General features: G+C 35.0%; 4 protein-coding genes across 10 annotated transcripts; 2 read left to right on the forward strand and 2 right to left on the reverse strand.

Annotated features, from left to right (window-relative positions):
* Window positions 1–8,506: 8,506 nt before the first annotated feature.
* Window positions 8,507–12,698, forward strand: LOC120075951 (purine permease 3-like). Its single transcript, XM_039029709.2, has 2 exons — window positions 8,507–9,394; window positions 12,233–12,698. Exons 1-2 carry the CDS (start codon window positions 8,633–8,635, stop codon window positions 12,581–12,583), a joined length of 1,113 nt encoding a protein of 370 aa, XP_038885637.2. The 5' UTR covers window positions 8,507–8,632; the 3' UTR covers window positions 12,584–12,698.
* Window positions 12,699–24,171: 11,473 nt separating this feature from the next.
* Window positions 24,172–39,991, reverse strand: ATJ1 (DNAJ heat shock family protein). Of its 7 annotated transcripts, none has more exons than XM_090312689.1 (21): window positions 39,852–39,991; window positions 39,485–39,588; window positions 39,296–39,401; window positions 39,034–39,120; window positions 38,830–38,921; window positions 37,577–37,660; window positions 37,446–37,484; window positions 37,171–37,281; window positions 37,055–37,096; window positions 36,882–36,969; window positions 36,268–36,332; window positions 36,107–36,169; window positions 35,938–36,010; window positions 35,177–35,268; window positions 31,639–31,710; window positions 30,996–31,052; window positions 29,064–29,112; window positions 28,926–28,995; window positions 27,858–27,947; window positions 24,964–25,159; window positions 24,172–24,524 (listed from the first exon to the last, which is right to left on the reverse strand). In XM_090312689.1, the coding sequence occupies exons 2-20, from the start codon at window positions 39,509–39,511 to the stop codon at window positions 25,063–25,065; spliced, it is 1,404 nt and encodes a 467-aa protein (XP_090168815.1). In that variant the 5' UTR covers window positions 39,512–39,588; window positions 39,852–39,991; the 3' UTR covers window positions 24,172–24,524; window positions 24,964–25,062. The 7 variants fall into 7 exon arrangements, with proteins under 7 accessions (XP_090168815.1, XP_038885080.2, XP_090168814.1 ...); XM_039029152.2 differs by having other exon boundaries at window positions 24,964–25,195; XM_090312688.1 differs by lacking the exon at window positions 39,852–39,991 and having other exon boundaries at window positions 39,485–39,621.
* Window positions 39,876–41,853, forward strand: LOC120075607 (Tetratricopeptide repeat (TPR)-like superfamily protein). Its single transcript, XM_039029155.2, has 3 exons — window positions 39,876–40,007; window positions 40,127–40,403; window positions 40,563–41,853. The coding sequence occupies exons 1-3, from the start codon at window positions 39,886–39,888 to the stop codon at window positions 41,526–41,528; spliced, it is 1,365 nt and encodes a 454-aa protein (XP_038885083.2). The 5' UTR covers window positions 39,876–39,885; the 3' UTR covers window positions 41,529–41,853.
* Window positions 41,854–42,587: 734 nt separating this feature from the next.
* PUR7 (purin 7) lies at window positions 42,588–46,216 on the reverse strand. Its single transcript, XM_039029154.2, has 12 exons — window positions 45,734–46,216; window positions 45,460–45,561; window positions 45,191–45,320; window positions 44,636–44,728; window positions 44,474–44,562; window positions 44,251–44,331; window positions 43,719–43,808; window positions 43,510–43,599; window positions 43,383–43,433; window positions 43,257–43,303; window positions 42,986–43,043; window positions 42,588–42,893 (listed from the first exon to the last, which is right to left on the reverse strand). The coding sequence occupies exons 1-12, from the start codon at window positions 46,055–46,057 to the stop codon at window positions 42,834–42,836; spliced, it is 1,215 nt and encodes a 404-aa protein (XP_038885082.2). The 5' UTR covers window positions 46,058–46,216; the 3' UTR covers window positions 42,588–42,833.
* Between the last annotated feature and the right edge of the window lie 25,873 nt (window positions 46,217–72,089).

Consider the following 72,089-nt stretch of genomic DNA (forward strand, 5'->3'; position numbering starts at 1 on the left):
AAGAGCTGTAATTTTTCGGTTAGTTATATTAAAGGTTTTTAAACATATTTCATGAAGGAAGTATGTGCAAATTGTCGCTTTAAGTTGGGTTAAAAGTTGGTTAAAGTGAATCAATGTTTTCTCGAACAGGGTAGCAGCAGGCCAGCCACCCCCCTAAGGCTGCCAGCCCCACCAGCATGCCTCCTACCGTGCCAGCGCCCCTCAACACGCCTCAGCCTGTCCAGCCCTACCCACCCACGGCCAGCCTCGCCCACCCACGCCCACAGCCTACGCCTATGCCCATTTTTAATGCCCAATTGCTTGTTTTTTAGCATTTTGGGTGTTGGTGGGCATTTTTGAATCCTAATTAAGATTTTCTTGATATTTTGACCCTGGAATGAATACTTTTGGATTAAAAACTGATTTTTTGGGCCATTTTGGGTAATGTGAGGAAAATGGACTTAAGGAGCAAAATATGAATGTTTAGGTGTTAAAATGAGTTCAAGTGGTCACATTGAATCACTACGGGTTGTTTATGGTTGATTTGACCTCTTGTGAGTGTCTAGTAACCTTGGAACTTTATGTCAAGCCAAACTGAGATTGGAAAGGCTTACAACCCAAGGAAAGGCTTAAAACCCATGGAGCTCGTGTCAGTGATAGTGAAGGTTTACTTTCGAATGTTTTGATATAGAACTAATTATATATTATAGTATGCTTTATGAAATGTGATGGCATGATCTATTTTACTTGTCTAATATTTCAAAAATGTTTAAATCATGATTTCTAAACTCTCGATGGTTTTACATGATCTTAATTTATCAAAATGTAGTTTGAAATCAGAGTTTACATACTTGTGATTTGTATGGTTTTTATGAAAACCCTCTTGATGGTGGAATCAAGATTGTTGAATGGTTGTGGAAATGGTTTCAAACTACTGATTCTTGTACCCGAGAGATGGTTTTTTTCTCGTCCTACTTGAATGTGTTTCAGTAGCATTGCTTAGGCGATTAGGGGACTACCGGGGTCAGATATGGCTAGAATATACCGGGAAGTCCAGAGGAACCTGCGCGTGTAGCGCCACTCAGGCTATCAGGGGGCTACCACAGGGGTCAGATATGGCTAGAGTATACCGAGGATTCCAGAGTAACCTGGGCCTGTGGTGTGTATCTATGCTTAGCCTTGAGGCAATTCTGCATGCATGCATGACCTGGTGATTTAGTTTACACTGCGAGGGGCATTCTTTGTCCAGAGTAACCCGCCGTTGTAAACGAGTAATTGGGTACAAAGTTGGTATAGTTTTCTGATAACGACTGAATGCTTTATAATGTGCTTATGAGAGTTGATCATGCCACTGTTTTACTAGCACGTGTTCGAGATGTTGTTGAATCTTTTGTACTTGGCCAATATTTTATTGAATGATTTATTTACTTTTATTGATGATTTAGAAAGCGATAACTTATGTTTATATTAAATTATCACTCACTGGGCATTAGCTCATGTTTTCGATGTTTTATGCCCCCCCCTAGGTAGCGTTAAAGTTCCGGAAACAAGCTGAGCTATTTACTGCCACACGACAAGAGTCTCCTGCTACACTGTAGGCTCTGCACTATTGTAGATAGATTGCATATCACGAACCTTATTGTCATGGTTTTGGAGTATGGGACAAGAGGAGTTGTTTGGTTGTGTAATGTTTAAAAGTGTTTTTGTTGTGTCTAAACTTTGTTCATGGTTGTATATAACAGGAGATGGAAAGTTTATGAATCTTGTTTGTGGATACCATAATATGGAATATGTTGAATAAAAATTAAATGTACTAAAGGATTATTGTGTAACTATTCAGATTTAAGCACAAGTTAAGTTGGTTGGTAAGATGCTAAATGTCATCAGGGGAGGTGATGTTTAGCATCTTCACACCTCTTTCTAGATTAGGTGGATAATCTAGGAGGAGGTGTGACAACTTGCTCTCTTAACAATTCTTTCGTCAAAGGATCTGCAATAATCTCTTTTGATTTCACATAGTTAAAGGAAATTATTCCATTAGAAAGAAATTTCCTTATTGAATTATGTATGTGTCTAATATGTCGTGACTTTCCATTATAGAAGTTATTAAATTGTCACAATAAATACATATTGCACTTACAGGATTTGGCCATAATAGAATATCTTCAAGAAAATTTTAGAGTCATTTAGCTTATTCTTCTGCTTTATCACGGCTTCTTCTTCTGCTTTATCAAGAGCTACAAACTCTGATTCCATAATAGAAAGTGCTATACACGTCTATTTTGAATATTTCCATGATATAACTGCTCCACCTAAGATAAAAATATACCCACTTGTTGATCTAGTCTTCATACTATTAAAAAGACAATTAGCATCACTAAATCCTTCCAGTATATGTGGATACCTCGTATAATGCAATTCATAGTCTAAAGTGGATTTCAAATACCTTAAAACTCTGACTAACGCATTCCAATGATCATGCCCAGGATTTTCGGTGTATCTTGTTAACCTTCCTACTAAATAGGCAATATCAGGTCTTGTACAATTCATTATGTACGTTAAGCTACCAATAACTCTAGAATGTTATTATTCAAATACACTTTCATCATTATTTTTCTTCAACTTACAATTTGGATGAAATGGGGTAACAATTGGCTCTCTCAAAATGATCAAATTTTCTCAGCACCTTCTCTATATAGTGAGATTGAGAAAGTATGTATCCACTTGGATTTCTTATTATTCAAATTCCAAGGATAACATCAGCAAGACAAAGATCTTTCATATCAAAGTTGGATTTTAGCATCCTTTTAGTGGAATCAATGACACTTCTATTTGTGCTCATTATTAACATATCATCTACATATAAGCAAACATTGACATACTCTTGATCTATGGTTTTAACATAGACACATTTATCACACTCATTTATCTTAAATCCATTTGATAACATAGTGTGATCAAACTTTTCAAGTCATTGTTTATGTGCTTGTTTTAACCCATAAAGAGACTTAACAAGTTTACGAACTTTGTCTTCAAGTCTTTTAACAACAAACCCTTCAAGTTATTCTATGTATGAATTTCTTCATATAAATCTCCATTTTAAAATGTAGTTTTTGCATCCATTTGGTTTGTTTCCAAAATTTGTAAAGTTGCTATTACAATTAACATCCTTATAGATGTAATACTCGTCAATGGAGAATAGGTATCAAAGAAATCTAGCCCATTCTTTTTGGTGAAAGCCTTTAGCTACCAAACGGACTTTGTACTTTTGAATAGTGCCGCCAGCCTTTAAGTTTCTCTTAAAAATCCATTTACTCGCAATTGGGTTACTTTGAAGAGGTAAATCAACCCAAACCCAAGTATTGTTCTGTAAAAATAGATTCTAACTCACTATTGATATAGTTTCTTTCTAATAAGATGTATCCGGAGATTATACAACTTCTTAAAAAGTCTGAGGCTCACCTTCTATCACATACATTATGAAATCAGGTCCAAAAGAAGTAGCTTTTTTAGCTCTTTTTCTTCTTTTAGGTTCAGAACTCAGTATTCTGATCGTTTTGACCTTTTGAAGAGCTAGCCTCATTAATTCTTTTGGCACCAATCACTTTATGTCCTTCCTCCCTTAAAGGAAAATATCCTCAAAGAATTTAGCTTCAATAGATTCCATTATGATATTATTATTGATATCAATTATTTCTGATTTAATCACCATAAATCTACAAGCAGCACCATGCATTGCATAGCCTATAAAGACACAATCAATTTTCCTGGACCCAAGTTTGGTTTTTTTTGGTAAAAGAACTTGTACTTTTTTCAAACACCCCCACACTTTTAGCATTTTATATGAGGGTAATTTCCCATTCCACAATTCATAAGAACTTATTAGTCCTCTTATGTGGAATTCTATTTAGTATAAAATTTGCTGTCAGCAAAGCTTCCCCTTACAAATTGTGAGGTAAACCTAAACCATTTCACATGCAATTAACCATGTCCTTTAAAGTCCAGTTCTCTTTTTTAGCTACACCATTTTGTTGTGGTGTATAAGGTGTTGTAGTTTGATAGATACCATTAACTTCACATAATTGATAAAGTGATGATGATTCATATTTACCACTTCTATCTAATCTAAGCATCTTTACTTTCTTTTCAAGTTGATCTTCAACTTCTGATGTTTTAAAAACATTAAAGGTTTCATCTTTACTGTGTAATAAATATACATAGCAATATTTACTACAATCATCAATGAATGTGATCAAATATCTCTTATCACCTCTTGTGGGAATACTTTTCATGTCGCATACATCACTGTGGATTAAATCAAGTAACTAATGATTTCTTTCCATAAATGAAAATGACTTTCTATTAAACTTTGATTCAACACAAAATTCACATTTATGTCTATTATCAATGTTAAAACTCGGCAATAGCCCTAATTTTCCCATTCTATTTAAAGAACTATAATTGTCATGTCCTAATCTAGAATGTCAAACATCACACAACTCAATATTATAAGCAGAAAAGTTGATATTATTATCATTTTTTGGCATTTTTGTCAATATAATTAGTTTGAACATGCCATCATTTAGATAGACCTTTCTCACATACATACCCCTCTTTGTCAAAATAAATTTATCTAACTTAAATACAAGCTTGAATTCGATTTTATTAAGTAAAGTTCCTAACACAAGATTCTTTTGAATCTTAGGCACATGCCACACATCATTAAGGGTAAGTATTTTTCCAGAAGTCAAGTTCAGCAGGATCCTCCCTTTGCCTGCCACAGAGGTGGTTGAAGCACTTCTCATGTACAACTTATTGCTATTAGAGTAAGAAAACATGCAGCGGAAGAATAACGGATCATTAAGAATTCTAATTCATTAATTTTTGCTTTAGATTAAGCATGCTCATAAACTAATAAGAGGATTTCATGACATACCTTTGAAGAAACACTTGATTCTCAAATCCAGCTGCAAATCTTCTCCAAATCAGCTTGTGAACCACCTCAAGGCCTTCTCTACTATCCTCTTGGTATCTTAGATTGAGTTGTGGGACTCAAAATAAGTTTGGATTAAGAGAAAATGGAGAAGAAGTTCTGGTTTTTCAGCTGAAGGCTCTTCTTCAACTTAGGGAGATTTTCTACTTAAATCAACCCAAGTGCAAGCCTAATTTCCACTTCAATCTTCTTTATTTATTGCATGACTTTCATGCAAAGGAATTGCTGCATGAATTGTACCTCATGCTTGGAAGATTGACTTAAGATTATGGTGGAATATGTATGAGTTAGTTGAACAGGAAGAGAAGAAATCCCATTTTTAGGATTTTCCATTTTCTATCTTTTTCAATTTTGATTTTGTAATTGATTTCTAAAAACAACTTTTAAAAAATGAAACCTTTATTAATTTTACACTAATTAATTAATTTTCTAATAAATTCATAATAAATAATTTAATTAATTCTAATTAATTCAATATCAAATATTAAATTAATTTAACACTAATTCCACCATCACGAATCCCTATTCATTAGTTTAATATTTAAATCATATTTAAATATTAATTGATTCTCCACTTTCATTTAATTCCAAAATTAAACATGTAATTATATCACATATAATTACTAATTCTCTTAATTCGAATTTGAACATTTCAAATTAACTTATCACTTTACTCTAAGGCTAATCCATTTGTGAGCTAGTAGGGGGACCTCGCGGAACTACTGATTATAAGATCCAACGATTCGAGATTAATTAGCTAAACTCTTTACAACGAATTAACCCCCATTCATTAACTATTGAGTCACTCCACAAAAATCCAGAGTTGCACTCCCCTCACTATAGATATATTATGTCCATTTGATATAACTATGATTAGTAAGTTAACATTCACAGGTTGTTCAAAATAACGGCTGGGCCAAATGGCTATTTTAACCCTGAGATTACCTCTTGTTCCTTAAGTCCCGTTGATCCTTTGATGAACAATTGGATTGCGATCTAATTATCAAACCGAGTCCCTCTGGGGCCAATGAGAGGGTGAGGCCCTTGTTCAAGACTCGGACTCAACACTTAAGAGAAAAACTCTCTACTATCCCTAAATGTGGGTAGGAGTGAATTTCATCTTGCACCCTGTGTCCCCAGCTATCTACCTGGTCTTACCCCTGAAATGGAGGTTTATTGAGCCAGTGTTGTTGAGCCAACCATCACTTATGCAAATCTAAGGATAATCCCGAATAAACAGGAGTTCATAGTTACCTCAGGATTAAGGTCACGTTACCTAGGTCATCACTTTGAAATAGTCAGTCTTAAACAGTAAACAGTGTTATAAAGTAAGAGTGACTTATTTTGTGGCCCGATCTTGTGCAAACTCATTACATAGAACGCCCTCACTCCTCATGTCATGACATGTACAAATTAGGATCACTTCGTCTGTAGCACTTTGCAACTCCTTGTAACAACTACAGAGTGGGCCGCATCTGATAGTGTTACCAAAATAAGACACCCAACCTTATTTATATACTATAAACCATTTTGACTATTTACTCGAACCTGATCCACTTTTATGTCTCCACATAAAGTTCAAGTATTCATGTAATAGTCATGGATCTTTTAGTTTATTTGATTTATTTCTAAAACGAAATAAGCAATTTCATATATTCAATAACAACTTAGTGAATTTTTCAAAATTAATTTTATTGTTTACAAACCATGATTTTTAGGACATAAAACCCAATAATTGCTACCATTTAGTTTCTCATATGTAATGAACAACGACTTGTCTTTACAAATGTGCTTAGTAGCACCAGTATCAATCCACCAACCTTTGGTGTCTGAAGCCATATTTACCTCATAAATGACGGCAACCAAATCGTCATTTTCCACGACGTTGGCTTGATTGTTGGAACTTTGTCCCTTCTTGTGTCTGCACATTGCAACAGTATGGCCACTCTTACCACAAACCCAGCAATTTCCTTGAATGCACTTGCTAGCATCATTCCTTGACCCTTGATTTTCATTTTTCTTCTTGAAATTCTACTTCTTGGGTTTATGCTTTGAAGCTTCAACAACATGAGCTTTGGCTTCACCTTTCAGTAGAGTTTTATCTCCTTTTCTATTGTCCTTTTCTATTCGGAGTTTCACCACAAGCTTCTCCATGGATAATTCCTTTCATTTGTGCTTGAGATAACATTTGAAGTCCTAGGAAGGAGGCAACTTCTCAATTACAGCAGCAACTTAGAGTGGCTCACTAATGTCCAATCCTCCACTTTGCAAATCAATTATGATAATTTGCAATTCTTCTATCTGATTGACGACCAACTTGGTGTGTCTTATAATTTAAGAATTTTTCGACTAAGAATTTCTTAGTACCTACATTTCCAACTTGTACTTATTGTCTAATGCCTCCCACAATAGTTTTTATATATTGTAAGCATTACAATAGATATTATACAAAGTTTCATCAAGACCACTAAATATTTAAACTCAAATAAAAGCTAGATGGTATGACAATGCTTAGATATGAAAATAACAAGAAACTTGAAAGAACTTCAAAACCTCTGGAGACTCAAACCGTAGTCGAGGCACGCTTTTGATAAGTGTTGTTCTGAAGACAAGTATTCACTTTGCATGGGCTGCAAGCAGATACAACGATCGTCTCAGTAGGATACAACGACTAACTCCAGTAAACCTGCAACCTCAAAGTACTCGGATCTGGTAGAATTCTTGGATACTTATTCTTAACTCAACTCAACTCAAGAACAAAAGAAAGAAAGAAAGAAAGAAATGAGAAAACTATTCAGTTTGGAATTGGATGCTATAAATGAAGAACTGAGTTGTTATTTATAAGCTAGCAACTTAGTATCTCCCAAAATACAAAATAAAATTAAATAAATATAAAAATTGAAACATTTGTCAAATTCAACTTAATTGAGTTGTTACTTGACAAAAATCAAACATAACTCATTCAAATGAAGAAACTACAAATTTAACTTTCATACATGAAACATCATTTTAATTGGAAGTTTCAATCCAATTTGAAAGTTTCTAAACAATGAATTTAATCTACACAATTAAATCCAATTTTATGTTTCAATATTCAATTGTTTCACTTTCTTTCACTATCTATCTATCTATCTATCTATATATATATATATTCAACATGCTATTCCCTTTTTTTTTTTTTTTTCCATCAAAACACATAGAGATAAAGATGAAGAGAGAGAAAATTGTATCACATTAGGTTAGTTTTAAATTTCACAAAATAACAGAAAGACCCCTCAATTTTTCCAACTTCACATAACACTATTCAACTTGTAATTTTCTATTGTATGGGATGGAGAGATTTATACCCAATAATTGTTTCTTCAAAATTACATTAATCATCAGTGTATGTATAAAGATAACAATTATCAATTACCTAAATTATATCAATCAATGTTAGAAATCAAAAGTTTTAACCGGGTAAACTCCAAAAATAATGGTGATGAAAAGAGTAGCACGCACTAAACATGCATGTGTCTGAACTTGAATGTCTCAATAATTATTCGTCCCCACCATTTCCCTCTCCACTTCAATTCCTTCAATTCTTTGTTGATAAATATCACCTCCCCTTCTCATTTTCTTCACCCATTCCACAATTTTTTCAATCAATCTTTTCCAAAAATGCATTCCCAAACCTCACAATCTCCAACAAAACATGATCACCAACCAACAAACCGCCGGAAGACCGCCGTTAAAACGGCCCTCCTCGCCTTCAATTCCATCTTGATGTCCATCGGCAACTGCGGCGGCCCTCTGATACTCCGCCTCTACTTCATCCACGGCGGCAACCGCGTCTGGCTCTCCAGTTGTCTCTTCACCGCCGGTTTTCCCATCATCCTCCTCCCATTGGCCATCAGTTACATCCATCGCTGCCGCAGCACCCCCGCCGGAAACAGAACAAAGTTGATTTTCATGAGGGAGCCGCTTTTGTTCTTTGGTTCCGCCGTAATCGGCCTTCTCACGGGACTTGACAATTACCTGTTCTCTTACGGCATGGCCCGGCTGCCAGTTTCAACGTCTTCGTTGATAATTGCGTCGCAGTTGGCGTTCACGGCGGGGTTCGCGTTTTTGCTGGTGAAACAGAGGTTCACGAGCTACACTGTAAACGCGGTGGTTTTATTGACGATTGGAGGGGCAATTTTGGCATTGCACTCGAGTGGAGACCGGCCGGCGGGAGAATCGAATAAAGAGTATATAGCAGGATTCTTGATGACGTTGGGGGCGGCGGTGCTGTATGGATTTATATTGCCGCTGATCGAATTGATGTACAAGAAAACGAAACAGAATCTTACATATACTTTGATATTGGAAATTCAGTTGGTGATGGCTTTATTTGGGACAATTCTTTGCACCATTGGAATGATAATCGACAATGATTTCCAGGTTACATCTCTATTCCTTTAGCTACTACTTAATCAAGTCAAAAATAATAATCACAATCATAAATAACTTCATTTCTGTTTTCGATTTGCTTCATTTTTGTTTTTATATTCATAATTTTTCTTCATTTTCCATTCATTTTTTATTTCAAAAGAAAAAAGGAAAAACAATTAATTGGTAGTTTCATCTATGTTTTTTAAGCTCACCCTCTTTTTTAACTATGGATTCTCATGGTTAAACTCTTTTTTCTAGTTTCTAAGAGCAATATTTGGTTGTAGCTACACGAAAAAAATATTTAAAATATTTTTTTTGAAAAAAGATAAACCGTAACTTGGTTGCGCAAATATTTTTCTTTTTTTAAGAATTTTTTTGAGTTTTTCCTGCTTTGTGTGGTTGCAATGGACTACAAAGTTATATTCGTTTTGAGTTCTGTATTTTTGTAAAGTAACTATTTTGTCATATCTTTATTTTTATTTCAAAATGAATTTATTAAACTATAGCAATAAATCTGTGGTCAAGAGTCTCCTACATGTATGAAATTTATTGAAAAAAGATAAACACTAGAATGGATATTTTTTTTTAAGTGCAAAGACTAAAATGAACCAAATTTGAAGCTACGAAGGATCAAAATAAAAATTGTAAAAGTATAAGAATAAAGATGAATCAAAGAAAAAAAATAAGGAAACTAAATATCAAAAGAGTATTTTAGACCTTTTAACATAATAACATGTTTTGAGCCAACATAAGTACAACCTAACTAGCATAAAACTTTAACTATCGTCCTCGAAATCAAACGTTCAATTTTTCCACATTGCATATTGTCAAAGAAAATTAATGTTTTTTGTTTTATTAGTACTAATTTAACATGATAATAAAGGTGCTTAAAATGAGTATAACTTATAGCATAAAATATATAATATCGACCTTAAAGTTTGATTCTCTTATTCCATGAATTATTGTAAGAAAAAAAATTACTTTTTTAATATAACAGGGTGAGAATCGAATCACAAATCTTTTGGTTGTTAACACTTATTATATGACAGTTGAGCTATATCTATTTTGAAAAAAAAAAAAAACACACATAGTTTTAAGGGGTTGTTTGATTCGTGGGCATTCAAGATTTTCATGAAGTAAGCATCTGAATTACCACTTTATCCTAAAATACTGTTAAATGTCCTAACATCTCGAGATTCTTGAACAACTTAAGATGTCCTTTTGGAGGGCATTTCAAGAATTTTGGATACCCCTGAGATATGGGTTCTCCAAACTCTCATGTCAAGGGCATCCCTTGGTGTGTTTTATGTGTGTATATATGTCACTCTTCTTTATTTGTATTTTAAATTAAAATAAATACCACCAATCATCTATATCACTATTTTTTTTTTTTTGTTATATCATAATTTAAAAAAAAATATATTCAAATTTATATCTAAGTAATAATTGTTTTAAATGAAAAAATTATTTAAAATATTTACAAATATAATAAAATATCACAACCTATCAGTGGTAGACACCGATAAATACTAATAGACATCTATCAATGTTTATCAGTATCTATCACTGATAGACAGTAATATTTACTATATTTGTAAATATTTTGGTTCATTTTTCTATATTTTAAAATAACTATTTATTTTATAAAAGAATCAAATTAATAAAATAAATTACATTAGTACAAACTAATTTATTGTAAATTTTATGTCAATTTATGATATTTTCAATTAAAAATCCTATAAAATAAACACTATTATCTAAATACTTTAAGATATAAAAAAAAAATATTCCTACAAAACAACGTATAGTTTTCTAAAGATATTGAATATTTGTAATTCCATGCATCCAAAGATTATAGTTATCTACATCTAAAAAATAAACGGTCAAGTTATGTATCCTCCTTCACTATTATTATATTTTTATAAAGAATATTAAAATATTGATAGGATTAAATTAAATTTGATTGATTTAAAGATGAATAATTTGTTTAAATTACAATTTTTTTTTTTTTTCCAATTGAGAAGAGGAAAGGACAGTGTTAGTCAAAACTGAATATATTTTATAAAGAAAAAAGGGGCATATGATTGTAGAGACTTTATAACGCGTAAGGTAGGAGTTTCAAATCTCCAACCCCAACTATACCTTATCTTCTTAAAAGTTGGGGATTTCATCCAATGGTTAAGAGGGGCCTACTATATACTCCAATCTTTCTTCTTTCTTATTATTATTATTTTGCCAAAATTAATTCCAATGTCCCAAAATTATATCACCTCATAAATCAGCCGTGATTCTTCTTACACATGTCAATTTTCTATTGGACCTTCTCTTAAATAGTCATTCTTATCTTGGTTTGTGTTATTAATGTTTCCCTTAAAAAAAAACTCGAAATAAAACGTTCTTCAGTTGATCAAGAACAACTTAATTACTTTTTAACCAACAAAAAAAAACATGCCCAATAAAAAAAAATGTAGATTTGCAAATATTGGTGGTTGAATTTAATCTATATAAATTATTCTTTTTATCGTAAATTAATTTTAAAATGAAACTATGTTAAAATGTCTGGAATATAATAGGTAGCGTTTTGTATGATTAAATAAGTTATTTACATATTTATCATTTTTACGTAAGGTTTAGACGGGTGCACATTATATAAATTCTCTAATTTTAGAGATGTCTCAATTCTATAATCTGTATTATTCTTTCGGTAGTAAATCGTTTACTCTCTTTTTTTTAATGTAGTGCGCACGTGGTTAGTGAACTATGTAAACGTCTGTACTTTACGTTTTGTGTTTTGTGTTTATATTTGAATGTTGGTTTTTAACAAACTAATTATAATAATTGAAACAGGCAATACAAAGAGAGGGAAGAGAATTTGGACTTGGAAATACTAAATACTACGTGGTATTAGTGATGAGCGCCATAATATGGCAATGTTTCTTCGTGGGAGCGGTGGGAGTTATTTTCTACTCGTCGTCGCTATTTTCAGGTATAGTAATTGCACTGTTATTGCCGGCGGTGGAAATTCTGGCCGTCATCTTTTTCCGGGAGAAGTTTCAGGCGGAAAAAGGAGTGTCTTTGGCTTTAAACCTATGGGGATTTGTGTCATATTTTTATGGGGAGATTAAGCAAAGCAAGAAGATGAAGTTAATAGAGCTACAAAAAACTCAAGAAATAACAACCACCATTCAAAATGTTTGAAGATTCTTATTCCCTCAGTTGAGGTCATTCTAGTCATTACATTTCTGTCAATGTCAGATACTATTATTATTATTATTATTATTACAAGGGCTTTGATTTGAACTTTCCACTAAAATATGTTCCGAAGAAAAAATCCAAAAGAAAAAAAGTTCACTAAAATACAACAAGGACGTATCTTTTTTCCTGTCTTTGCTTTTTATAATCATCACTGTATTAGCACGTGGATGGATATGGATTTTTTAATTAAACTAAATCCACCGCTAAACAAAGGAAATTCATTCCAAAAGTTGGACAAATATACCAAACCATTATAATACAATTGGCATATAATATCAATTTAAATTTTTCTCTTATCTTTAATTTTTATTTCAAAATTTTATGATTGCATTTCATTTATTGAATTGCTTAAACCATAGTCATAAATTTGTATTAAAAAAGTTCCCATATGTACAAAGTTTATCAAAATGGTCTCTTATCAAAAAGTGTGAGGATCAAAATGGACATTTCAGGCGCGCACACACACACACATATATTCTTGAAATTGAACATCTATAATTTCAGGCATCAACAGGTTCATGTTATCTACGTTTACAAAAAAAACAAACGCCCCTTAAAGGTCATGTATCCTCCTTCATTACATTTATTTTCAATAGTAATGAAAATAAAATTTGATTATCTCAACTTAAACTCGAAACTATTGTAATTGTATCGATTCCCATTATGTTTCGTTTGAAAAAAGTATAATGTGGGACTTCTAATTATCTCACTTGACCCCCTATACATATATTAACATTATTTGTTACTTGTAATTGTTATGCTTATAAATTTAAGAGTAATTACAATGAGTAGCACTTTTACAGCTAATAATAAAGTGCATAGCAAACACTTTAAATGAGTTGCAAATATAGCAAAATCTATCAGTGGTAGACTCTTATTAGCGATATGGTCTATCACTGATAGACTTTGAGAGTTTGATCTAAATTTTGCTATATTTACAATTCTTTTTGCATTGTGCTACATATGTAAATACTTTTAGTATGATTGATATATTTGCAACTATCCCTAAATTTAAATGTTATAGATAAACAAACTAGTAAAAAAAGAAAAAAGAAAAAAATAGTTTTTCAATAGCTTTCTAATATATTATAAATATTTTTAACATTTCATTGTAATATTTGTTATGAAATTGAGGAGCACAACGGAAACACAAATATGGAGAAAATATAATATAATAATATTAAATATATTAAAATAATATAAAATAAAATAACTAAAAATGTAAAATAACTAAAATTATAAAATTGGATAATAGGTAAGTTAGTGGAATTCTCACCAATATATGTGTAATTTTAAGATCCACCAAATGTCACTATTTATAGACAAAGTGACAAGTAAGATGTGGACTTACATGAACACCAAGCATGAATAATTACAAGGCACATGGACAACAAGAAGGGTGACACATGGCTTTGGGACACTAAGCAATGGACATCTATTTATTATTATAATATTTATAATACTCCCCCTTAGATGCTCATATATATATATATATATATATATGTATATATATATGTGTGTGTGTGTGTGTGAAATATGCCTTGTTAAAACTTTACTAGGAAAAACCCAATGAGAAAAAAACCTTAGTGAAGGAAAAAGAGTATATATTTAATATAATACATACTCCTAAAAGAATACAATATATTTACTCCCTCTCACGAAAACATCACTTAAAATCTCTGAGTCGCCGCATTCCAATTGTGTGCACCAATTTTTCAAACATTGCGGTTGGTAATGCCTTATAAATAAGTCTGCCAAGTTATCCTTCGAACAAATTTATTGTACAGTAATGTCGCCATTTTCTTCAAGATCATGAGTGTAGAAAAGCTTCAGTGAAATATACTTTATTCTATCTCCTTTAATATATCCTCCATTGATTTGGGCTATGCAAGTTGTATTGTCTTCATATAATATTGTTTGAAGATTTTTATTATAAGACAAGCCACACGTTTCACGAATGTGCTGAGTCATTGACATTAGCCATACACATTCTCGACTAGCCTCATGAATTGCAAGAATTTTAGCATGAATTGAGGAAGTGTCGTGATAGTTTGTTTCACCAATTGCCATGATATATAAGTTCCTCCACATGTGAACAGATAACCTGTTTGAGATCTAACTTTGTGTGAATTAGATAAACATCCAGAATCTACATAACCAACTAGATCAAAATTTAATTTATTTAAATAAAACAAACCCATATCGCTTGTTCCTCGGAGATAACAGAGTATACGCTTAAATTTGTTCTGATGTCTTTTTGTAGGAGAGTAACTCTATATAGCTAATAAATTTACTGAAAATGCAATATTTGGTCTTATATTATTAGCAAGATACATAAGTGCACCAATTGCACTAAGATATGGTACTTCAAGACTAAAAAATTCTTCATTATCTTGTCGAGGTCGAAATATATCTTTATTTATATCCAATGAATGGACTTCCATTGGAATATCCAATGGATGTGCTTTGTCCATATAAAATCTTTTCAAAATTTTTCTTGTATAAGTTGACTAATGAATAAATATTCCATCTGCTAAATGCTCAATTTACAAACCAAGGTAAAATTTTGTTCTTCTGAGATCTTTCATCTCAAATTCTTTTTTAAGATATTCTATTGCCTTTGAAAGCTATTCAGGAGTTTCAATTATATTCAAGTCATCAACATATACGATTATAATAGCAAATCCTGATTGTGATTTCTTTATAAAAACACACGGACACATTGGATTATTTTGATATCCTTCTATCAATAAATATTCACTCAAGTGATTGTACCACATCTGTTCTGATTGTTTCAATCTATATAGTGATCTCTGTAATTTTATTGAATACCGTTCCTGGGAATTTGATGTATATGTTTTAGGTATCTTAAATCCTTCTGGAATTCTCATATAAATATCATTATCAAGAGATCCATATAAATATGCTGTGACTACATCCATAAGATGCATATCTAAACTTTTATACACAGTCAAGCCAATTAAATATCTTAGTGTAATTGCATCCACCACTGGAGAATATGTCTCTTCATAATCAATACCAGGTCTTTGTGAAAAACCTTATTCAACTATTCTTGCTTTATATCTTGTGACCTCATTATTTTCATTTTCTTTCCTCAAAAATACCCATTTGTATCCCACGGGTTTAACACCTTCTAGTGTTCAAACTACTGGTCCAAAAACCTGTCATTTTGAAAGTGAGTTTAATTTTGCCTCGATTTCTTCTTTCCACTGAAGCCAATCTTTTCTATACGACATTCTTCAACAGACTTTGGTTCAGGATCCTCAGTTTCAGATATAATATCAAGAGCAATATTATACGCAAAAATGTTGTCAATAATTACATTAGTGTGATTCCATCTTTTACCTGACATGACATAGTTAATTGAAATCCCATTATTATCTTTAGGTATTTTATCTTCCTTACTAGTTATGTCGAGAATTTCTTCATGCGTATATATATCCCCAACTAAGTCTTTTTCACTATTAATTATTTTTCGTTTTTCAAGGATTTTTATCTCTAGAACCCACTGGTCTACCACGCTTCTAGCGTGTTCCAAACTCATTAGTGACAACTTTGTGTTGAGATATCAATTTTTTATGGAACATTTGCAGCTGGCATATGTGACCTAGTTACTTTCTTTCCATCTATAAATGCATCTGGTAATTGATTTGCTATATTTTGCAAATGAATTATTTTCTTAACTTCAAGTTCACATTGATCTGTATGGGAACCTAAATGAGATAATAACAATGCATTTCATGTAATTTCTTTTTCCAACTTCTTAATTCTTCTCCCTAATATTGGAAAATTTGTCTCATTAAAATGACAATCAGCAAATCATGTAGTAAATACATCACCAGTCGGGGTTCAAGATATTTAATAATTGATGGAGAATCATATCCAACATATATTTCTAACCTTCGTTGAGGACCCATCTTAATGCATTGTGGTGAAGCAATTGGAATATATATTGCACACCTAAGAAATATTTGGCTCATGACCATAAGCTCATTGTAATGGCGAGTACTTATCATAAACTACTGGCCTAATGCGTACAAGTAATGTTGCATGCAAAATAGCATGTCCCCATACAGATGAAGGAAGCTTAACTCTCATAAGTAATGGTCTTGCAATTAATTGCAAACGTTTTGTAAATGATTATGCTAAACCATTTTGTGTATGAACATGAGTGATAGATCTTTATGAAAGATATATTTTCTACGTTAAGTCCCTCAAAATTATGTTTTTTTTTCCTTTTAATGCTCATTTTGTAGGTAAAACAGTCTCGGGAGCGATTAGGAACCATTTCGAGAATTGGACTAAAAAGGATAAAAAATGATCAAAAAGTCAACAAAGTTGAAGAGAATCAGAGTAATTACCAAAATTCCATCGACCCAGCGTCACGACCCTCACAGAAGCATCGAGCAACGCTTGAAGACAGCAAGTATCCATCTACTGCAAAATAGGGCAGCGTTGCAACGCTCCGGAGTTTGACAGGATTGTCCGCGCGCCTACGCCTTCCGCAATCCAGTGTCACGACTCAAGCCCAATGCTTCTTTGTTTTTTTACGATTTAGCGTTGCAATACTATCCCAGCATCGTGCCACTACCCTATGAATATAAACACTTTTTCTTTCATTTTTGCAAAGGAGGAAGCACAATTCTCATGGAGGCTGGGATTTCTCTCTGTATCATTTCGTCTCTTTGGTAAACTTATTTCCCAATTTAGTTTAGATTTTGATTTCCTTTTTGGATTGTAAGCAACATTTTTGTAATTTTTCATGAATTTGTCTATGAGTTTGTAAAGTAGTTATTGAATCTTGTTTCTAGTTTCAAGGGTTCTCGTAATTCTTTTGAGTTTTCTCTTTTTCTTTATCATTTACAATATGAATTGAGCATTCTTAAATCTGTTTTTTTAGTTCTTGAAACATTGAATGATCTATATCTTGAACATGTATAACCTAGATGCTTGGTTTTGTCACAATCATGATTGAATATGTTGCTTTCAATGTGTTCGATATAATGTCTAGCCAAGATCTACAAGAAACAATAGTAATTGTATGTTTGATGGCTACTTCTAGGATGCATTAATTACTAGATTTAGAGAAAATTTGGTTAATTGAGTAAGCAATGTTGACAATTAATTGACGCAATTGAATCCCAGAACTTAATGTGTGTGTTTTCTATTCTATATGGTCACTATTGAACCCAATAGAGGTAGAAGCATATAGGTTGATTAAGGTTAGGCCTATCCAACCTTACTCAATGTTTAGGACGCTGTCTTGACTAGGTTATTGTTAGTTTCTGCCTTTGTAGAGACTAGCTTAATCAAGATAAGTAAGTAGTTGCGAGCATAATCCGATTGTGAATTTAATTTGTAGAATTCGATGGTAGGAATTGAATTGAACATTTAACTTAAATTAGGAGCAAGATTGATTTATACTTGTTTATATTTATCCTTTGTCTCTTGATTTTTAGTATGTTTCTAGTTTCATGAGAACCCCCCATTTTATCGCTTTTATAGTCAAAGTTAGTTTAAGAAAAGATTAGAATTAAGCCTTCTATGAGGATCAACCTCTTACTTCCGCTTTAACTACGAATTAGTTTTCGTTGTTGTTTGAGATTTATAAATTTTGTTTGTTTTGGGTTAGGTAGAATTAACGACATCTATTTAGCTTCTGAACAAAATGGCGCCGTTGTTGGGGAAGCTAAACTATTTAAATCTCATTCTTAGCTAAATTTGACTAGAAAACTTTAAAACACCAAAAATATTTTCTTCTTCTTTGTGTCTACTTCCTTTAAGATGGTGGATATAAACATCTACTATGTGCTTCAAGAGAAGTATGCGACCCATCGGAGAACACAAGAGGTAAGTGAATTTAATAACCTTAAGAGTGAAATAAATGAACTAACCTCTCTTGTTCGAGTTATGGTTACTGAACAGATACAGGTTTCACGCGGTCCTGAACGCAAATACTACCAAGAAGCCCAACCGAACTCTATCATCGATGCTGTCTCCTTCTACCAATATAGGTATTCTTCAGAAAATTTAGTTGATGAACTTTCTAAATGCTCTTGTGAGTTTGTGCAGTAACATTCCTATCTTTCTCAAGAACCATCGAGTTTCCAGCAGGATAACTTCTATTCAGGATATGAAGTTAGAGCTGACTTTCAGAATCTGTATGACCTTGTTGCTTAGATTACTAATTTGGTTAGGAGAGTTGAGAAGTCTTAGGAAGATACATTTTCTAAGAGTACTGAGTTAAGTGGTGAAGAGATTCACATTGATGATCCCATTGAGTAGCCGGTTTTTTGAAATTTCGATCAAGGTAAGACGTTGGATTTAATAATGTGTGAACTTGCTAATGGTTTTTCTCATTGTGAGCAGGATTCTATTGAGTTTCACTTGGAGACTTAAGCCCCCATGACAGTTGAGGTCCATCAAACCCCTGAGCTTACACACTCCATGCTGACATTGGATAACCATTCAAAGTTTCTCGTCGTCTGTGGCACTGAAGCCGATCTAATTTAGGAGTTTCCCTTGACCGACGATGAAGATGATGTTTATCCCACGCCATGTTCAGAACAAGTAAGTAAGGATAAGTATGAGCTCGTCCCACACCTCAAGGAATATTAAGTGAAACAATTAGAGACTTCCAAGCCTAGAACGTACTTTCTCCTAGTATTTCTTGCATCTTTGATTATTGCTCATATTATCCTTACAAGTCAGAATTTGTTGTTGAGTCTTTTTCTTCTTTCGACTCTTTTGGGTCACTTGAGTATTTCGATTCTTTCTTTTTCTCTTTTTTGCCAAAGTTTAAAAAACCAAAATTTGACCTGTCTGGTTCTCGTCAAAAGGTAAATTGTCTTATAGCCCTTCCGGGCTATATAGATTCATCTAAGAGAGGATCAAAAGTTTAGCTCTCATAAGTAATGGTCTTGCAATTAATTGCAAACGTTTTATAAATGATTATGCTAAACCATTTTGTGTATGAACATGAGCTACAAAATGTTCAACACTTATCCCAATTGACATACAATAATTATCAAAAGCTTGGGATGTAAATTCACCAGCATTATCAAGACGAATGGTCTTAATTGTATAATCAAGAAATTGTGCTCTTAACTTAATTATTTGAGCAAGTAATCTTACAAATGTAAGATTTCATTTTGATAATAAGTACACGTGTGACCATCTACTGGATGCATCTATTAATATCATAAAATATCTAAATGGTCTACTTGTTGAGTTAATAGGTCCACATATATCACCATGAATTCGTTCTAAAAATGTAGGTGATTCAGTCCCTACTTTAGCTGGTGATGATCTAATTATCAATTTTTCTTGAGAGCAAGCATCACATGATAATTTATTAGATTGAAAAATCTTTTAGCTCTTTAATGGATGTTCATTTTAATTCTCAATAATTCTCCTCATCATTTAGATCCTGGATAACCCAATCGCTCATACCAAATTGTAAATATGTCTAGATTCATAAACTTCAGGTTCGTTGTTGCATATGTTTCAATTACTCATATATGAGTATAATATAATCCAGAAGATAAAGCAGACAACTCTTCCAATATACGTTTTTTATTTGAGGCAGTGGATATGATATATAGATATTCCACATTATTCGTGTCAATATGATAACCATTGCAACGTATATTTTTAAAACTTGGAAGATTTCTCTTTGATTGACCAGAGAACAATGCATTGTCAATTATAAATTTTATTCCTCTAGGTAAAATAATATTTGTTTTTCCAAAACCTTTGATCAAATTTGCAGAACCTGACATTAGATTTACTTTTGCTTTCAGCATTGTTAATATGGAAAAGTATTTTTATTTACAAATATTGTGTGTGTAGTTGCATTTTCTACCAGACATAGATCTGTTTTGCTCATTTTTTAATCACCCAACATATAAAAAGGATCCATGTTTCTTCATTAAAAGAAAATAATTACAATAAGAAAAACAACACTACAAAAGTTACTAAAAAAACATGAAGATAGGTAAAAGAAAACAATAACATTAAGTCCAGATATTCTCAAAATAAAAAATATACTTGATGTTCCATCGACTGCGCCAATCATCTCTTGAAGAGATTCAAAGAAGTCCGCCACATCCAAATTTTTCATATGAGATGGGTCAAATATATCATTATCCTGGTATGCAAAATTTGCTTCCACATTTTATCCTTTTTCCTTCAGGGAGACTTGATAAAGGTCAACTAAGTGTTTTGATGTACGGCAGGTACATGATCAAAGCCCAGTCATTCTGCATCAGAAGCATTTATTTTCAACACTTTTTGAACTCTTATCTTGTGGAGTTTTTCCTTTGTGATCATCATTTTGCGTTCTTCTTTTGAAATTTGAATGATTAAACTAACTACCACAAAAATAATAATTATTTCTTCCTCTGCCAAGGTCATGACCTCAACTGTGACCACGACCTCGACCACGATTATTATTAAAATTCACAGCATTCACTTCAGGGAATAGTGTTATTCTGGTTGGTTGAGATTCATAATTTTTCATCAATAACTCGTTATTTTGTTCGACTACGAGAAGACATGAAATTAATTCAGTATACTATTAAAAACCTTTCTCTCGATATTGCTGCAGAAGCATATTTAAGACATGAAATGTAGAAAATGTGTTCTCTAACTTATCAGCATGAGTAATTTTTCCTCCACATAACAACAATTTTGAACTGATTTTAAATAATGCAGAGATATAATCACTTACTGATTTGAAATCTTGTAGCTTCAAGTGAATCCACTCATAACGAACTTTAAGAAGAATAACAGTTTTTTTTATTATCATACCTCTCTTTCAAATTTTTCCACAGGATACGGAGATCTTTTATTGTTAGATACTCTATTTTCAATCCCTTGTGAATATGATGACGAAAGAAAATCATAGTTTTTGTTTTGTCTTAACTGGATGTTATATTTTCTTCTTTAATTGTTTCTCCCAAGTTCATAGCATCCAAGTGAATTTCAGCATTAAGTACCCATGACAAATAATTATTGTCGTTAATATCAAATGCGGAAACTTCTAATTTTGTGAGATTTGTCATGGCAGCACTATCATAAAATATTGTACTTATGTTAGAAATTTAATAGATATTGAATATGCAAAATAACATTAAATTTATTAATTATAACGAAGAGGGAAAAACTGACATACTTTTAGGACCTACCTTTAGCGAAAAAAACGATAGGAGCTTGTGCTGATGACGTGTTGTGAAATTGAGAAGCACAACGATAATACGGATATGAAGAAAATATAATATAATAATATTTTTATATAATAATATTAAATATATAAAATAAAATAATTAAAACCATAAAATAACTAAAATTATAAAATTGGATAGTAGGTAAATTAGTGAAATTTTGAAGTGGAATTCTCACCAATGTATGTGTAATTTTAAGATCCACCAAATGCCAGATAAGCAAAGTGGCAAATAAGACGTGGACTTACATAGATACTAAACATAAATAATTACAAAGCACATGAACAACATAAAGAGTGACACGACTTTGGGATACTAAGTAATAAGCATCTATTTATTATTTTAATATTCATAATAATATTTAAATTTTATTATTATGTTTTTAGTTTAGAATGATAGTTGAAATAATTGATTTTGAAATGGTAATCAGTAACTTCACTTTTTTTTTCTTTTTTTGGAAAGAGTAACTTCACCAATTGGATTGAAGCATGTCAAAGCTAAATTTGTGATGTTATATATCTATATTAGTTGTCTACCTTCAATAATTATGTGATAGCTGACTATTGCGATAAAGTTTGTTTGTCCACTTACATATACATTCAAAAAGTTCACATTGTGTTTATTGAATGATATTGTGGTAGACAGTTAAAAATTAATATAAATAAATAGATACATAGAAAATAGGACAGCCAATATTATAAAAAAAAAATACCTATCTATATTATAAGCTTGTTCAACTATAAAAAGAAATTGAAATTTTTAACTAGTGATTATAATTTTTAACATATTAACATTTATTAATATTTTAGAAAATACGAACTCTGATGTGGCACCAATTTTATATTTTAAAGTATGGTTTACTTTTTCTTCTGATCTTTTATAATAATTTTTTAAAAGGGTATTATATTAACTAGAAATGTGAATTTAATTCAAACAATTTTCTTTTAAATAGTTAAGAATAAGTGAATTACAAGTTGGAAGGGAACTATAATAATTTTGCGCTGCCTGTAAAGGTTTGGAGATGGATTTTGATTGAGGTTGACAGAAGCCAATGAATTTGTGTTGTGTAAAATTGTCTTCATGAATCAATTTTTTTGCTAATATTTATTTTTTTAGAAACAAAAAGTTATTTTCATATTTTTCTTTTTGGAAATAGGGTTATTTAGGTATATTTTGATTTTTATGATAAATCATATAGGTTTATTAATTTTAATCCTAAACTTTCAACTATAAACTTCAAACGTAGGAGTTTGTATAAAATTTAATCCTAACTTTTTAAGTTCATCCATCTAAACCCCAAACTTAAATAAGTGTATCAATTTAAACTTTTGATTAAGTTTCTTTTTTAATCACCCTTCTAAGATGGACATAAATACATATCACATGACAATGTGTGACTTTGGACATGGATTGAAAAATGTTCTAATTGTGATTAAAATGAAAACCTAAGAAATATGTAAATTGATGCAGTTCCTTAAATTTGAAGTTGAAGTTTAATTGATGAAATGAAATTTAAGGGTCAAAATTGATGTACTTGACCAAATTTAAAGTTTGAATTGATGAATTGGAAGTTTAAAATTAAAACTCGTACGGCCTCCAGTTTGGGGTGCAAATATTTTTTTATTTATTGGTTTTTTAATTTTTATAATTGTTTTCGGTTATAAGTGATCAAAAATGAAACAAAAAGGGGGAAAAAAAGCCACTCATGCTAGATGCTTACTTTTTGTTTGAAATATTTATTCACTTTTTTTTTATCAAGAATATACATCGATATTGTAATGTCTGTGGGTTCAACATCAAAGGATAAATCAACTTTTTCATTATGTTCATATAACAATCATAAAACATAAAAAGTAACAAAATGTGACATTTTAAAAAATTGTATAACTATAATATAAATAATAAACATATTAAAGTGTTAAAAGGGTGTAAAAGCTTTATTTATTAATTTTTCTTTACAATCTTTTTAGAAATATCCACCTAACATGAATATTTTATCAATATTTACTTCAACATTTTAGTAAAATCGAGATTTTGATATCAACATTTTTAAACTTTGTTGTGGTCTAATACACTATTGTTGAAACATTTTAAATCCTTAATAGTATGACTAATCAAAAGTCTAACGAAATAAACATGCCTATAAGTACAAATACAAACTTAGATAAACTTACAAGTTCAGGTTAATTAAAGTCCTGAAAGAAAATAAAGGAGGAAATCACGGGGGCGGCGGCGGCGGTGGGTATCCACGATATATAGATAGCATTCAAATAAAAGCAGATACAATGCAGAAGGAAAGATTAGACTAATCATCATAGACGTAATATTCAATAGTGCATCATCAGTACAAAATAATGTGGGTCAATTTTAAAAATTCATAGCAAAAGCCTGAGCCGCTGAGAATCTCAAAATGGCTACATTGCTCAACTGTGGCGAGTGGTTGTCAAAAATAAAGGATCAAACCTACAGGAAAGCTTGTGGAGGAACGAAGAAAAGAAAGAACTTCCTTCCAGAGAAGAGATTCAAAGATCTTCCAACTACTCATTGTAGTATCTATGTAAATTTTTCTGAACAAGTGTAAGTTAACTCGAGTAATCTTTACGAATTTGAAACTGCAACTCGGGTACTGAAAAATTGACCTGCAAAAATTAGCAATGGGGAATCAAGATCACATAACGATAGGCATTGAGGGGGACACTGCTCAAAGTAGAGCGGATTAAAAAACAGTTCAAGGATATTGTTAATAGAAAATTGTTGTATTTTTTAACTTTCACCAACAACAAAAGAACATATATTTTAACTTTTTGGGCTATGTTCATGTTGACTAATTCATAAATGTTATCACTGGCACAAAAGGCATAATAACTATAAATTGAGTAAATCATGCCATATGACTTTTTTATGAGTTTAGACTTCAAGACGAATAATTGGCCATATGTAGAACTGAAGATAGTCCGTGAGCTTAATGCCTGAAAACTTGTTCAAGTTCAAATAAAGTATTTAAGATTGGTTACCAAAACCAGTTATTAATTAAAACGACCAAATAAACTGGAAGGAATACCAGAGAAAAAAGAATACCTTGTATCTATCTACATTAATTTATTGAATGAATAGATTGCCTCCCCACTTCAATATTTACTTGCCAAAATATCTCCCACTGAAACCTCTGGACCTCGTTCAGCCCCTTGACGTAAGGAGCACAATGAACAAGATTAATAGGGACAATTCAAGAACAAACATAGGTTCCCCGACACGGTTAAGAATTCGTTGCCACCTGAAAGTTCAACCAGTAGAGAGCTGCTGATAAAGCCTGTTTTCATTTCAGGATCTTCATTACAATCAGAACAGAAGAGCAGATAAAGAAGCCACTGAGTAAGAAAACAATTGGATCTGAAAAAATATATCGAATTAGAACTGGGGGGGCTTGGGAAGGGACCTCCTTTATGGATACAAACCCATAGTTTCTTTATTAACAAATAATAGAACACGTTATTTTTTTATAATAGAACATGTTATTTTTTTTCCTTACAAAAATAAATATTTGTGCATATTTTGACATACTGTGAATATTACCTTACATCAAAAGAACAACCATAGATTTCATTAAAAAGACAATAGAATATCGGGGATTTTGAACTTTTGAGGATGGAATAGTAAGTGACCATGGGTTTTTAGGATGGAACAATCAATGAGTGAGTGCTGGAAAACCCTAAGATTTAGAGAAAATGGGTTGGACACTAACGGGCTGACAAAACCATTGTTTCTTTACTATAAAAGGAAAAAAAAAATCAGCAGCGTGTCCCAGCATATCTTCGTGTGTTGGAAAACTAAAAAAGAAAAGATAAACACTATTTTGCGTGTCGGACACATGTTGGGAGCATGACACATGTCCGATACTGACTCTTGACCATTTTAGGAGTGTCAATGCCTTATAAGGCCTTCACATCAAAGATATAACCTTTCCCCTCCACCACTTCAATTCTTCAGTAGTTAGCATCTGATGCTAACCCTGTACCAGTGCAAGCTATTTTTTACATTGAAAACATTTCTTGTTCATCTAGGATTTTATTCTCTGCCCATTATACTTTGTGGTTTAGGTTGAGTGAGGATAGTGACCCAACATAAATTGATCTCTTTTTCGAGGCCATATACAGAGTTTCCACCCAAGACTTTATCCATGACATCTACCAATGACTTGAATTGTCAGTGTCACGATGTCCTTGTATGCTGCTATCTTGACATATTATATTAATGTTAGAAAATTTTCATATTGCACCTCCTTTTATGGTAGTCGAGGTCAAGCCAACATTAATGACTCTCTCCCAACTGCTTATTGGTCTGTGGCTATCCTACCAATGAAACCATGTCAAAGCCTCCCAATCCATCACAGCTGCAGCCCTTCCCAATTTTTCTTCATCCATCAGCTTTCCTAGCACTCTGATAGGCCTTAGCCTCAATTTATTTATCAACAAGCAGAGGGAGAATTTGAGAGCTTCCCTTCCTCTCCAAGATCTCATACAGAGAACAATTATAAGTAATTCAGCAAAAAAGATAATCCCCCCTCACTACCGAAAACCGTTTACATACCTCACCCCTTCCCGAGCCCCCTCTAACTAACAATATTCCATTGGACCCACACAATCTACATATTTTCCTCACACGTGTTACTGCCCTAGTAATTCAAGGCCTATCACACTTTTCCCTAAACGCTTACCCATACAGATCTTCACCTTTGAAAATTGCTATTTCCTGCCTACCTGATCTCACCTCCCCTGTTGGACTACTTCCCACTATTCTCCTGAGACATCCGAATGCTTTTTCATTGGCATTTTGTTTATGGGGAGAAAAAAAAGGTAATCGGTCTTGCACACCCTTAGTAGCTTTGCCTTCTCCCTCTTGTACCATTTCAGAATCTCTCTTCATTCTCTCTGCTACAGAGTTCAGACCCTCTAGCAAATCAATCTTCATATCCACATTATGACGCTTCAGCATTCCCACCAATGTGTTTTCTAACAATAAAAGTGTAGATCCCTTTGGTATTTTTATTATCAAACATAGACTTTACAATTTCTCCACGATTACAGAAGCTTGCACTCTCTCCACATTTACCCTCGGTCTCTTTTCTAATCATTCTTATCCACAATGGCCATGGGAAATAGCCACGGCAATAAATTGACAATTGGTAGAGTACACATACTGCTAGTAAACAATTCGATATACTAATACAACTCACTTTTAATTTACTTCACCTAGCTCTTACTATCACTCCCTACGTACTGATATCATAAGGGAGGCCTGAGTATTGCATTTGCATTAATAGTATCCATCCTTCTTCCACTAAGAATACTAGTCTCATAGCCTGTGGCTTCATGATGCTTTTGACAGCTTTATGGTCTTTTTTTTCTCTTTTTTTTTTTAATTTCATCAAGGACGAGAGGTAGGTCTAAAGAGTACTTTGTGTAAAATGATTGGGAGAGTGAAGCCTCCTAACAAATGCCAAATGTTTCATTGGATGTTATGCATGGAGGAGTCTATAAATGATGTTAAAAAGAGAAAAAAGACCATTCTCACTCCTAATTTATAGGTTTTGTGTGACCAAAATGAAGAATGAAATATCCATAACTTTTTTTAGTGTTCCCATCACACTTAAATAGTAAGATAAGATGTCTGGCCTATTCAATTTATAGTTCGCTCTCCCTTGTCCAGGTTAGAGCTACCTTTAGTGTGCTTCTAGGAGTTGCCAAGTCAACGCACAAATTAAGATCATTTTTTAAAATGTCATTAATTCTTTGTTTTAGAAGATTTCTCTCACAAGATTTTAGGACTTGGAATAAGGAATAGAGATAGAAACAGATCTACCTACAACTACGTACCTTTCATCAAATGATTAATAAATCTAGCTTAACAGCTGGAGGGGGAAATTCAAAAAAGGAAAACATCGGCCATGCAGGATACATAAGGAGAAAACTGACCAACTTGCTTTATTTGAGTCGTCAATCCCATTCTTTATTTCTTCTTCAGCAAATTCTTCTAAAATGGCACGTTGGCGTTCACTTATTTCACTAAAAATCAATGAAAGAAAACATGAATCAGTTCGTAGAGACCCTGCAGCATACTGGTCCAAAACTCTTTACAGTGAAATGCATGGAATGGAAAACAAAATGGAGCATAAGAAAATCGAAGAAAAAATATGCCTCTCATGCCTACACAACGTCAGTGGATATACAATCAAAAGAAGCATGAACATTTTAAATAAGTGATGAGAAAAAGAATCCCAAGGTTAGAATCTAAATCAAGTCTCAGAGAGACCTTCAAAGCCAATGGCACCAAGGTCCTAAGACTATCACAAAAGAGAGTTGCTCTGGTCATGCTAACAGTAAAAGCCTAAACGACAAATATTCAGCCTACCTTAACTATAATAAGGGAAAAAATTAAAAGGAAATGTGAAAGGATAAGATAGAAAAGTTCTGATAAAAGGCCCTGATTCCATGTATCAATAACCTAAGTACAATCGGAAGCTAAGTGTTACTGAATCAAAATATTTTGATACATAGACAATTAAGAGTAGTAACTAGGAGACTGATCAAATTCATCACTTAAGGGTATTATTATCAATTAAGAATTTGAAAAAATAGAACTTCATTCCTTCAATTGCAAATAAGACACGCTACTCTAAAGAAGAGGACATGGTACTGGATCTCAAGGAATTGTCGCACCAACCAATTTGAAGTATGCAACCCCATCCATCTAGTAAGAGCTCACTTCAAGTGGCCACATATATTTTCATGTCACAAAATCTGATACTTTTTTTGAAAATATAAAACTGTCACAAAATCTGATACTTAAAATAATATTCTCTTGTGCATGATTCTGGACACCTCAATAATTAATAACCACTGGAATTAAAGTTTATAGTTAACGAGGGAAGAACAAGACTTGCCAAAAAAAGCTTCTAGTAAAATTTGTGGAAACAGTCTGACAAAGATTGTCAAAATACCAGAGTTAGTACGATGAAAAGTAGAAGATAAGCCATAACCTACGTGGGAAATTTAATACGGAATCGCACATATTGATCTCCACGATCAACAAAAAGTCCATGTTTTGGCAATCCTGGACAAGTTCCACAGTTAGGTATTTTGGCTTAAAAGTGCTATGAAAAGATGGGTGAAAAGGCATACCTTTCCCTCTCAGTATTAGGAGATGTCCTGGCTGAACGCCTTTTGGTATCTGATTTAAGAATAAAAGCACCATCAAGCAAGTTTAAAGCTTTAAATTGCATTTGTCATGCTCACTATTTTTTTGGGTGAAAATTAAATGTATAATAATAACTTCGAAATAGATTGATCTTCAACTTACAACATTTTCAATTTAAGGTATATTTTGATAATACAATACATCCTATACAAGTAAATTGATAACCAAAAAAAAAAAAAAAAAAAAAAAAAAACCTAGAAGTATTAGCTGCTTGCTGTCTAGGCAACTTAAGAAACAGGAACGTATACTTGCATTTTAGATGTCTTAGAGATTCCGAATTTAGGACTGAATTTGCCCCTTGTGAATGAAATATAGATTCATGCAGCTCTTCACGAATGTATCTTTCTGTTAATGCTCAAGCCAAATGTTCCAAGAAAGAGCCCCACAATGTCACAAGAGGAACCTAGATTTTTCCTTTTTAAGAACCCCAAGCAAGATGGAAGGCCATCTACCAACATCCTGGAGAAACCATCAGGATTTTGAAAACGGAAACTTTAAGGAGTTGTTGCAATTGAAACCAATAAGGAATATGTGCCTCACAACTGACTGAGTTCTATGAGGAGTATCAATTAAATTGGAGAGAAGAAAACTAATATGATTTTTTCCTTGAACTTTGCGAATAGTACTAATGCCATCATGAGACACCGACCTAAGAAACAACTTCCTGCCCTTGTTTCTATGACTCTTTTTTTTTTTTTATGAGAGATGTAGTATATTATTAAGAAGAGAAAGAAAGAGGTAATAACTAATGGTTGAGGAAAAACAAACCCTGGTGGGAAAAAAATATTACAAATCGTATCTCATATCCAAATTAATAAAGAAAAAGAAATATTATGATTACAAAATAACTTCTTGTGAAGGCCACCCAGGCTGTATACAGGACAAGTACCCAAAGTGATGCAATATGGCTTATTTCTAGCCAAAGAGTTCAAAGAAAGATCAAACTCTACGCCTGCAGAGAACTTTAGCATTGTCTTTAACCAATTCACTTTGCAAGTGCTGCATTGACTGCATTTGTCAGAATTAACCAAAAATGATTTGCAAGAATTGAAAATGAATAAGTCAGCACACCGCAATCTGTTAGGAACCAAGATAGTATGAGATGTCTTTGTCCCACTTGTCCCACTTTGGTTAGAACGGGATGACGAATTTGGTACTTCAGTGGCTTGGCTCTCCCGCCCCAATAGCTAGCTTTTGGGGTGTGGTTCTCCAAGGTGCTTAAGTACCTAACAATTTCTTATCCGTGGCATTAGATAAAGTAAATCCTTCCAACTTAGACATTAAACTTTAAACAAAGCCATTCTCTTCCAGATCATAGAAATCCTATTGGAAGTCAAATCCCATCACTCTGTGAAGTACACTTAATATTACCGTAACAAGAAGTTTACAGACTCTAGAAAGGCAAGTTGAACTATAAGCCATATGTGTATCCATTCTCCACAGGTCCAACCAAAAGACGTTGGCTGTGGAGAAGCGGGACTGTAATTAGAGGCTTTAAATGAGCTTATCATACTCCAACAGGGTCTGTCTAACCCAAACTTACTCGCAACTGACTGTAAGTAAAGATCCCAGTGCAATACGGGAGTCCGATTGTTTTGTTTTTCTTACAATTTGGAGTCCCGTTTCTAAAAGGATTTTCAATTTCTCTCCTTACTCTATACGGTACAATTGGAATGTCATTTTGTAATTCCCTTTACTTCTCTTTAGTGCAATAATAGTCTCTTGTAAATTCTAAATATACCAGTTTTTCCTCTACACTCTGAATTTAGATTCCTTGTAGTCAAGCTATTTCAGAATAAAGGAAAACAACTTCATGGAAGAAAAAGAATTGATGAACATTGATTTTAAGCAATTACATTTATTTGTATCCTGCCTGACAATGTTGGAACCTCAACCTTGCCCCCAAGAATAGCCTGAAAGAGCAATTTGGAACAAATTTGATGAATATAAAATTTACATAAATATGCAAAAAGGCAATAGTTTTTAATGAATAACACACTGAAAACAATAAGTAACTAGATATTGTACAAAGAAAGTAAAACAAAATCTAGAAAGACATGAATTACAAGGGCAATATTACTGAGTCACTGGCCACTATATTTACAGAACTCAAAAAAACAAACAATTGCTGCAAAGAGACAAACATTCCAAAATCTCACAAAATAACTCCTATTTCTTTTAATAATTGAGAATGGGCACGATGGATAGTAAGTATGGCTTACTGCCTTTAGACAATATGAGAGAGATGTTTACTTGGAAACTCTTAATTAATAAAGTGCAATAACTTAAAAGTCGGTGGAGGAAGATCATTTCGAATTTCTAACCAGCATAAGGGTCAAATGTATAAGGTTTGAATAGTGAGAAAATATTCATTCAGAAAAAATGCATGACAAGTGAGCAGATTATGTTGACCGGAGGAAAACTTCCACAACTAATAAAAAGCATATCCACTCATGAAGAAATATCAATTCAAACCCTGATATGGGTTAAATTTCTCACTTGAGTGAAGCAGATATTAGAATCCACATAAATATCCACACCATCCCTCTTAAAGATACGATCTTCAGCAACCTAAAACATTGAAAAAAGAATATTAGACTAATAGGAAAAATCGTTATTCCTATATTGCTCTAGCAATTTACCATTTATGACTAAAAACACTTAAAAAAACAATTCCATTAAAAGTAAAGAGTTATTATGCAAAGAGTAAACAGTAAGACATTGCACTTGATTTAAATTGAACTCAATACTAAATTGAGATCTTTTGTACATGGCATAAGTAGAAACTTGATCGCGGAAATAATGAGAACAGAACAATTGATAAATACATTTTTTTAAAACAACCGAAGTCTATTATTAAGAAACCAATACAATTTAGAACTAGAAATACCGCCACAAGGAAACAAAACTACAATTGGTATGAGCTTTCTTCTAATTTGGCAAACGTGACTTCCAAGGACAAAGAATCCTGATTGTTTAGAGTCTTCCAAGTGGGGTCATCAAAGGTGAAAGGGTGAGAGATTTTGTTACCGAAAAAGAGATTTGCAATGCTGTTTTCAATTTGGGGAATCTCAAGTCTCTAGGCCCATACAGTATGACAGAGGAATTTTATATAAAAAATCTTGGAACATTTTAAAATCCAACTTAGTAGGCGTGTTCCAAGATTTTTTTTAAAAATGGTACTATTAACAAGTGTTGCAACGAAACACATATGTCTTATTCCAATGAAAAAAGACTTCTCGAGTCAGACCAATCAGTTTGGTTACCTCCCTCTATAATATCATTTCTAAAGTGTTTGCTACAAGGCTTCAGAAAGTGCTCCCCTCCATTGTGTATTGAGTCTCAAGTGGCCTTTGTGGAGGGGAGGTAGATTCTCGATGCTATTTTGACAGCTTTTGAGTCCTTAGAGGAGTGGCAAGTGATTGAGAACAAAGGTGCCCTTTTGAAACTTGACCTTGAGAAGGGTTATGATAAAGTTTATTGGGCTTTCCTTGACACGATCTTGAAACTCAAGGGGTTTGGTAGTAGATGGAGGAGGTGGATTTGGGGTTGTCTTTCTACGACCAATTTCTCCATTATTTTTAATGGAAGACCTTGAGGTAAAATCTTTGCTAAAAGGGGTTTGCATCAGGGAGACCCTCTCGCTCCTTTTCCTTTCACGGTTGTGGGGGATGCCTTGAGCTGTCTTATTCAATATTGCAATGAGAGGAATATAAAAGGCTTTTCTTTTAGTAACTTGAATATTGAGATAACGCGTCTCCAATATGCAGACGACACTCTTCTCTTTTGCTCATGGGAAGATGCAACCTTGAGGCATGGTGGATTGTTGTGAACTTGTTTCTATTGGGTTCAAGGCTGCCACTTAATGTTGCTAAAACCTCCATAACCGGAATTAACCTTGATAGGGAGGAAGTGAATCGATACGCTACAAAATTTAGTTGCAAAGTTGATACTTTCCCTTTCACTTATTTGGACTTCCCTATTGGTGGACTCACAGTGGGGAGCAATTTAAATCGAAAGTGGACAAATGGAGAAGAATCTCTATCTCAAAGGTGGTAGGTTGACTCTTGCTCAATCGGTTCTCAATAGTCTCCCTTGTTATTTTTTCTCTCTTATGCAAGCCCCGATCAAAGTTATAAATAGTCTGGAAAAGATCATTAGAGACTTTGTTTGGAATGGAGGTCCTTGTAACCAGACATCCCACCTTGTCAACTGGAACTCTACCTCCCTCTCTACTATTTATGGTGGCTTTGGTATCGGGTCTCCTCGTCAAAAAAAAAAAAAAAAAAATCACTGCTCTTCTCATGAAATGGCCCTGGCGCTTTTGTCATGAAGAGAATGCTCTCTGGAGGCGAATTATTGTGGCTATTTATGGCTTGGATCCTTCTGGTTGGTTTACAAACATGCCTAAAAGGGGAAGAAATTCGAGGCTGTGGGCGGGAATTCTTAAACATAAAGATTTGTTTTTCAAATTTACATACTTCTTTATGGGTGATGGGAGAGCTATTCGGTTCTGGAAGGACAGTTGGTGTGATGATCAGCCCCTAGTACAGAAATTTCCTAACATCTTTTCCCTCTCCCTGAGAAAGGATGTCGTTGTGGCAGATTGTTGGATTCTACCAATCAGCCTTGGACTTTGGGCCTTAGAAGGAGCATCCTCGATAGAGAGATGGGTGATTTGATTGCTATTTTGGAAATTCTAAACTTTTAGGCTCCTCAGAGTGGTCGTGATAGCCTCAAGTGGAACTTAGAGGCCTTTGGAAAGTTTACTACCAAGGCCACCTTTCCAAACATTGTGAAAAGCACATCCTCCTTCACTTTTCCTTTGGTGAGAATTGTTTGGAAGCTTAAAAGTCCAAATAAGGTGAAGTTCTTCCTTTGGTCCCTTGCTTATAGAAGCCTTAATACTCATGACAAACTTCAAAGGAAGCTCCAACAATCCTCCCTCAATCCTTCTATCTACTGCCTCTGTATGAAAAGTGAAGAGTTCCTTAATCACTTGTTTTTGCATTGTGACTTTACCTCTAAGGGGTGGTCCCTCCTGTTTAGAACCTTTGGTCTTGATTGCTGCCTTCCAAACAAAATTGACAATTGGATAATTGATGGGCTCGATAGTAGAGCCTTTGGTGCTAGAGGGAAGGTCCTTTGGAGAGGCACTTCTAGATCCCTTTTGTGGTGCATTTGGAAATAAAGGAATAGGAGAACTTTTGAAGATAAGTTCGTTTCTTTTTTTTCTTTTTGGACTGTTGTTCAGCATACAGCTTCTTGGTGGTGCACAAATTACACCAAAGTCTTTTATAATTACAACCTTTCTATGATTTTTAACAATTGAAAGGCTCTTATTCAAGGAGGGGGTCGTCTCAACCCCTGCCCTTAGGTTGTTCTCTTTTGTTCTTCTTTGAATATATGTTTCTATTTCTTATTTAAAAAAAAAAACAAAAGAAAAAAAAAACAGAAAAACAAAAGATATGAGCTTTCTTCTAATCCAAATCTTTTGGTGCTTTTTATTTTACAAGTAACTAAGCTTTTCCTTTTGGGTTATGGTTTTCAAACCAGAGGATCTTTCATATCAAGCTCCTCAATCCAATAGATCGCTTTACTTCAAATGGTCCCAAGGTTTTTTCATGGTGTTCTCTTTCAAAGTCTCTTGTTGATTTCTCTTTATAAAACTAGAATGTCTTTTATCTTTCTATTGTAATTCTCTTTATTTATTGATTTCAATTTCACTCCCTTATGGGGTTTGTATCTTTCCTTTGAGTATTGATCTCTTTTCATTTCATCAATTTGAAAAGTTTTATTCTAGTTTAAAAAAAACCAAACAAAAAACAAAAAACAAAAACAAAACCAATGTGGGATCAAAAATAAGTTAATAGACCGCAACATTCTTTCATCCCTTCAAGGAGGGCTGAGTTCTCTTGAAACAGGGAGGAGGAATGGGTGGTCACATTGAGCATGAGTTAGCAAGTCATGTGCAATTGCTTTTACAAGGACGGACATTGCTAAAGTAAGCTGAAGAAAAATGTAAGTGGTTTTTTGCCTTCAATTTAATGATCAAGTTGCCAGGATGACTTTCTCGTCCACCACTATTACCAGCTTCGGGCACACGAATGGTATCTCCAGAATCAACCCCTAACGCATTCCAAAAATTGCAAACAAAATATATTTAAAAAAAAACTATAGGAAAAAAAATCAATGCGAAGTTTCAAATGTTCTTTTGAGTTAAAAGTTGTTCTTGTAATAATACAATTGGAGAACACTGAGGAATAAAATTCTTGGGAACAATTCCAATGTAACCTATCTCCTCAAGTTTTTGGGCACCAAATTCAAGTTTAAGTCGTTGTAGTATCTCATTTTCTCTTCGGTTCAAATATAATAACTGTACAAGCCTGTTTCAATTAAGAGGGGGAAAAACCAAAAACAAAAACAAACAAACAAACAAAGTTTCCACTTTACAGAATTATAAAAATAAATTCTAATAAAAAAAATTAAATCCGATCTAACAACTCAACCTTTTGAAATATATAAAATACTCTTATCAGAAAAAGAAATAGAAAAAAGAACATTTACAAAATTGAGCTATTTCTTCTTTTTTTCTCTCGTTTCCTTTTTCACTAAATGGGCGTGCATTCTAAATTAACAACTGAAAAGTGAGAGAAATAAATTCTAATGCAATCTAATTAATATCAATTCAAGTAAGCTTTATCTAAAGTGTTGCAGTTATTCTACATAATATATCGATCATGTTTTATTTCAGTCAAAATTCAACATGATAAACAAAATCAAGTGGTGAAGACCAACCAGCAGGTATAGTAACTGTAACCTCCTTGACACCCTCTACAACCCCCATTCCCCTGCATTGCACACACAATTCCTGAAGCATACCAAAAAATGAAGAAATAAATCACTGAAAAAGGATTAGCAAGGAAGAAGGTTAAAAGAACTAAAATTTTTTAAGCATACACCAAACCTTAATGATTTGACCCGATCCTTTGCAAGTGGTGCACGTTGATGTAAACGGAGGTATAGTAACCTGATGATTAAAGTAATCAAATCTAAAAGAAAATAGCAGGACAATTGACACTGAACGGTTCCAGATTTGCAGGTAATTTATTATTTGAAGACACTTACTCTACCTAAACCTCTGCAAGTGGGGCAACTTCTTTTTGTTGCATTTACTGGATAGCCACGCCCATCTAAAACAAAGGGAAAAGGCCATATACTTAAAAGAGGAAAAAAAATGCTAAAACTCTTCTATTTCTTGGAATGAATAAACTGAGGGCAAGCACAAGGCAATAAGATAAAAATTACAATTCAAGCAATCAGCAATCATCACGATATTTAGTTAATGTCAGAACAGATTCTTCAGGACATGACTATCACATCAAACTGATATTCGCTCCATCTGAGAACTAATAGTTTTTTATTCATCAATTCAAAATTAAAACTGGTCATTTGCAAAAGAAGGTTACAGGGGAAGGAAAAAAAATGTGTGTGTGTGTTCTTCCTTTGCACAAGTAAGAAACACTAATGTATCCGGAGTCTAAATATAGAAGAATTTCAATACTTCAATTTCTATGTTTAGTATGATAACAGAGATTGCTTTATGGCTTCCAACAGCCATCCAATTAATAGGCTCTCCATAAAATTCTCGGTATCATTAAGATGCAATAAAAGTTATCTTGTGTGTGTGTGTGTATCTATATAACACGACTTGACATTTGCAGACAATTAGCCATACTCACAGCAAGAATCACAGGGAACAAAAGCATCAAAGGACAAATGCTTTGTGCATCCTTTTGCAGCTTCCGTAAAAGATAATGTCAGGTCAACCTACAAAATATCAAACATTTTACATGGTTTGCATTAGAAATTTTGGAGAATTGAGTAAAATAAAAATTGGGGATAAACTAAGAACCTGAATATCTGAGGCAAAACGGCTGGTCTCATGTTCAAAGATCTGTGAAGCATCAAATTACTTTAGAACTTCCAAATCAATTGATGAGTAAGAAAAGGAGATTAAAAGCAAAGTACCTCAGAGAAAATCTTTTGAAATGAGTCAGAAAAATGGGTTCGATAAGTATAGCTAAACCCCTCTGTGCCACCAGCACCAAACCCTACATTTTCAAATTCTCCACCACGTCTCTTCAGCCACATAGATACACAGTATAAACATGTCAGTAAAAAGAAAACAGCTATCTGCACTTATCTCAGTCATGGTTAACAAAAAAAGAAACCAATGAGAAAGAAAAAAATATAGCACAAGCAGCAGAAGCAAAATATTTCTCTAGTAATTTAGGGGTTGCCACCTGGTCATATTGGGATCTCTTCTCAGAATCCTGCAGAGTCTGAAATTCCCAAAAAGATAATAAATGAATCCGCTGTAGGTATTATACAAACAACAGATTTGGAAGACTCAAAACCAGTGACACCTACAAACCTCATAGGCTTCTCTTATCTCCTGAAATTTCCTCTTGGCAGAAGGATTGTTCTTATTTGCATCCGGATGATACTTTTTCGCCAACTGCAGAAGATAATCGGTAACTTTTAGCAAGTGAACATGAAGAATGAAGCATCTCTTGAAAAGAAAGCGCATATAATAGGTGACAAAAAATGTAGCCAACAACACAGAGAATTCACATCAATCTTATTAGGTATTTTCAACCAGAAATCTTTCTGAAACTATATTTCTTCCTTTTTCACATGTCTTGGAGCATTATATCCTAAACTGATAGTGTTTCTTTTTCATATGACTTAAGCAAGCTATTCCAAAGCTTACTGATCGAACCAAGAACTATGTACCAAATAAAGAAGTTATTCATAAAGAAGGGAAGGCATAAGAAGGCTGCAAGAACACATAGATTCTCGAGTGAGCCTGGAAGAAAGAAAGATGAGATAGTTTTGCACAGTGTAAGGATACTCAATTCAAGTAATCATGCCAATGCATCACCATTACACATATAGTGTAACAAAGGTATAGGCAAATAAGAATAAGTGAGAAGTGTCCATTTTTGGTACATAACATTTTCATAAAAATTTGCTAAGTCTTCTTCATTGAAATGATTTATAGAATTTTAGTATAAATTTTGCATGCTATCAAGACTAAATTTGGATATGACTAAATAAATTTTCTATAAAATACAATATAAAATATTTTAAAACTAAAACTTTTTTTTTTGTTAACATCCGTAAGTGTCCAGGCCAACTTATGCACACCTCGACTAATCTCATGGGACAACTTACTTAACCTTACAACATTTGGGTGTCAAAGAAACTCGTAGAATATTAAATCTTAGGTAGGTGGCCACCATGGACCTTTTAGCTCTTTCTCTAATTTACCACTAGATCAACCCATGATGGTTAGTTAAAACTAGAACTCAAACGAGTATTTATTGAACTTTGAATAAAGATCAAGACTAAACAAAGCATGTATAAAAGTTTAAAAGCCCATAGAAATCAGCTATTGATGAATATAATGCATAAAACACAATAATACAAGACATTTGCTTCTCACATTGAAGGCAATGGCATAATTGCCAGGGAGGTTTGAAATTATAGAGAACATAAGCTAATAGAGTAGCAACTTTCACATATATGTAGAGGAGAAAACTTATGTAAGGAAGAAAAAAAAGGAAAAATTACAAGAAGTTGCAATCACATCCCCCTCATATCCGATTTCATTAATCCACTCACCGCATGGTATGCCTTTTTAATCTCTTCTCGACTGGCATTGTGTTGAACCCCCAGAATTTCATAGTAATCTCGTTCGATAGAGTGACATGAGCCTAGAGACATGTATACAATGATAAGGTCCAAATGAGCAAGTCTTCAATATTACAGTACATATCCGGATTGTACAGTTTTCGGGGCTCGAGGTGAAGGAAGAGAAGGAAACACCTGTGGCGTGTATGAAACATCTACTCGCTGGTAATGCTGTGGCAAAGTCAGTAGATTTCCCGACGGAAGAAGAAAATGCTTGCAACGCTGATTCACATTTAGAACCCGAAAAAGCAAAGCAACAAAACAGAAAATAAAGTTCAGATGTTCAGGACAAAAAGGAATGGAAGAGAAAGAAAATGAGTTGCTTCAAAGAGTGTTAGTAACTGCGAAATAGTGAGCTCATCAATCGTTCAGCTGAAGATGGAGACCAAGGAATTACCTCGGGTACATGAAAAAAGCTGACGTAACGATGAAACTTTTCCGAGCGGGAGTCGTGGATCAATGGACGACTCTACGCCTACAGATGAAAGTAATTGCCGCCGGCACTATACTTAATAGTATTAGACAACGTTGATAAAGAGAACCGATGAAGACAATTGATCACAAATACTAATACGTATAAACTCACCAGCCCTAGCCAGCCGAGGCGTTTCATAACGAAGCAAAATCGCAGGAAACGCGCAGAAATGCAATAACTAATCACCAAAACTTCAATGTATTGAGCAATCAGAACTGCATCACCGTATAAATAATTAGATGCTAATGTGAGAGAAGACTAATTGAATAAACTCGAACGACGGAAATGAAACTAATTCGCCGGTTGCCGGTCGCCGGCAAAGCACGATGCTCAGTACTCCCACGGACCGGGCCTTTGCATCTTCTCGCTCAATAATTGTATGGGGATCGGGTTTTTGGGGTTTAAGTCATAAAGAAGAAATATCGAACGGCGCTGATTAACAAGGTGTTAAGCCGCTGGTTTAGGGCAAAATTTATACCATCGGTTTTTCTGGACCCACAAAAGGGACGACCATGATATTGCTTCGCGCCAATGCGCAAGCAAAGCAATCAATGACGCGGTGGCTCCGCGCTTCGGAGGTAGCTGCTCGAACAGAATCGGTGATGAAGGCGCCTCTCCGCTCCGGCACCGGACGGTAAGTTTTGTACTTTTACCTCTCTGTTTTCCTTGCTATCATTACAAGAACTCCGAGTTTCATCCTTTCATTGTCCTCTTTTGGTCTGAAACAAAGAATTGTTGATTCTATAAATATAGAATTCACTTCCTTTTCCAAGCATGGAAGCCTATATCGTCACTTACTTCGCCAGTCGACTCTTTGAGCAACATTTCTGCTGTATCTCCCAAAACCCTACAAAACGGTGTCGACGATGGAAACTCCAAGCAGGAATTTATGAAGCTCAAGTTACCTCGGAGTAGTGTGAGCACCGTGCTTCAGAGTGGGAAATGTGAAGCTCAAAGGACCTCAATCACTAAGCTCCGGCGTGTTGTCAAGAAGCTCTACACATCGAAGCGCTTTGAGCGTGCGCTAGAGGTTGGCAACTAACAATTTGGAAATTGAAATTTCTTACTTCCTTTTGTATGCCATTTGAAGAATAGAATCAAGATAAAAAAAAGTATTGCATCTCACTATTTAATTCATAGATTCCTGTTACATGTAGAAATGCATTATGCAATATATTCTTACATTCAGGTACTAATGTTGATGGAAACTCGAGATAATTTGCGTATGTCCCCGGCTGAACATGCTCTCAGATTGGAATTGACAATCAAAGTGCACGGTGTACTGAAAGCTGAAGAGTACTTCAATCAATTGCCCACCATAGCCTCTCAGAAAGCTTCATCTCTGCCTCTTCTTCATGGTTATGTCAAAGGGAGAAACACTGAAAAAGCGGAAGCTTTCATGGTGAAGCTAAGGGACTTGGGACTGGTTGTGAACCATCATCTTTATAATGAGATGATGAAACTGTATGTGGCCACATCTCAAAATGAGAAAGTTCCTCTTGTTATAAGGGATATGAAGCAAAATCAAATACAGAGAAATGTTCTCTCTTACAACCTTTGGATGAATGCTTGCAGTGAGGTATATGGGGTCGGGTCCGTGGAGTTAGTGTTTGAAGAAATGCTGACTGATAAGAATGTTCAAGTGGGATGGAGCACTCTGTCTACTCTGGCTAAAGTTTATATACAGGAAGACCTTGTTGACAAAGCGTTTGCAGCCTTAAAAGATGCAGAGAAGAAGCTATCCCCATGTAATAGGCTTGGATATTTCTTCTTAATCACATTATACGCCTCTTTGAAGGATAAGAAGGGAGTTTCTCGAGTTTGGAGAGCTAGTAAAGCTGTAAGTGGCAGACCCACTTGTGCTAATTACATGTGTATATTGCTGTGTTTGGTGAAGGTAGGAGACATCGATGAGGCAGAGAAAGTATTTAAGGAATGGGAGTTGAATTGTCGTAACTATGACATTAGAGTTTCCAATGTTCTTTTGGGTGCATATGTGAGAAATGGATTGTTAGAGAAGGCCGAGTCATTGCATATGCACACACTGGGAAGAGGTGGTAGTCCAAATTATAAGACATGGGAGATTCTCATGGAGGGGTGGGCGAGAAACCAACAAAACGTGGACAGAGCTATTAGTTTTCTGAGAAAGATTTAGCTTGGTTGAACTGTCACTGTTTAAGTCTGTCACTCCCTCTTATTGTCCATCCAATCACCATGGATAAAGCATTAATCACTGTCTTAAATGTTGATGGTTTGATGTCTCGTTCTACAATTCTTCAACTCAAAAAGTTTAACTTCTATAATGACCGACATTATTTTGAGAATCATCTAGTGTGGGAATCTCAAAATTATGAGTCATCGACCTTTCTGGTTTTGTGCTTGTACATTAATGTGGAGGCTTCTAGCATCCTTCAAAAATGTTGCCAACTCAGATGCTGGAAATCGAGCAAATAAAGACCTCATAAGTCTCCAGTACTTAATTGTGATCTTCTCCTTTCCATCTTGGTTGAATCCAACACAAAAGGGATTGTGGACCAAATCAACCAATCTACGGTTTCACTAAAGTTGGAAACTCTATCGATACAATTAATGAGCTAGCACTTTCTATGGGACGATCTATGCAATCTTTTTCATTTTGTCATGGAGATGGGAATCACGGAACTCACCCTATAACATGTGTTGCAATTGGTTTTGAAAACCTCGGTATATTTTGAAATTTTGTTTTTCACAGTTGGTTGTTGAATGCTGTAAAGAGAGTTATTATTACCAATTTCTACCGGCTCGACATCATGTTAAGCTGAGTTTAACTTCGAAACAAGAATGGATATCATGAAGATTAGATAGCTGTGCTAAACGGCAGTCGGGGATGCGATTGATACGAATACAAATCAATTACTACGTATCGGTAGAGTGTCTTCATGTGCCGTCAATCTGTTGGTAAAGTTTATATTACTGATAAGCATAGTTTGGTATGAAAAGCCTGCCTCTTCGTTATGGTTTTTACATTACCCCAAGTGCAGCTGCAAAATATGTTGAACAGCTGAGAATTAATTTACTGGGCATTTCAAGTATCTTCAGAGTCCCTGCTTATTTTACTGTACGGAAAACTACCTGAAATTCATCGCGGCCATCTTCTTTTTTGAACATTTATTTAAGAATGAAAAAAAATAAAAAGAAAAAAACCTCTACAATTTGAGAATACATGCACCTGAAATTTCTCAAATTCAAAATCTTACATTCATGGTCTAAAATGTCTGTAACATAAGAAACAATTATGCCGATATAGCATTGCCTCAATCAGGATTCACATCACATATTTCACACGTTTCATTATTCAATCTCTGAAAGTTACATCCTTGCCACATGGAACACAGCATACACCACACTGTAACCAAATTTTGTCAAGTTTATTAATGTTGATAACTTAGCTTTAGTGACTACGTACCAATAATCTCTATGATCATTTTAGTGCTTCCAGTGCCGTTTTAACGTTTCGTGATATCCGATCATGCACCGGTTCCTGCAGAAAACCGGAAAATAGTTATATAATCAACCAAATAGTTGAGATACAATTAATACTAACAGACCAATTTTATTATGAAATCTATCTACCTCTGACAATGGCACCTCAAATTTGGATTTGGTTATCGTCTCGTACAAGAAGATATATCTGCCATCATGAACAATAATGTCGAGTCATTTGTGAGGAATGGATCACAAACTACAGTTGACAAGTCATAAAAGTCCAAGAAACAGAGAAGTCTTTTGCAACTCAGTCCCCAAAGTCTGAGAATATTACAGAATGTAGCTTGTTCTCCTTGCTATTAATTATATTTGTATAAATGAAAAGATCAAGTAAGGTCAAGCAGAATAAAATACATACCGCCATGACAGTTCACGGACAAGCTCTTCAGGAGCATCAGGGAGAACCTGAACTCCCCACAATGGCAAACTATTAATAATTGATAATTTAACTTGAATAGTAGAAGAGAAAATATCAAGACTATACCTCATCTTCATATGGGTTGCAATTATCTTTGAACCACAGCCTCAAGAATTCCTATACGGATAATATAGGTCAGTTCACTAATAGGACATGTTTCATAACATCTGAGTAATACCAAAAGAAAACACACCTTGTCAACATTTTCAGGTTCAAGGCCATTTTGAAAGCGTTCCTCATAGGACTGTGCAATCCAGTATCTGCTCGAATCAGGTGTATGCACCTTCAATTGCAAGTAGGGAAAGAATCATCCCTTGTAGTAACAACTTAAATATTTGCACAGATTAACAATATATGTGAAGTCTAAAAAAGAATTAAAAAATGATATTAAGACTATTGAACCTCATCAATTAAAAGAATGGATCCATCCTCTCCCTTTCCAAACTCATACTTTGTGTCAACCAGTATCATACCATGCTCCAAAGCCACTTTCTGAAATATCAGATTGAAGAATGTTAAACTTACTTCTTTGGACAATATGGATTTTTTTCCTTTTTCTTTTTTTCATAACAACTTTAATGATAGAATAAAGAGCATAAAATAAAAATCACGGCCACACAAAGGAACTTAAGTAAAGAAAGAGGTTCTAGCTTCGTAAAATAGTGCCTATAGAGTAGTTACAAAAATCTCCGAGATCACGAGGGACCACATGTAAATAGTGCCTATACTACGAAAGATAATGTGCATATTGAAAAATAAATTCAAGGGCCAATTAGATTGCTCAATCAAACTTTCTGCACAATAGTGAGCACCAAAATGCAGAATCATGAAGGCCAAACTGTAAACAGGTATCAGGCAGAATTCTTGCGAAAACATCAACTCCAATTAATTTGTCTCAAGCAGAAAGATGGAAACTATAACAAAACAAAATTACCTGCCCATAATCGAACAAGCTTAAAGCCTTCCTACTTGCTTCATCATAATCAACTTGACTCATCAGCCCCCTGTCAATGATCTGCCAAACTAGCATGTCAGTAAACTACAAAAGTAATCCGACTGGAACCATATATTAAATAACATATAAATAAGCTAATTAAAAAAAATATATTTTTTTTTTTTTTTAAAAAAAAAAAGCTCATCAGTTCATAACAGTATACCTCATCTGGTGTCACAGGAACGTCATGAGAAGCAGCCTTGGTTGTTGGAGTAAGTATATTGGAAGAGAGCTTTTGATTTTTAACCAAGCCTGTTATAGTCTAGAGGCTATTAGCCTATTACATGGATCAATTAGCAAAAAGTTCAAAGGGGAAGAAACATACCATCTGGAAGAACATTTCCACAGTAGTTTCGCACCCCGTTCTTGTACACCGTCCATAATGATGTATCAGTGCTTCCAGTGACAAATCCTCTAACTATAATCCAGAAATGGAGCTTACTTTTACGGATATGTGGGCAACGATGTCAACAAAACAGAGGGCAAAATGTCTTCATTTTCCAATTGAGACTAACCATATTACATCAGGGAACCATGGGAACGCATCCATTTACAAATATATAAAAGGAACATGAAGATTAGACATCTCATTGTCGAATCCTATAATATGCTTCCCGGAAGATCACTAATTATATAAACAACTTCAACACATAATATCTTTCCTCCTGGTAACTGGGAAGAGTTGCAACATTGTCAGTTGCTTCCCTGTTTTATTCCATAGTCAGCAAACAAAACATCCTTCCCTTAAGGTTTTCTGTCCTATATTTCTTCATCTGTTTTTTTTTTTTTTTCCTTTTAATACACATTGCAGAAGTTCTATAATTGTTAATGCTCAATTCAGTCCAATGGAAAGGATACTAAGAATTCCTTAATGACTCACCAACAAATTCAACGGGAAAAACTGAACACTTTTTTGCAATCGTGACATTTTTATCGGGGACTGACACAACTGCATTTGAAGTGATGTGCTGTGTTCTGTCAAACCACCATAAGCTGGTCTCATTTAGAACCTGAAAGATGCAGAACCAAAAACAACAGAGGCCCAAAAATTAAAATACTAAGAACTAATCGTTACCCATCTAACCATATACAACGAATTCCCAATCCCAACGATGGTTTTGCCTCATATTCAGTAAGGAACCTCCATACCTGACCCTTAAAGGGTATGGAAGCAAGAACTCTATCGAACGCACTCTGTCGATCAGTTGTAACCAAAATAAGATAATCCCCATAGTCATATATATCTCTCACCTGCACAGTGGGAAACACTAGTAAAATCGGTATGTTTCAGTCACTACAAAAGAGTTCTTCCATCTCGCCTTTTTTTGGTTAATCAGTTCTTCTCCAGCAACTAAAAAGGAAACAGACATCACACACTCAAAAATGAAAAAGGGAACCTTATTTCGATTCAGCTAAAGATCACCTTGCCCCTGGTTTTGGACTTAATCCCAGGAACGGTCAAGTGGAGATTCGTCTCAGATAGGCAGTTGGACAAAGATTTGTCAATGGCGCCGACAACCTCCTCTCTGCGATCCCCTTTGATTAAAGCATCCAAGGATACGTTACGCGGCGAGTCTTGACGGTGGGTCAGGCTCGCCTTCGCCGGAGACGAAGAAGAGGCGGCAGAGAGCATCCTCAGCCTCGTTTTCCCTTTGCTGAGAGAAGCTGAAGTGAAAGACGAAATGGAAAAAGGGATCTTGATGGCGGGGGTTTTCGCAGTGTTGACACCGGTCATAGGGGGAGTCATTTTCCTCTCGAGGTGATCGGCCGCCGTTTTGGTTCGAAAGTCGGCGAATTTATATGATTGCGTAGAGCTGGAGAACGAAGCTCGTCTTCCGTGGGGATCCGACCTTCTGGGTTTGCCGATGGACCGGAAGATGGCCCAACGGATCGAGTATTGAACCGTTGTGTGGCCATTGGAAATGGAGAAAAATTTTCTAGCACTAGGTTGTAGTAGGAGTGTTCAAATGCCCCGAGCAATTTGGGGTATTCAACCCAAATTATAAAAATGGATTGGATTAGTTTTATTTTTTGATTAAATTGGATTGGATTTTTTCTGTTTCTCTTAGATTGGATTGGGTCTAATGTTGAATAAAAAAAATTTGAGTCAACCCAAACCAAATTACATATATATTAGTATATATATATATACTTCTTTTAGAATTGATGCATTTGTAAATTCTTTATGTTTCTTTTAAAGAATGTTTAGTTTTGTATAAAGTTTGTAATAGATATTATAAATATTTGATATGTAAGAATTTAGTTTTATGAGATTTTTTTATTAGATATGTATGTAGATAAATTAAAGTATTTTAAATTAAGAAGAAAATAATAATAAACCAACAACCCAAACCAAAATTTAAGGGTTCGGTTGGAGACCATGTTTGGGTGTTGTCAACTTGACCAACACGAATTTTTGGGTTGGTTTAAAATAACGCCACAAACCAACTCAACCCAACCTATAGTTGTAATGCAACAAAAAAATGGAAAAAAAAAAATCAAACTAAACTACTAGTTTGGTTTGGATTGAGAAGAAAATTCTGTCAAAAATCCTTCTCGTTCAACCATAAAAACACCATAGTGAGAGCTTGGATCTCTTGTGAAAGAAGAGAAGTTCCATTGTTCAATATTTGAGTGAAGCGGTCATCGTTATAACCAGAAGAAGCAAGACATTACACACTACGACTTGATTCTCTATTCCTTTCTTTATCTTAAAGTGTATTTGTGTTGTATTGTTAACATTGAAAAGTTCAAAGTCTGCAATATGAATACATATTTATTCCATCCTTTGTTCATTTTCTCCATCATTATCTTGAGTAGCTAAATTACCTTATAGGTTGATAAGCATACAACCAGTACGAACTAAGCAACAAAAAAATTGTGTGATCAACTTGTTTTATGTATGTCTACTGTCGTCACTTGAATGAATCGAAAGATTATTCTAAATAAATTGAATCTAGGTTTGAAAGAACTCAAATTTAGAACTCATAAAACAAGAGGAGATGCTCCTTAGAAATAAGTACATCTTTTACATATTGTAGTCATCGCATGCATCTTAGAGATAGGATTGTGTGGCTAGATACACTAAGAAATGTTGGTCATAATATCAAATGCATTGCTTGAACGCATGATTCATATAGTTGCTTAGAAAATGTTGGTGAAAATTCTTCCCAACTCTATCATCATATATCAGTATCCAACAACCACTGCTCACACTATTTCACTTAAAGCACAACCTTCGTCGCATAAAGTTTAGAGTTAGAATAATACCAAAAATTGAACATTTGAGTGAACATTTCATTTCCATTAAGATCAGAGTATTAGTTTCATCGCACACTTGTAAACAATTCTCGAGTTTGACCTTGGACTTACCAGGACCCTGGTTGGATTTACACTTTGGTTCTCTAGGAAAAACAAAGCATTATAACCTCATAATCATTATTCATCTCATCTCATGGTATGAACGCATCAATTTTTTGGCATTATTGCTAGAGATTGCGGTAACTAAGTGTGCTAAGACTATTCTTATTAATCTTTGCAAACCTCGATTGTTTTGGTGTATTGTACCTTGACTACAAGAAAGGTACAAATGTTCTATGAATGAAGGGTCCACGCCTGAGCTTGCATACGACCCAAAAAATGAGTGAACTTTAGCAAAAGACAGAGAACTAATAGAAGAAGACGACAAAATAGAGCTTGAAGGATGGCAGAATAGCAAAATCATTCGAAAGTGCCACAAATAGTGAATAATCATGAAGACGACGCACTTGGCAATCCCATTCTATTGGCAAACAATCGCAACAGACCGATTGGGGATTACACATCACCAGATTTATATGATTTCTCATCAGGAATCATGTGACTAGCCTTGGATGGGACCAGATTTGAAATGAAGCCTGTAATGCTTCAAATGATTCAAATAGCTGGTTAGTTTGGAGAAAGGCATGGCGAGGATCCCCATGCCCATCTGAAAAGTTTTATTAAAATTTGCATTTCCAAACATTATCACAGAGGAAGTATAGCTCACATTATTCCTATTTTCACTATGCGACGAAGCTAGAAAATGGGTACATTCATTTGAACCCAGTGAAATAACATCCTAGGAACAAGTAGTAGAGAAGTTCATGAAGAAGTACTTCCCACCAACAGAGAATGCAAAGAGAAGAAGGTTAATCACTAACTTTTATCAAGAAGAAAATGAAACACCCAGCGACGCATGGGCGAGATTCAAGAGACTAATGAGAGATTTCCCACATAACGAACTCCCTGATTGTTTCCAGATGGAAATTTTTTATTATTGTTTGAACTCAACCTCACAAACTACAGCAAACGCTGTTGTGACAAGTAGACTATTAGACAAAACATATATTGAGGCTAAAAACATTCTTGATCAAATTTCGTAGAACCATGAAGATTGGCAAGAAAATGAATATGGATCAAGAACGAACAATAGAAGCCAGAGTAATGATGCTATCACATCACTACGAACACAGATGAACATAATGACTAATTTTCTACAGGCGATGACCATAGCCAAGTCTGTCGTGAAAGGTGGGCAATTGAACACAATCACACAGATGAATAATGGAAGTTGTGTCCTTTATGAAGAACTTCATTCCTTTGATGAGTGCCCGCGTAATTCACAATCTGTTTATTTCATAAAAAAACAACCCTTTTTCCAAAACTTACAATCCCGATTGGAGAAATCATTCCAATTTCTCTTGGGGTGGTAATTAACAACAAACACAAGCCAACTCTCATAATACCCAAAGAGACGGACCACCAGGGTTTCATTAAAGACCAAATGGGCACCATCAAACAACCAGCTCACCTCAACCATCTACCTCCCCTTCCTTAGAAAACTTATTGAAGGAATACATACTAAAGAATGAAACAGCTCTTCAAAACCAAGCAACATCAATTCGCAATCTTTAAGTACAAATGGGACAGATTGCAGGCGAATTGAAAAACATACCACTAGGTATACTCCTAAGCACCATAGAGATTCCTTGCAACATGGGAGACAAGGGAAAAGAACAATGTTAGGCAGTGACTTTACGGAGTGGACGCATCACAAAAGAGGCGATAAAAAGGAAATCACATGAAGAATCTGAAACTCAAAAAGATGAAGAGCGTGCGTCCAATGAAGATATTCCTAAGGAAGTACAAGGATTAGGAGGAGTAACTCTGCAACTTCCACGACAACAGTACCACAAGAGGTGCAAGTGCCTCCATTTCCATAAAGATTGAAAAAGAAGAAAAATGATGAAAGTCAATATCAACGTTTCCTCGGAATACTGAAACAGTTGCACATTAACATCCCTTTCATCGAAGCAATAGAAATGCCTACCTATATTACGTTCCTAAAGGTCATCATGTTCAAGAAAAGGAGCATAGATAAATACGAGATGGTGACCCTAACATAAACTGCAATATGATAATTCCTCCAAAGATGCGGGACCCTGGGAGCTTTACAATACCTTGTTCAATTGGTGGAATTTATATTGGGCACGCTTTATGCAACTTTGGAGCACGCATAAATCTAATGCCCTTGTCAAATTTTAAATGATTGGAGATTGGAAAACTTACTCGTACCATAGTTACCCTTTAGTTAGCGGATTGATCCCTCGTGCACCTGGAGGGGAAGCTAGAAGATGTGTTAGTTAAAATGGATAAATTTATCCTTCCTACAGACTTCATTATACTTAATTACAAGGTAGATAAAAATGGAAGAGCTCAAATCGATGTACATAAGGGAGAAATCACAGTGCATGTCAATGGCCAAAAGCTGAAGTTCAACATCGTTAAGGCGATGAACTATCCAAACGAAGTAAGTTCATGCGATACAAATGAAGAGTGGCCCTGCAACTTAGATTGGGAACTAATGAAGAAATAGGATCGAAGGAAGAAACCACCACATCAGTTGAATCATGTTATGCAATGACAAAAATCCAAAAAAATGTGAATCATTGAATATAGAGGAGAGAAAAAGCATGAACAAGTCTTCACTTGAACAACCTCCAGTTTTGGAATTGAAAGTGTTGTCTGTCCATTTGAAGTATGCATTCATTGGGCAGAATGAAACCTTACCAGTTATTATTTCAGCCACACTTTCCAAAGAAAAAAAAATAGGCCTATTAGAAGTATTGAAGAAATACATTAAGGCAATAGGGTGGATTCTTGCTAACATTAAAGGTATAAGTTTATCCTATTGCATGCATAAAATCAGGCTTGAAGAAGGACAGAAAGGCTCTATTGAATCTCAACGCAGGTTGAACCCTGCGATGAAAGAAGTAGTTAGAAAGGAAATCATTAGGTGGTTAGATGCAAGAATTATTTTTCCCATTTCAAATATCACATGGGTTAGCCCAGTGCAATGTGTTCCAAAGAAAGGAGGAATGACAGTTGTACCCAATAAGAACGGCGAATTAATACTAACGTGCACAGTCAACCAGTTGGAGGATTTGCATGGATTATCGAAAACTCAATGCCGCAACCAAAAAAGATCATTTCCCCTTGCCCTTTATTAACCAAATGTTGGACAGGCTAGCGAGGAACGACTACTTTGGCTTTTTGGATGGGTACGTGAGGTACAATAAAATAATGATCGCACCTGAGGATCAAGAAAGAAAAACTTTCACATGCCCGTATAGGACGTTTGCCTTTCGATGCATGCCTTTCGGACTATTCAACGCCCCAAGTACCTTTCAAAAATGCATGATGGCTATCTTTTCAGATTAACTTAAGGACTCTGTAGAAATATTCATGGATGATTTTTCAGTCTATGGAAGGACATACAAAGTATGTCTAGAAAATCTGGAAAAGATCCTAAAGAGGTGCGAGGACACGGATCTAGTTCTGAATTGGGAGACGTGCATTTCATGGTACTGAGGGAATTTTTCTCGGACCCAAAGTTTCCAAATCCGGCCTAGAAGTTTATAGAGCAAAGATTGAGACCATTGAAAAGTCACCACCACCTACAAATGTGAAGATTGAGAAGTTTCCTAGGACATGCTGGGTTCTATCAAAGATTTTTAAAAAATTGGCAGACCACCGAACATATTGCTAGAAGCTGATAGACCTTTCAATTTTGACGCTAGTTGCCTTAACGCATTCAAAAAATTAAAGAATGTGCTAGTCTTAGCTCTAGTTCTGATTGCACTCAATTGGATAAACCTATTCGAGCTAATGTGCAACGCCAGTAGATATGCGATGCAGGCAGTTTTGGCTTAACGAGTAGAAAAGGTTCTTCATCCCATCACATATACAAGTAAAACTCTTAATAACGCTTAGGAGAATTACACTTCTACTGAAAAAATGTTGCCGGCGGTAGTCTTTGCCATGGAAAACTTCAGACCTTATTTGTTGGGATCAAGGGTCATTATCCACACATACCATTCAGCTATCAAATACTTTATGACAAAGGAAGATGCGAAACCAAGACTAATCAGATAGGTTCTAATGCTTTAAGAGTTTGATACAGAAATAATAGACAGAAAAGGGTTAAAGAATAAAGTCGTAGATCATCTATCGTTATTTGAAAATCATGAAAATGATCGCATCCAACCCATTGTAAATGCCTCTTTCCCTGATGAACTCTTATTAAAGATTGATGAGTACTTGCCTTGGTTTGCAGACATTGTCAATTTCTTAGTTTGCAAACAATTTCTCGAAGAATATACATCACAAAAAAAGAAAAGGCTCATGCATGACTGCAAATTCTATTATTGGGATAAGCCTAACCTGTATAAAAGAGGACCTGACCAAATATTGAGGCCATGCATTCCCAAAACAATATTTAAACGCATCCTCTATCAATGCCATGAATCGCCCTACGGTGGGCATTTCGAAAGTCAATGCATAGCTGCAAAGGTGCTACAAAGCGGATATTATTGGCCCACCTTATTTAAGGATGCATACAAATATATCATGAAGTGTGATAGCTACCAGATCGAGAACATTTCAGAGAAGAATGAAATGTCGATGAATGTTATTCTGGAAGTGGAATTATTTAATATTTGGGGGATTAATTTTATAGGTCCATTTCTGCCATCCAATGGCCACAACTACATCTTGTTAGTTGTTGACTATGTATCTAATTGGGTAGAGGCAATCTCATGTGAATTAAACGATGCGATCATTGTCACAAAATTTTTATAGAGAAACATCTTACTCGCTTTGGCACTCCGTGTGCTATTATAAGCGATGAAGGCTCACATTTCATCAATCGCATTATTGGAAAATTTCTGATAAAATACAACGTTCATCACAAAATAGCCACAGCTTACCACCCCCAGACAAATGGTCAGGCTTAAATATCCAACAGGGAAATTAAGACAATACTGGAGAAGGTTGTCAATCCAACGCGTAAAGATTCGGCACAAAGACTAGATGAAGTGTCATGGGTATATCGCATTGCATATAAAACTCCTATAGGAATGTCCCACACGCTCTGGTCTTCGGTAAAACTTTCCACTTGTCGTTGGAGCTTGAACACAAAGCATTTTGGACTACAAAAAAACTCAATTTTGACTTGAAAGCTGTAAGGGAGGTGAGGAAGCTCTAGCTATTGGAACTAGATGAATGGAGGCTACAGGCATACGAGAATGCCAAAATCTACAAGGAACGAATAAAGCGTTGGCATGATCAATGCATTTGTGAGAAAGCTTTTGAAATTGGCCAAAAAGTACTATTGTTTAACTCTCGACCGCGTATTTTTCCAGGAAGTTGAAATCACGTTGGTCAGGACCTTTCATTATCAAGGAAGTCTACCCACATGGAACGGTAGAATTAATCAGTGGAGACGAGACCAATGTATTCAATGTGAACAGATAAAAGATCAAGCCCTACTATGGAGGTGATTTCAAATGCGAAAAAACCTCCATAGACTTGGGAAAACTCGAGTAATGCGATAGAAGGAGTTCCTACGCCATAAAGCAATATCTCTTTCAGAGGTGCATGATATCCTTTATTGTATCCTTTTATACTTTTGTTACCTGTTCTTTTTTATTTTTAATTAATTTCTCATTTGTTTATGCTTTTTTTCTTTCTTAATTTGTGATCAATGGCTACTAGCCAAATTTGAACAAATTTTTGGGAAGAGAAATTAGGGGTTCTTAGGCAATGAGTGATGCGATGAGCATGGCGATACGTGGAAATTTGTAGCCCAACGCATCCCTAAAAAGCTCATCGTAGGTTGATGGCAGGAAATTGAAAGTCAATTTTACTCGACAACCAACTTCCCTTGGACGCGGGATACGATGCATGTTCCTAAGATATGCGTTGATAGTCATGCGTTGATGGTCATGCGTTGGAAAGAAAAATGCGTTAACAAATGTATGTGATGACCATGCGTCCTGCCACAAGTTTTCTTACGTTCACGCCAAGTATAACATGGACGCAAGTTTCTCGGGTAATCCGAGGTCAAACACAGGGACTTGTAGTTATATGTTTGTGGTGATTATGCATGCGGCGGTTGAATAAAAGAATGGAGGGGATATTGCTAAGTTAATCATACTTCTACTCCTATCTAACAGACAACGCAATGAGAATATGCTTGAAAGGTAGAGATACGACAACCTTGACATGAAATAAATGTATGGGAAAATAGATAAAATGCGGAGATGTTTTCATTGCAACCCTTAAGAGTGACCGCAAGGGCAACCTTAGTCAGCGTCAGACTATGCGATCATGTTACATGCATACACGGCAAGTCATTTTCCAATGGAAATGCGGTGCTTCTAATTCTAGGACACATGTATTGAACACAAAGTATTCATAGAACTTATTCCTAAGTCTCTACTCTTGTCCTATGCAATGATGCAAAATGCATGAAAGCAAGGTGACCGTATACAATCGTATCCTATCTCTAGGATGCATGCGATGCATTAATAACAAATAGTGCTCATTCCTAAGCACCTATCTCTTGTATTATGTGTTCTAATCTGGCTCTCCCAAGCCTAGATTCTGACCTGACCTTCCCAAGCCTAGATCCTATCCTTAGACTACCTTCCCGAGCATCCCTAATGGACGAATGAAGCATACAAAATACAAGACAACCGCATAAACTTCGCTGACCTAAGATTGTTATTATCCCTAGTGAACAATGCATACCTTGCTTAATGAGTCCAACCACTTACCCTCCTAGGTAGTTGATTGTTGCTGACTTTATTCATAGACAAGCAATGCGTTAGCCTATAGATAGGCGTTGCAGTAGCTTCACACTAAGCAAATAAGGTTACTCACACACTTGCGCAACGCACACCTCTCGGTGGGTTGCTACATGCTTCATATCCCTAATCCACATGACTAAGTATGCAGTACCCACACAATCCCACTAAGTGTTGCAATGAAAGTAATGATGCTAAGCAAGAAGATGGAGATGGAGTTGAAGGAACAGAGAAGTGCATTGAAAACAATTGTATTAATCCCTTAATTCCAAATATCATACAATACAATATAGAAAAAGAAAGGAAAAGAAATGACTGGCTGGAAGCAAAGATTTGCTCCTAGTGGATGTGCGTCAAGGTTGCTGCTGGTGCCATGGATGGGCGGAGGAACTGACCCTCTCGAGATTTAGCTCTGGTCGAAGGCTCCGGTCGTCACTCGAAATGGATGAAGGAGGCGAAGAACTTTCAGCCATCTTCTCACGCGTTTGTCTGGATCGCAAGGATTCGCCATAAGCTAACCTCAGGCGAAAACCTTGGATAAAATGAATTTCAGCTCATCGGCTTCTATTTATAGAGCTTGGGTTGCCGACAGCATTAATTGGACTGCTCTGAGTCTGACATTCGGCGCATTCGTCCTTTCTGAACCTCTGCCACTAACGGCGTGGTAGGTGAAATGTCAACACAATCTTTGGATTTTCTCGAGATAGATGCGTTGATGCGTTCATTCCACCTACCTTGCATTGATCCCATTAGTTTCATTGTCACGTAGCCGCAATCATTCAATGACCGCGTTCGCTTAATACCGCAACTCTACACGATGACCACATTCGCTTGACGAGCACAACTCCCATGTGATGGACACATACGGCTGATTACCGCAACATCCATGCATTGATCGATGTGTTTGCCTTTGCGATGAAGTGTTTCTCCGCATGCGGTTGTCTATACGGTGGTCCGGTTTCCGCGTTTGCATTCATTTCGTGCATTGGCTACAAAGATAGAACATTGAACGCATAATTAATGCAAAATAACGGGTTAGCTGAGATTCGTCATGTTGATCAACACAAACTCATATTCTTGTGAATTCCTATCATGATCGACACATATTTTGCCTAACATCCTTCATAATTCTAAGTAAAAGGCCTAAGATGACATGCATTTCTATATGTCATCACAGGTGAGGGAACTATACGTCATCTTACCATAGGTCGGTGAAAAGACGCATTGCCTGGTATTCCATTAGATCACCATTATTGCGTGAAGCGTTATGATTACCTTGAATTGCGAGGCAACCCAATTTTTCCTCTCTCATTCTTACTTCACCTATTTAAACCCTTCTTCTCAAACAACCCAAGCTTCTTACAGTTTACCAAAACCTTAAACCCTTTGAATTCTGGAAATTCTCCAAGGAAGCTTCAAGCTCCCCGATCTACCTTCCTTTCACATCCACCATATTCGCATTTCAAATGGCTCACCAAAATACCCCTTCCTCTACTCGTTCCTCTACTCCCACCTATTCCTATGAGGTGATATCCCTAACTATTTCTATTTAGCCTATTTCCTTCATAAGCGACGTTACGCCAGTCTATGCGCCTCCACCCACGGTGGCTTCACTTGCGTTCAATCTGACACTCATCCCATCAGTTCAAACCCTACCGTAGTCCTCATCACCACAAGATCGCCTAGCCAACTACTTCAACCACAAGCAAAGCTAGGCGATGAGATGAACAAGAAGTTTATGGGGAAATTCTCAAAAACCTAAAACCACTTGAGTTCTTGGATGGAGTAGAAAATCAGCCAAGCAGTGAGAAGGGTGGCGCTGAAGTATCTTTGTATGTGTTTAGACATGCGGTGGAAAAGAGGAAACAAGGTGGCGTTGAATTGATTGACGTTGAAGAGGAGCCTCTCTCAAGGAAAAATAGGAAGGGGGAAGAAAAAGAAGCGATGGTGCCAGTATCCCTACCTTCTCTGCAGAGGCAATGGCAAAAGAATTCCAAAATAAGGTTAGGAGGGTTAAGAAAGGCCTATGAGAAATAAGAAAGGAAGTTTAATCCCTAATTACGGTAACTGAGCTCCATCATGAGATGCATGATGAAGATTTTGAATGCATAGGAAGTCCAACGCATCCACAGCTTGAGAAATCTCTAGATATTATGGAGTGCGCTACGCTGGAATTTGAAAAGGAAATGCGCGATGAGAATGATGAAGAGAAAAGAGCCAAACAAAAAAAGGGCTAAGCGCATCAAGCGCAACTTGTAAAAGATTAGGGAAGAAAAGCAACTACTTAGGAAGAAGATTAGAGGAAAAAGAAAGGAGATAAGTCTTGGGTGAAGGAGGAGAAGAAGGGCGCATTCAATAGCATCTCAAAGAAGGAAAAAGCGCCAAAGCAAGCGGCAGTAAAAAAGGAAGATAAGGGCAAGGCACCTACAGCGGAGGAAAAAAAGTTCCTAAGAAGAGGCCCACTACTCTGATTGAGATGGCTTCTTCCCGCAAAGTACGCCTCTTCTACCTTTCTTCATAAGCACGATTGACGCATTGGGGTGGAGAGATTTCTCCAAAGGGACAAGGACAGTCAAACCATCTTTGGTGACCGTGTTCTATGAAAGAAAGCCATAGGATTTGGCATCAACAAAACCAATCATTTGTAAAATCTGGAAGACATTCTTGACATTGAAGAAAATAGGATAATCAAAAGCCCAACATCTGAGGAACAAAAAGAAACGCTAAAGGTGGTAGCATTACCTTGGACAAAATGGAGCATCTCAGCCAAAGGGGTCAAGACGTTATCTCTGCACAATCTAACGCCAGAATCCAACATGTGGTGATACTTTGTCAAAAGAAAACTGCTCCCTACAATGCATGATCATTCAGTCTCGAGAGAGGGAGTAATGGCCATTTTCTGGATCATGCGGCTGATCCCTATAAATGTTGGTCGCTTGATCGCAGACCAAATTTGGTCATTCATCTCAAGGCCAAAGGGGCAGTTATTCTTCCCATCGCTCATCACCGAGCTCTGTGCAGCATAAGGATGGTTTGAGGAAGAGGAAGATGTGGTGGTAAGAAGCACGCTCACGAGCAATTCCCTCCACCACCTAATAAGGTTGTCATCTCAAGTCGAGAACCAACCAAAGCAACAAACAAAGCGACAATCTCAAAACCAGATGATCCAAGAAACCTCATAGCGAAAGAAGAGGAAAGTAACCATTGCATAAGAGGTTGAAGAAAGGGCGATACCTTCAGCCCAAGTAGAAAAATCTCCACCAACCCACCCGGATCCTGAATCCTTTAGGCTAAACGTTGATCTTAACATGCGCCCACCATCGCTTGAAAAGCCAACGCCACCTGCTCCTGAAGACAAACCCCTTCTGATCCTTCCCCTTGTTTCTAGACTACCAACTTCACCACCCTCCCCTAAATCCAAAATAAGTCCTTCATGCATCACAGTTGATGACCCAAACCTGCCATCGCCTAAGATTGAAATAGGTGGTGGCTCTAGCATTGGCAAGGCTAGTGAACGTCAGCCCAGTGAAAATCCCATCTCCAAAATCCCTTGCAATTCCCCAACGAAATCCACCACAAGAACGCAACAACAACAATGCGAGAGAAAACTAAATTTGGGGGTGGTGTCGTTCCTTGTTTTCACTTTTTCTTGTACTGTTTCAGTTAGATGTCGTTTTTCTTCTTTTGTATCGTTGCTTCAATGATTTAATATAAATTCGATGGGATTCTGTCTATCTTTTGTTTGGATCACGCTTATACTTTTGATTGCTTAATTATCTGTTGCTTTGTTGCTTGCCAGTGATGACCTCAATGATGAAACTATGTTCTAACATTAATCGTCGAGACTAGCATCAATGTTAAGTATTAGGATTTTTGCCTTTGAAAATATTTCTAGGATTTGGCAAGTCTGCAAGCTTTACTTCAAACCTCTTTAACAATAACTTTCTAATTCCATCGCATAATTCACTTTCTCAACAATTCGAACCTTGTTGCTCTTTAAACTTAGGGGTGGTGGCGAGGGGGGGGGGGTGAACGTAGAAGCTTTCAAAATCTTTTAATCTCCTTGAATACATATTTTTTTTAAAAAAAAAAAAAAGATAAAAAAAAAAAGAAGAAATGGTTGATATCAGAACTTGCTCGTAGTTGGATGTCTGCATGACACCCATGGGGGCAAGCTAAAATGAAGATAAGAATCATGATCAACGTAAGAAATAATTGATTGCAACTCCACTGCCATAACAAGTCATAAGGCATGAGTTATGACTAAAAAGAGTGTCTCGCTCGTAGTTGGATGTCCGCATGACACCCGTGGGGGCAAGCCAAAACGAAGGCTAGACACTTGGATCAGCATAAGATCGCAGCAAAAATAACAAGGAGAAATTTTACTTTGTATTATTCAAAACCCAATTTCTGAAAAAAGAAAAAAAAACGAAATATGAGATTTTTTTGGGAATTAGTAGGGGATTTTTTAAGATTAAGCTTGCAGCTTCTCGAGTTTAGAAATAATTTTAGAAGGAAAAGGAATAAAACTCAACAAGATTCTGGTCTAGCAAACTAGGTTAAGCACTTTCAAGGGTCTAGGCGATTAATCAAGGCGATCGAGACTTTAAGAAATCCTAGGTATATGCTTGAGGACAAGCATTATTTTAAATTTGGAGGTGTGATAACTTGTAGAAATACAACTTATTTTCCACTCTCATCTAAAAGAATAAGAAAAAGTTCTAAAAGTGCAACATTTTTGCTAAAGAATTTATAAAGTAATCAAAGTATGCGATCATACATCTTTAATGCCTGATCTATCTACACTTTGAGCTAATGTCGCTATTTTAATGCAAAACGCCCATGGATGCGGTCAAACAAGAATTATCAGAAACAAACACACAATTGCATAACTAGTTAAATTGATAACTTTAGGCGATGAAGCATGATATGACATGGGCGGTGGAAGTCAAATCTCACATTAAGTTGATGACTAACAAGAGAACTTCATTGAAGATTCAATGAACTTCTGATGCATTGTAGGCAGTGCATCAGGGTATGGAATTTAATACACCTTATTAGAATAATCATGAGTGGGAGAAGACAAGTCACCCTCAAACGACTATAAATACCAATGCAATCGCCATGTAAGGAACACGAGAGATACAAAAATTTTTTAGAAGAAAACTCTGTCAAAAATCCTTCTCATTCAGCCATAAAAACACCATAGTGAGAACTCGGATCTCTTGTGGAAGAAGAGAAGTGATGACATGTAGAAATGCATGTCATCTTAGGCCTTTTACTTAGAATTATGAAGGTTGTTAGGCAGAATATGCGGCAATCATGATAGGAATTCATGAGAAAGTGAGCTTGCATCGATCAGTATGATGAATCTCAGCTAACCCGTTACTTTGCGTTAATTATGCATTCAATATTCTATTTTTGTAGCCAATACATGAAATGGACGCAAACATGGAAACTAGACCACAGCATAGAGGACCGCATGTAGAGAAGCACTCCATCGCAAAGGCAAACGCATCGATCAACGCATGGATGTTGCGGTAATCAGCCGTATGCATCCATCGCATTAGAGTTGTGCTCGTCAAGCGATTGCAGTCATGATGTAGAGTTGCGGTATTAAGTGAATGCGCTCATTGAATGATTGCAGCTACGTGACAATGCAAACTAATGGGATCAACGCAAGGTAGGAGGAATGAACGCATCTACCTCGAGAAAATCCAAAACATGATGTTGACATTTCACCTACCACGCCGTTAGTGGCAGAAGTTTAGAAAAAGACTAATGCGCTGAATGTCAGACTCAGAGCAGTCCAATTAATGTTGTTGGTGACCCAAGCTCTATAAATAGAAGCCGATGAGCTGAAATTCAAATCATCCGGGGAGGATCCTTGTGATCTGGGGATTTTCCCTACGATCCAGGCAAATGCGTGAGAAGATGGCTGAGAGTTCTTCACCTTCTTCATCCATTCCGAGTGATGATCGGAGCCTTCGACCGAAGCTAGATCTCGAGAGAGTCAGCTCTTCCGCCCCTCCATGGCACCACCGACAGCCTTGATGCATATCCACTAGGAACAAATCTTTGCTTCCAGCCGGTCATTTCCTTTCCCTTTCGTTTCTCATATTGTATTGTATGACATTTTGGAATTAAGGAATTAATACAATCTCTTTTCAATGCATTTCTCTGTTCCTTCGACTCCATCTCCATCTTCTTTGCTTAGCATTCTTACTTTCATTGTAACACTTAGTGGGAGTGCTTGGGTATTACATATTTAGTCATATGGATTAGGAATATGAAGCATGTAGCAACCCACCGAGAGGTGTGCGTTGCGTGAGTGTGTGAGTAATCTTATTTGCTTAGTGTGAAGCTGCTGCAACGTCTGTCTATAGGCTAACGCATTGCTTGTCTATGAGTAAAGTCAGCAACATTCAACTATCCGGGAGGGTAAGTGGTTGGATGCATTAAGCAAGGCATGCATTGTTCACTAGAGATAGGAGTAATCTTGTGTCAACCAAGTTCATGCGTTTGTCTTGTTTTATATTATGCCCAACACCCCTTTAGAGCTACTCGAGAGAGAGTCTAAAGAAAGAACCTAATGACTCAAGAGAGCTAGGTTAGAATCTAGACTCGAGAGAGTAAGATTAGATCGGCATAAGCAAGAGATAGGGACTTAGAGATAAGCTTCGTTTATCAACATGCATCGCATGCACCCTAGAGATAGGTATGATGATATGTGGTCGCCTTGTTTGTGTATCATCGCATAGACAAGAATTAGAGGCTTATGTGTAGGCCCTATAGGCACTTTTGCACGTACATCGCATGCATTCTAACATTAGAAACCGTAGCATTCACACCGAGAGGTGGTTTACTATTATATGTGTGTTGCATGATCGCATGGCTTGCGTTGACTAAGGTTGTCCTTGCAGTTACTCTTAAGGGTTGCAATGAAATCATCTCCGCATTTTATCTATTTTCCCATACATTTATTTCAAGTCAAGGTTTGTTGCATCTCTACCTTTTATGCATATTCTCATTGCATTGTCTGTTAGATAGAAGTAGGAGTAGAAGTAACTTAGCAGCATCCCCTCCATTCTTTTATTTATACCGTCACATGCACATCACCGCATACATATAGCTACAAGTTCCTGTGTTCGACCTCGGATTACCTAAGAAACTTACGTTGGAATTATACTTGGTTCTAGTGTAAGAAAACTTGTGGCAGGATGCATGGTCATCGCATACATTTGTTAACGCATTATCATCCCAACGCATGACCATCGATGCATGACTATCAATGCATATCTTAGGAACATGCATCGCATACCGTATCCACGGGATTTTGGTTGTCGAGTAAAATTGACCTCCAAATTCCCAACCATCATGTTTTTGGCGTCGTTGCCGGGGACTTGGCAGCTAAATGGTTGTTAAGTTTTGTGTCTCTGCGAGCAAACTTTTTATCTTAGGAGTATTGCTTCTTGTGCGACCAGGTTGCAAACAATATTGAAGTGTAGGCGATGCGCTGAAAGCCAATGTTGACCCCAAGGTAGAAGGGCAATTAGTCGCAAAAGAGCTGAAGGCAGTTCTAAACTCATGGTGACCAACATGCACCCAACAATTGCCGGAAGTTCCAATGGTCAGGGCAACTTGACCCAAGCAGTCATTTGCATTCAGATCAGAGTATTAGTTTCATCGCACACTTGTAAGCAATCCCCAAGTTTGACTCTAGACTTACACTTGGGTTCTACCAGGAAAGACAAAGCGTTATAACCTCATAATCATTATTCATCTCATCGTATGGTACAAACGTATCAATAGTCTTTTGGAGTATTAAGAATTCAATGGTTATGTTCTTAGACAATCAAAGTTATGCTATCAAAATGTATCAGAGCCTCAAATATATCATGATATATTAGATCAAAGTCACAAAATCTACATAACCAACCTGAGCTCAGATGCTCGAGGGTAGACATGCATTGATATCATCGATATATATCATAAAGCAAAAATTTTCAATAAGGCTCGCTTTTATAACCTAAAAATTTAATCAAAGAATGTTAAAACACATGTAATGTTTCCCACCCCCAACTTAAAGATTGACATTGTCCTCAATGTTTAAACAATGCATATATGTTCAAGAACAAAAAGTAGGGGATGTAGAGAGAAACTTCCCTAGTTTTTGGGATTGATTATTCTTTTGCTTTTGAGAGAATTCCTTGTTTTTGTTTTTGTTGAGCTTTCTTTTTTCTTTTTGAGATGACCTACAAAGAAAAAGAATAATAAATTATTACTTCATTCTTTTATTTATTAACAAATTATGCTAAGAAATAAAAAGTAAGAAAGTAAGATAAAAAGAAAAGAAAAAGATGAAAGTGAAAAGAAAGAGAAAATTTTGTCCTGATTTGCAAATTTTTAGCGTCGCTTGCTTGACGTTGGTGTAGAGGGGGATCACATGTATGAAGGATTAGTCAAATGCAAGTCCAATTGAATTTGGTTTACACGCCCTTCGTTGTAGACTTTAAGATTATGTCTGTTCACCTTGAAAATTTTTCCTCTTTCAAGGAACATCAAAATTTTCGGTCTATTTAGGTCCTTTCTTCTTGGGATTCTTGAAACAACTTCCCAAGAATTTACTCTTCTTAAGAAATGAGAGAGCTTTAGACTCAATTCCTTTTAATTACAATTTAAAAACAGAGCAAAAATTAGAAGCCTTATTTTTGTTTTTGGTATTACAAACAAATTTAGAATTAGAATTTTCAATTGAAGGTTTTTCATTTACACAAACAATATTCAAAGAATCATCAATTGTTTCTTTCAAAGAATCTTTATTCATGTCAAACTTATTTAAATCCTTGAAATCAATGTCTTTTGAAGAAGATTCATCGTTTTTGAAAATTTCAAGAGAAGAATTAGAAACATGGCTTTTGTTTGAATTATCATGTTTGCAAAAATTAAGAAATGCATGAGAAGAATTATGGAAAATCCAATCAAAGTCATAACCTATAGAGGGAGCTACCAAACAATTAAAATTTTCATACAACATGGAATCAACAACATCATCTATCTCATCATGCAAATCAATAGAGCAAAGAGACAAGTACTCCTTGGGGAATTTCATGGCATCATAAATGTTGAATGATTTTACTTCATCAAATTCTACCGACAAAGACACTTTATCTATATCAATTCTAGTTTTTGCAGTTTTCATGAAGGGTCTTCCAAGTAAAATATTAGAAGAAGAAGTAGTGTAAGGTTCATCCATTTTCAGAATGTAAAAATCTACGGGAAAATTCAATTCTCCTACTCTCAACAAGACATCCTCATCTATGCCTAGAGGTTGTATATATGACCTATCGGCTAATTGTATGCAAACATTAGTTTTTTGTAGGCCATTCAATTTTAGGTCTTCATAAACATGGTAAGGCATAACAGTTATTGAAACACCAAAATCTAGCATAGGATGAATAATAATTTTATCTCCTAATTTGCATGGCAAGGTAAATATTCAAAGGTCTCTACATTTTTTAGGCACATCTTTCTTTGACAGAGCAGATACATTCTTGCTAACCGTTACTCTCTCTTCTTCCTTCCCTTTTGTTTTCTTAATACACAAATCTTATAAAAATTTAGCATACCTAGATATTTTTTGAATAGCATTAAGCAAATGGATATTAATTTGTACCTTTTTGAACATTTCAATAAGCTCTAAATCAGTATCTTCTCCCTTAGGCCTTGCTAATCTACTAGGGAACGGTACCTTAGGTACATACTGTTCTACTTTAGGAAGGGAGTAATCACATATCTCGGAAAAAATGGAAGTTTCCTTTGGTTCAATTACCTTGCTCTATTGTTCATTTATTACCTTTTTTGCTTCTTTAAAGGGGATTCAACTGGGTTTTCATCTTGAGAGGAGTAGGGAATTTCCTTTCCACTCCTAAGAGTGATTGCACTTACATTGGCATGCTCCGGTTGAGTGGGGAGCTTACTGGATGATTTACTCTCAAGTTTGCTTATCACAGTTGCAAGCTGAGTGATTTGAATACCCAAGTTTGAGAAGCCTTGTCTTGTTTCTTGTTGAAAGGATTTGGTCTCTTGTTAGAGTGCAGACAGATTCCATCACATACTAGATGAAATTCTTGCATATGCTTGTGTGGATCCTCGTCGGGTTATCCTCTAAATGTAGGCAATTGATGCACAAGTCCTGGCAAGTTTGAACGAAACGGTGGTCTCTGGGTACACTATGCACAATGGTTGTTAATTGTAATCCGGCTCCATAAGCTCACACAAGGTTTTCTCCCTTGCTTCTCCCATGATGTTTGTTTGTGTTGGTTCCTCTTTTTAATCCTTAACTCTTCAAGTTCTTCTTGTTCTCCTCATATTCTCTCCCTCTATGTCGCCTCTCTTCGTAATCAATGTCTACAATCAAATCACAAAGTACACTTTGACAGGAGCGGGTCATGCACAAAAGGATATTTAATTACACTAACTATTTTTAGGTTTATTATTTCTATTTTTTTAATTTTTTAAGGGATTCAAAATTTAAATAAGCCAATTGCTCGGTTCCCCGGCAACGACACAAATTTATTTGGGATAAAATCGATGTCGTTAGTTCACTTTAACCCAAAACAAATGAAATTCAAGATGCTCAAAGAATAACTAAAACTAACACGTAGTTATTGTAGAGTAAGGTCGATCCACAAGGAACCTCTATTAATTGACAAGATTTTGATTATTGAATTCCAAAATGTAACAAATGGAGGGTTTGTTTGTTTTAAAGAAACTAAGTAAAATCAAAGTAAAGTAATTGTAATAAAAACTTTCTCCTTTTTTTAGTAAATAATTGATAGAGGGAGATTGTTGGGAAATCATTATTAACTAGGTTAATTCTATCACCTATCTTGAACAAATACATGGAAATTCAACATCTCATAATCCAATAGGGTAAAAAACCTAAAGACCCGATTAGCTAATCAATATGTACCATACCAATTAGCCCTAATCTAAGTAAAAAACACTTCAATTTAGCAAATTCATGTTCTTTTCTTAGATTGCTTTAGAAACTAGGGTTCTCATGATTTTGACATTCAAGAAATACATTAGAGTAAATTTCAAGAACGATTGTTTGAATGCTCAAAATTAAGAAGTTCAAGAATTAATTTTGGAAAGAAAGTCATAATTAAAACAAGAAATCTTAATTTTTACAACCTATCTTACTATTATGCAACGGTGCCAAGCAAAATTTGCATACAAGAAATTAATAGAATCAAGGCGTCAACTATTTTTCATTAATTTCTATTCAAATTGAACACAATAACATTCAAGAATGCAGAAAATTCAAAAAAATACACAAAGGATCTCAAGAAATTAAACCTAGACTAAAGATTTCCCAAGAAATTTACTTACCTAGCCATAAATTGAAGAAGTCTTGAAGGAATTCATTTAAGAATTGATGAAATACATAAAGAAATTCACAAAAAGACTTGTGAATTTACAAGAAATCTCTCAAGATAAAAGTAATTCATGGTTTTCTCTTTAATTTCTATCTGAAATTTCCCTCTCTATAAAAAAAAAAATGAAAATTTTCACTCTGAAATCTAGAGAATATGAAGCATTTAACTGATGAGGATCGTAGCATTGCAACCCTAGCTTGATGGTGGCTCTGACGCTTGGCTACGCAAAGGTGCATGCACGTTTTATTTTTTTCCGTCCACTGCCAAACTAGTGTTGTGACACTGTTCTGTTTTTGTAGCTATTTGGTGCTTTCTATCTTATAGCGTTGAGGTAGTGTTGGACTTAGTTTTGTTGGGAGCATTGTGACGCTCTGAGTGTTGCTTGAGGCATGCAGATTTGGTTCATTTGAGGGGTAGAATGGTAATATATCATTGCTTTTCTTTCTAGCTGATTCTTTGGTCTAATTTGGCTCCATTTAGCTCCAAACTTCCCGTAATGACTCCAAAGGTTTTGGGATTGGACTTTACCTACAAAATAGACGTTTTAAGCAAACAATTAACATAGAATTGAGGGATTTAACATAGAAAATATAGCTCTTTTCAAGACCTATCAAACGACAGACAAAGGCTAGATGATCGGCAGAGCAGATGAACAACGAGGCTGAGATTGAGAGAAGAAATCGCAACAGAGAAAACTGAGGAGATACATGAGCGCTGCTTTGAGTTTGAGTCTTAGAGTGAGAGATATGTTTTAAAATCCTAAAACTTAGATTAATAAATATATATTAGTAATTTGGGTTGGGTTGGGTCAACTCAATTTTTTCATAATCGCAACCCGAGACCCAACCCAACCCGAAAAAAATAAAAAGAATATATATGATACAACCCAACCTAATTTTTGAACTAACCCAACCCAATCCTTATAATTCGGGTTGGGCAGTTTGGGTTGTTCTGGTTGTCAGGTCATATGAACACCCCTAGTCTCCACAATCTTAACATTCTTTCACTTGGAGACAAAACGATGATCTTACCTCCCACTACAACAAAACATAATATCTTAGCAAAATCTAAAACTATACTCCCACTACAACTGTTATCTTTGTTCTTCTTGACGAACTCAAAGGCTCAAAGTCATGTTAAATCAACAAAGTAATAGAATAAGAAACTAGGAAAAATATTACTGTAGCTCATTGGTTCTTGTCCCGATGTATGAGCAAGATACGTGGAATTGTCCTTCAAACATAAAAGACAGTATACTCTCACTTTATAAGTGGTACTAACTGACATCTTCTTCAATCCTGAACACCTGTTCTTGAAGAAGATACATTTAGCAAATGTTTGACTCCTTCCTTCAAAGCTGTTTCCAAGCTAGAGACTTTATCTTTGACCATAACAACTACTCTGGTCTTCCACTTTGATGCCTTTATTCGCTCTTCATCAATTCGTTTGACTATCTGAAAATTGAGGGTTCGTGATAGTCATCAACTTCCTCTCTTGGACTTCCCAATTGTTTTTTAATTGATGGACCTTGATCTGACTGATCAACATTGGTTATCATTGTTGCTAGCTCAATTGTACCTCTGCACCTGCCATATACAACTTTAATTGGTATCCACCATCTCTCCGATCCTTTAACACTAACCGACATTTGTACAATGTGGAATTTCTGTAGTCAACTGCCACTACCTAGAATCCCAACATGAGTTTACACTGGTCCTTGTCCAACTCACAACTGTAACCCTCATCATCCAACTTGCCAAAGAGATGAGATTTGTTTTCATCCTAGGCACAAATCTGACATCTCGTAGTACTAACTTTCTCTAAAATCTGTCTTCAAATTAATATTCACAATCCTAATAATTTTAGAAACTCCACTATTTCCCATCCTTACTATACCATGAGGTCTTGATGTAAAAGATGTGAATATACTCCTATTTGAAGTTATATGTATGAAAGCTACACTATCAATTGTCCATTCAGATGAGTAGCTACTATTTGTGTGTTACTCTCAACACAGGCATAGATATCACTAATTAATTCTTCATCATTTTCAACTAGATTTATCGTTACTTCTTCAGTTTCAACCTAATTTACCTCCTATTTTCTTTTTTGATCCTCTTCTAGTTTCCTACATTAATTTTTGAAGTGACGTTTCTTGTGATAGTAAGCACTCTATCTCCTTATTTCTATTCTTCCACTTTGTATTATTGCTACTCGACCCATGATTTTCAGAGTCTAACCTATCTTTACCTTTAGTTACTGGTAAAGCTTAAGCTACAACAAATTTTTCACTAATTTCCTTACGACGAATTTCTTTAGATATAACTAAATCACAAATCCCTGAGAACTTCAAAGTGTTATCCCCAATTGAATTAGACACTGCAATTTCATGATCTCCCAACTATCAGGTAAAAACATTAATAACTGAATATCATACATCTCAATAGTAAATTATATCTTATAGATTTTAACTGATTAATTAAAGTGGTAACCTCATTCATATTGGAATTTACAAAAGCATCATCAACTATTTGCATGTTGAAATACTTTTTAAGAAGATCACCGTTACGATTGGCGGACGATTTCTCATATCTATTTATAAGTGCTTCCATCAATTTTACTACATTAGTCTCATTGACTATGAGACTAGCAACATTCACTGAAAGACATCTGATGATTGCAACTTCTTGTTTATTCAGGTTCTCTCAATCTTCATCTAACATCCCTTTCAGTCTCTCTTTCAATTCCTTATGCAATTTTTTATAAGTTAAAAAATCATTAATCTACATTTTCTTCCAATAACCAAAATTTCCCCCCATCAAATTTCATGATTCCTTCGAAACTTCTTAGCTCTAATAGTCCCATGATTCCTAAACCAAAAGCTCTTATAATAGTTGTTGGGAATTTATACTTAAATATAAATAAAATGAAAAAAACTAAATTATATCTAAAATTTCCACTTCCACATGTTAGAGCCAAAAAGGTAATAGATCATAAAATACCACAAATAATTAAGAGAAGGGAAAAGTGAATCGACATTGAAAATATACTGGTTCATCCCAAACTCAGGATTACGTTTAGACTTCTGCAACTGCATGTTCTACTATAATGAAGATTGCAAAGTTCCAAAAACTCATGCAACAAATCTCTCCTAAATAGCCCACCACAAACTATTTGATTCCCTATGTCACAACTTGGAACTTGATTTAACATCTAAAAAAAATCTAAAACCAAGAAAATACTCACTACCGCAAACGAATTGAAGATGAACTTCAAAAATTGGAATTCTCCTAATGCTGCAAAGTTACCTAATATCACCCACTTCAAAGAATGTCGGCTACCTTTTTTTTCAATTATTTTGCGGTTGCTCCCTTAACCCTCGATTAAAGAACATATATATGTGTGTGTGTTTCTTAGGGATGAAAGTGGGCCTTGAGCCCAATAACTATAAAAGAAACTTCAACATGTAAATGATTATAAGCATTTTCTTTCAATTTTGACTATAGTCAAAACTACATATACATATCACTACTATAAAAACCGCATAACTTGACGCTTGCAACTTTTAATTGCTTGACGTTTTTATGAAAAATATCAAGTAATATATAATTTTTAAGAAAAATATCAAGAATAAGGAAAAAAAGTGAAGGTTCATGGAATTTTTCAGATTTTTTCACATTAGCCTAAACTTGATATTTTTAAAACGTCAAGTAATATCAAGTATAAAAGTTATATAATTTTTTTTTTTTATATATATTTTGTTTCCTATTCTCTCTCATTTTTGTTTTCCTCCCTTTCATTTTTGTTTTCCTCCCTTGAAGAAAGAACAAAAAAAACTCAAAGCCCTAAATTTTCTCTCTTCCCCTTTCTCTTTTTTGATGGTCCAACATTTCACACATCTTCATGATGGTGTTGACATTCAACAAATGAAAGCAATTAGGATGTTAAGCACTCTAATTCCATTAATTTTAGTAATTAAGCTTGCATGTTCAAGATACAAACATAGGGTTTCAAATTTTTACCTTTGATGAATCCCTTCAAATTAGTAACTCCTCAACTCGATTTTATTCTTCTCTAGCTTGTAGACCATCACAAGATCTTCCCTACTATCCTCTAGGCCCTTAGATTGGATGGTGGAATCTAAAATGAGAGTGAATTTAAAAGAAAATTTTCAGATTTGGAGTGCTTGATGTGTTGAAGAAAGAAAATCAATTTTTCCTCTTCAATTCTTCATTTTGCATTATGTTCTAAATAAATTAAATTCTCAAATATATAGATAATATACATGCATCACTAATGCATATCAAAATGACACCAAATCATCTTTTATGAGTGGGATTTGAGATGTTGATTTAAAGTGGGAAATTAGGGAAATTTCCACTAAAACTTTTATCATTTTTAAAATTGAATTTTCATAAAATTCAAATTATTAAATAATATTAATTCTATATCTAATATTAAATAATTAATTTTAAATATAATTAATTCTAATAAAATTAATTTTAAATATAATTAATTCTAATAAAATTAATTTTAAAAAAATAATTAAATAATTTAATTAATTGTAATAATTTAATATCTAATATTAAATTTAAAGACATCAATCTCAAACATGAATCCCTATTCACGTTCAATATTTAAATATTTACAACTCTTCAATTCTGTTTAATACAATAATTAAACGTTCAATTCTATCGCATATAATTAATAATTCCCTTAAATCGGATTAGAAGATTTCAAATACTCTCATCACACTATTCTAAGGTTTAGTCCGTTTATGAGCTAGTAGGGAAACCTAATGGACCTATAGATCATTAGCTCCAACAATCTGAGATTAATTGGTTAACTCTTTTAACCGAATCAATCAACATTTGTTAACTACTGGGTCACTCCACTAAAGCTCAGTAACTGCACTCTCCTCACTGTAAATATATTTCTGTCTACTTGATTTACCATGATCAGTAAGCCCATCCTTCAAAGGTTGTTCATATTAACAACTGGGTTAAAATTACTGTTTTACCCATGTAATATATCTTGCTCCTTAGGTCTCCACTGATCCACTAATGAACAATTGATGGTCCTACCAATAAACCAAGTCCCTATCATTCATAAAGAGAGTAGGGCCCCTTTGTTCAAGAATAGAAGTCAGTACTTAAGGGACAACTTATCTGCTAACTCTAAAACAAGTAGGAGCGAATTTCATCTTGCAGGACTATGTCTCCAACTATCTACTCGATCTTACCCCTAAAAGGGGAGGCTTACGGTGATGTTGAGCCACTCTCACCTATGATGATCAAAGGATAATCCCGAATAAATAGGAGTTCATAGTTAGCTCAGGATTGAGATAGAGTTACCTTAAGTCGTCAGATTGAAATAGTCAGTTTTAACAGTAAACGGTCGTTATAAAGAAAAATGACTATTTTGTGGTCTGGTATTATGTAAACATCCTTTGTATAAGATGCCCCCACTCGCATGTCTCTACATGAACGATTTTGAGGTCATATTGTTTGTATCAATATACAAAGTAGGCCGCATCCATATTGTCCCCCAAGATAAGGTACCCAACCCTATCCATATACTTATAGACTGTTTTGGCTATATACTAAAACTTGATCCCTTTTTATGTTTCTACATAAAGTTTAAGTATTCATGTTATAGCCATGAGTTTGTTAGTTTATTGGATTCAGAAATCTATAAATGTAATTTACATATTTAATAGCAACTTTATTAAAAAAAATCTCAATAACATCTTTATTGTGAATAGTGATGGAGTTAGTATGCAATTAGCGAAAGAAATCGGGATCATTAAGCATTCTAACTCATCAATTTTAGCAACTAATATAACATGCTTAAGAATAAGTAATAGGGTTTCTAAAAACATACCTTTGAAGACTTCCAAATCTTCAAGTTCCAGCTTGAATCTCCATACTAAAACCTTGTAAACCACCACTAGATCTCCCTTAATATTTCTCTAGGACTTTAGATTGAATTGTGGGATTCTAAATGAGCTGAATTTAGGGTGGATCTTATGGAGAATGCTTGGTTTTCTGCAGAGAATTGGAGAACACTTCTTCAAGATTTTTTAGTAGGAAATCAGATTGCATGGCTGTCTAATCCCAGCTGAAGTGAGTTGTTTTTGTTCACTTTTCTCATGGAGTCAGATTGC

Source organism: Benincasa hispida, chromosome 4, assembly GCF_027475165.1.
Source record: "Benincasa hispida cultivar pf3 chromosome 4, pf3_genome.v1.1, whole genome shotgun sequence".
Lineage (NCBI taxonomy): Eukaryota > Viridiplantae > Streptophyta > Magnoliopsida > Cucurbitales > Cucurbitaceae > Benincasa > Benincasa hispida.

Coding starts and splice junctions, on each gene's coding strand:
- ATJ1 (XM_090312689.1), bottom strand. CDS start 39,511: ATGAAACGCCTCGGCTGGCTAGGGCTG. Junction 37,485..37,576: donor AGATAAGAGAAGCCTATGAG/GTTTGTAGGTGT, acceptor TGGGAATTTCAG/ACTCTGCAGGATTCTGAGAA. Junction 28,996..29,063: donor CCTAATACTGAGAGGGAAAG/GTATGCCTTTTC, acceptor GAACTTGTCCAG/GATTGCCAAAACATGGACTT.
- LOC120075951 (XM_039029709.2), top strand. CDS start 8,633: ATGCATTCCCAAACCTCACAATCTCCAACAAAACATGATCACCAACCA. Junction 9,395..12,232: donor TAATCGACAATGATTTCCAG/GTTACATCTCTA, acceptor TAATTGAAACAG/GCAATACAAAGAGAGGGAAG.
- LOC120075607 (XM_039029155.2), top strand. CDS start 39,886: ATGATATTGCTTCGCGCCAATGCGCAAGCAAAGCAATCAATGACGCGG. Junction 40,008..40,126: donor CTCCGCTCCGGCACCGGACG/GTAAGTTTTGTA, acceptor CTATAAATATAG/AATTCACTTCCTTTTCCAAG. Junction 40,404..40,562: donor GCTTTGAGCGTGCGCTAGAG/GTTGGCAACTAA, acceptor TCTTACATTCAG/GTACTAATGTTGATGGAAAC.
- PUR7 (XM_039029154.2), bottom strand. CDS start 46,057: ATGACTCCCCCTATGACCGGTGTCAACACTGCGAAAACCCCCGCCATC. Junction 44,332..44,473: donor TTCCTGTGACACCAGATGAG/GTATACTGTTAT, acceptor CTAGTTTGGCAG/ATCATTGACAGGGGGCTGAT. Junction 43,809..44,250: donor GCTTGTTCGATTATGGGCAG/GTAATTTTGTTT, acceptor CTGATATTTCAG/AAAGTGGCTTTGGAGCATGG.